Source organism: Eptesicus fuscus, chromosome 9 (genome assembly GCF_027574615.1).
Source record: "Eptesicus fuscus isolate TK198812 chromosome 9, DD_ASM_mEF_20220401, whole genome shotgun sequence".
Lineage (NCBI taxonomy): Eukaryota > Metazoa > Chordata > Mammalia > Chiroptera > Vespertilionidae > Eptesicus > Eptesicus fuscus.
In genome coordinates, this window is record NC_072481.1 from 84,557,490 (window position 1) to 84,629,578 (window position 72,089).

Genomic DNA, 72,089 nt, shown 5'->3' on the forward strand with positions numbered 1-72,089 from the left:
TGTCCACCTGCTATCTTAGGCACGCTCCCCCAGGGAGCGTGCCTAACCCATAGTCAGACATCCTTAGCGCTGCTGAAGAAGCAGGAGAGGCTCCCGCCACTGCCACTGTGCTTGCAGCCATCAGCCCGACTTGTGGCTGAGTGGAGCTCCCACTGTGGGAGTGCACTGACCACCAGGGGGCAGCTCCTGCATTGAGCATCTGCCCCCTGGTGGTCAGTGTGCGTCATAGCAACTGGTCGTTCTGCTGTTAGGGTCAATTTGCATGTTACCCTTTTTTTTTTTTTTGCATGTTACCCTTTTATTATACAGTCAGTCCTTGGGTTATGTTGGACTTGATGTATGTTGTTTTGTGGTTACATCGCCATCTCCCATCTATAATAAAAAAGCATAATATGCTAATTAGACCTGACATCCTTCCGGATGACCTTCTGGATGAAGCCGGGGCTGTGAGGGAAGTCCGGGTCCCAGGTGCCTACTGGCGGCCAGAGGGAAACCCGGGTCCCAGGTGCCAGAGGGAAGCCAGGGTGGCAGTCAGGAGAAGGAAGGCCTACTCTTGCACAAATTTCGTGCATCGGCCTCTAGTATCCTATATCATAATCCTATATAGTCAGAGAGGAATATGCTAATTGTCCGTTATGCCATAACGTCATGACTGGATCAGCAGGCTGCGCCCCTGCCCTCTGCTCAGGCAGCTGCAAGGCCCGAGGTAGGAGGGGATAAGAAAGGAGAGGGAGAGGAAGGCAGGCCTGCATGCAGACAGGCCTAGAGGAGAAACAGAAATACAGAAAGGGAACAAGCCGGCGAGGGGCAGGACACAGGTGGTGCGGAGCGGGGAGCCCCGCCCAGACGCCCGGTGCAGGCCGTTGGCAGGTCCCCAGACAGAGGGGTGGACGGTCTGAGGCCTTCCGGGTGGAGGTGCTTCTGCTTTGCGGCAGCAGCACCCAGGCCGCGCTGGCCTCGGCCACCCTCGCTGGGCCGGGTGTCTGGGGCAGGAAATGGGAGCAGGACGGCGGCAGAGAGGCCGGGGAAGTGGGGGGAAGCATACACCGGGCCGGGGCTGAGCCCTGGGCTGGGGGTTAACGTCTCCCCACAACAGAAGCTTTAAGGAGGGAAGGAGGGCTCCTCTCTCTCGCTCACACACACCCCCGCCGGGGCCTCCTCTCTCTCTGGATCCATTTTCTCCACCACCAGGGGCCGGGGCTTCCTGTGGGGGGCCCAGCCGGTACCCCAGGTCTCCCTTCAGAGCTGGGGTGAACTCTCAGGGGAGCCAGGAGATGGAGAGATAGGCAGGGGTTGGGGTGGAGGGAGCAGTGGCCCCGGTGAGTTTGGGGGGAAGTAACCAGGTGGGGGAGGGATGGAATAGGGAAAGGGGTTTCAGGGCCCCCCCTATGGACGAGTGGCTGCTGAGGCCGCCCCATCCAGGCGGGGGCTGGGGGGGCCTGGGGCTGGTGGGTGGGGAGCCTGGGGGCCCTGGCGAGCCTCCCGGTGGGGGTGGCGGGGGGGGGTGTCCCGGGAGACCGAGGGAAGCAAGACATCAGGGACATTCTGCAGCAGATACTGACCATCACGGACCAGAGCCTGGATGAGGCCCAGGCCAAGAAACACGCCCTAAACTGCCACCCAATGAAGCAGCGCTCTTTAGCGTCCTGTGTGAGATCAAGGAGACAACCGGCCTCAGCATCCGAAGCTCCCAGGAGGAGGAGCCGGTGGACCCCCAGCTTATGCGCTTGGACAACAAGCTTCTGGCAGAAGATGTGGCTGGGCCTGCGAGGGGGGTGGGGGGCGGTGCGCTCAGCGGCAGCAGCTGCAGCGCAGCAGCTTCCGGGGGTGGCATGTCCCCTGACAACTCCATCAAACACTCGGATTATCGCAGCAAACTTGCCCAAGCTCACCATATCTACCACTCAGAGCTGGAGAAGTATGAGCAGGCGTGTAACGAGTTCACGACCCACGTCATGAACCTGCTGAGGGAGCAGAGCCGCACGAGGCCCGTGGCACCCAAGGAAATGGTGAGCATCACACACCATAAGTCCAGCGCCATCCGGATGCAGCTCCAGCAGAGCACCTGCGAGGCCATCATGATCCTGCGCTCCCAGTTCCTGGATGCCAGATGGAAACGCCGGAACTTCAGCAAACAGGCCACCTAAATGAGTATTTCTATTCCCACCTGAGTAACCCGTATCCCAGTGAGGAGGCTAAGGAGGAGCTCGCCAAGAAGTGTGGCATCACCGTCTCTCAGGTCTCCAACTGGTTTGGCAACAAGCGGATTCGCTATAAGAAAAATATGGAAAGTTTCAGGAGGAGGCAAACATCTGTGCCATCAAGACCGCCGTGTCTGTCACCCAGGGGGGCCACAGCCGCACCAGCTCCCCAACACCCTCTTCCCGCTTCCTCTACAGGCTCTGGCGGCTCTTTCGATCTTTCAGGATCCGGAGACATGTTTCTGGGGATGCCCGGGCTCAACGGAGATTCCTACCCTGCTTCCCAGGTGGAATCACTCCGACACTTGATGGGCCCAGGGGGCTACAGAGATAACCTCGGGAGAGGCCAGATGTACAGCCCTCGGGAAATGAGGGCAAACGGCGGCTGGCAGGAGGCTGTGACCCCGTCCTCAGTGACGTCCCCAACAGAAGGACCAGGGCGCGTTCACTCTGACACTTCCACCTGATCTCACCCCTCAGGGCCACAGGGTGGGGGCTCACCAGGTGACTCTTGTCGAAAGGACAAAGGCATCCAGAGGACAAGCCCCAGACACAGGAGAAGCACAAGGTGGAGAAGGGCAAATGGGGTCGCCCTACCCCAGCCGACTCAGTGCTGGGGTTGCTGACTACATGGCAAGGAGCGGGGCTCCCCTAAGGGGAAGGTGGAGTCTGTCTCCCCTTTTTTCCCTTCTTTTCAATCTTTTTCTCTCCCTATTTCTTACAGAGAAACACACCCAGAATCCTATCTTTCAGATCCTCTCTCTCTCTCATAGACACATACAAAACTATTGTTTCTCTATAGACACATATACATTCTCTCTCATACACATACATGACTATTCTGTTTCTCTCTCTCTTTCCCTCTCTCTCTCTCTCTCTCTCTCTCTTTCTCTCTCTCCCCCTATCGTTTCACCCATTCTCTCTCCCCCACCCCTTATCTGCTCTGGGATCTGTGAAGACGCCAGCCTTGCCTTACCCACCAGAGATGCCAAAAATGAGGACACACAACTTCTGGACAGATTACCTGGCCATGCCCCTGGGCCTCCTACCCATCCCCCTCCAGATGGCTTTATTACCTCATATGCAGCTCATCTTAACCTTTTGCACTCCGATGTCAAGATTAAAATTACTCTTTGAATGTATCAATAATTTGAAATATAAAAAAATCCAAATAAATAAGTTTGTATGAAAAGAAACTCCAGTTTTTTATTCTACTGCTGTGCTTTGTAAAAATCTGGGGTATTTAAAAAATTAAATCCCGAGTAGAATAAAGGAATCGAGAAAAAAGCAAGCGAGTGCAAAGGGTTAAACCAATAGAATTGCTCGGTGAAGAAAAAAAAGGGAAGGAGGGAGGGAAGAACTTTATAAAGGAGTCAGTAGACAGCAGAGTTAAAGACGGAAAGAGGATGTGTGAGTGAACTGTAGGAGCTATAATGAAAATCAAATATAGTTGTGTACTGGGGACAGATTTTAAAAGTAGGAGTCAGAAAAGAAAAAAGATAAATGATAGTGAATAATTAGGCAGGTAGATAGATAGATGTTAAAACAGTTGAAGTAAGTAGAGAAGAATGCATGGGAAAAGTAGGATGAGAGAGAAAGAGGGAGGGAAGAAAAGTTTTAACCGGGAGCTGGTAGAGCTTAAAAGGAGAATGGGAAGAAATGGGGGAGGGAGCAAAGCAGGTCTGAGGGAGGAAGTGAAGAAAAAAATTAAGGTGGGAAGGAAGGAAAAGGGGAGGGAGGGCAGGAGTAAAGATAAAGGAAAGGAGGAATGTGGGGAGGGAGGTAGGGTAGGAGAAAGATGGGAAGAAGGATGATGGAACAGAAGTAGGAAATAAGGAGGAAAGAAAAGTTTATAAATGATGAGTCAGTAGGAAAAAGTGTTACATAAAGAAGAGAGAAAAAATTGTGTGAGAGGGAGAAGCCAATAAGGAAGTCAAATACAATTGTGTGTGAAAGGGATAAGATTAAAAAAGAAAGTTAATAGGGGTGACTAGGCTGGCATGGGAGGGCAGTTGGGATCAGGCAGGCAGGCAGAGTGGTTAGGGCAGGCAGGCGGTGAGCAGTTAGGAGCCAGAGGTCCCAGATTGTGAGAGGGATGTGATTGGGCCTAAACTGGCAGTTGGACATCCCCCAAGGACTCCTGGATTGGAGAGGGTGCAGGTTGGGCTGAGGGACCTCCCCACCCCTGCCCCATGCACAAATTTTGTGCACCGGGCCTCTAGTATATATAAAATAAGCATATCCTTGGGTAAGGATTAAAAAACAAGGTAAAAAGTTTTTCTTACTGAGTAGTTCTCACCTATAGATGTACTAATTATAAAACAATGTATTTTGAAAATTGTTTCATGGATTTGAATCACAACTTTAGAAAATCCCAAGAGCTCCACATAATCAGATCAAGCCTTAGCTGTTTGCCCAACTGCCTACATCAAATTGCCTATGTCTTGAGCTTCTTTATAGCCCTTAATCTGATGCCTTACCCCCTAAAAATTTTCCCTGCAAGAAAAGTTTTCTCACTCTCTGCCTTTCCCACTACATCAGCATTATTTCAGTTGCTAAAACCCTAAGTAGAGCAGATTATTGGATTTATATGTTGTATTGAAAATAATGAGGAAAGTAAATACATATATGTACATAGCTTCTTTTCCCACTTTTTCCCTGTCAGTTTGAAAGTAGTGAAAATTGATTAGAACTTTAAGTGTGGGCATAAAACTGAAATAAGTGGACAATATGAAACTTTGCATGGTTTAGGAAAGGACAGTGTTAAAAGAAGCTGAGATCCGGTGAAAAAGTAGAAGGCACATTGAACGTGTTGAGGGCAGTGAACAGACCAGCTGGCTGGTGTGCAGGTGCTGCATGGAGGACTGGTGCAACAAGGCTGGACGAACCAAAGGGAGTGAGGTTTCTGAGTTTCTGGTGAAAGGCCATGATGCCCTCCAGTGTAAAAATTTGTCCTTCTAGTGGACATTTGTATGGCTTGTCTCCCTATCAGTTCATGTTCACATAAAATAGAATAATTACACCTTTGTCCTGGTCAGTGTGCTCAGTGGTTAGAGCGTTGGTCTGTGCATTGAAGGGTTGCAGTTTGAGTGCCAGTCAAGGGCACATACCTGGGTTGCAGGTTCAATCCCCAGCCCCTGTTGGGGCATGTGCATGAGGCAACCAATCGATGTGTCTTTCTCACATCAATGTTGCTCTCGCTCCTGCTCTTGCTCTCTCTCTCCCCCCTTTCACTCTTTCTAAAAAATTAATGGAAAAAGTATCCTCGGCTAAAGATTAACAAACAAAAAAAGAAAAGAAAATAGAATAATTACATCTTCAATTTGTGAGCAACTTTAGGGGAACTTTCCACAATGTCCCTAATAATAGTAATTATAATACCATATTTGAATAATACTTTTTTTTGTTAATCCTCACCCAAAGATATTTTTTCCATTGTTTTTTAGAGAGAGTGGAAGGGATGGGGGAGAGACAAAGGGAGAGGAACATTTATGTGAAGGAGACACACCAGTTGGTTGCCTCCTGCATGTCCCCGACTGGACCAGGGATCAAGCCTGCAACCATGATGTGTGCCCTTGACCAGAATTGAAACTGCAATCCTTCAGTCCATTGGCCGATGCTCTAACCATTGAGCAATGAGCTAGGGCTGTATAATACTTCTAAATTTAGAGAACATTTTCACAGTATTATCTCAGTTGTATGTTATTTAGCTTGTTGCTTTTTTAAAATCTTTGTTTACTTGGTTATTATCTATCTCCCCCACTGCAATATAAGCTCTATAAGGGCAAGAATTTTGAATATCATATTTTCCATTGTAATTTCAGCACTAGGATGGACCAGCACATCATAGATACTTAAAGAGTACTTGTTGGGTAAATAGACAGATGTGTAAATTAGCTTTCTTATGTTTAAGGAAGCAGACTCAGAGATTATATTATTTACTAGTAGTCCTCCAACTAAATGAATGGTGGATTGGGGATTCAGACCCACTTTATACCTATGTCTCTTGTCTTCTACCCCATTGCTTGCTTCATTATACCAATTGTCTTTCCTGGTACCCTAGGCATTTGCAGCAAGACTGAAAAACAGACCATAAAAAGTGACAGATTTGACCATATCAAAATTTAAAATTTTGAGATGACGGAAGACACCATAGGCAGAGATTAAAAAAAAAAAAAAGGGCAGCAGACTAAAAGAAGGTATTTGCAATCAATATAGCATTATAGGTTGTTATATATACAAATTACTTTTATAAATCAATAAACAGAAGACAGGCAATCCATTAGAAACGTGGATAAGCGTTATTAAATGGCAGCTCACTGAAGAGGAAATCTGCACAGCCAATGAACATTTTACAGACATGGACCACTGCAGTAGTAATAAGGAAATGCAAATCAAAACCATTCCACACCCGTGAACTTGGCAAAATTTACAATTCTGACAGAGAATCCCATGAAATTTTTAGAGCAATATGGTAGTTTTTACTAAAATTAAAAGTATATTTCTCAAACAACATAGCAATTTCACAACTAGATTTATTCCCAGAGATATTCTCACTTATAAACACAAGGAGATTAGTATAAAAGCACCATTTTTAGTAATAGCAAAAAACTGGAGCAACCTAAAATACCCATCAGTAAGGAAATAGATATATAACAATATACTCCATAACATGATGGGATATGATACAGCAGTTACAGTGAATGAACTAGTAACAACATGATAGATCAAGCTGCAGAAAGATAAGTATGATGTAATTTATATATATGTGTTTACACATGTACAAAGCAGTACTATTTTTGTTGTGAATATAGATGTATAAGAATCTGGACAGGAAGGCTTGACATCAAATTTATTACAATAGTTATATCTGAGGAGGGAACACGGGACACAGGATTAGGGAGATAGACAAAGGAAATGACAAGTTTATTAGTTAGATTTTATTTCTCAGTTCCCAGCACCTCGTAGGTATATTCAAAGACATTTATTGAATTAATATTAAAATATTTGAAACAAATATGACACAGTTTTAACATGTGTGATATATTTATTTTGCCATTCTCTACATTTTTATGCCTTTACATTTTTCCCAAGTTAAAATAGGTTTGGATTTGGGATCTGCATTAGAGTCTCAGGTCAGAGATCTGGTAGGTGTAGCACATGAAGGACAGGTGAGCCATAGGGCAGGAGGGCCTTCTACTGTTTTCTTAACCCCTAATCCTTTCTTCTTGGTTGATTTACCAGTAACATTGGAAAGTTCTTACGAGATCAGCCTGAGCATCCGTGCAGTTTTAGAGAACAAAAGGACAATGTAGGGCATGTTTGCCATTCTCAGCATCAGTTAAAGGAATAAGGATATTTTCCCATGTGTGAAAGAAGCATAGCAAATACTAACAATAATAGCAATTAGCAACATTTAATAACACTTATTGAATTCTTACTATGTCCCAGGTACTGTTGTAAGAACCTTTCCTGTATTCACACATCCTCCCTGCAACCTTTGGAGTTGGTACTGTCATTTCCTTTTTGCAGATAGGGAAACTGAGGCAAGTTGGGGAAAGAAGTATAAAAGGAAAGCATTTTTACTCAAATTATACACCATAAATATTTGTGTTTCCTAATCGAACGTTATGAAAAGCCTCTGAACCCACTGCATGTCCTATCCTCTCACTTTTCTTTCTCTAGTCCCTCGTTTACCCAGTGTTGTCTTTGAAAATATTTATGTCAAATATCCCTTGGATCCATTTCCAGTGTTACACCTCAAACTGGAATTTTGCTACTCTCCTTTTTACACGACTGCTGATTAAAAAAAAAAAAATCACTGTTGAGACAAGCACTAACTAAAGAAAAGACATTTCCCCTGTATAGTGTCGCCTCCCTTGAAATTTTCCAAGTATGATGGCAGTGGGAGATAGAAGGATATGATGATATGCCACTGAATTGGAATTTAAAAATGCAGGACACTGAATGGATGTCTATTTCTACTTAGTATACAGGCCTGTCTTAGATGCTTTTCCAAACATGACATCACTTAATCTTCACAATATTGTGAAGTCAGGATTATTTTTCTCCTTTTATAGATAATGGCGATGTTTTGCCCAAGGTTATGCAGCTATTTAGTGTCAGAGCCAAGACTAGAACCTTTGTGAAACTTCCATTATTTGCAGCTACTTAGTGTCAGAGCAAAGACCAAGACCCTGTGAAACTTGCATTATTTGCAACAAACCACACGGAATGCCATGCTACTTGTCTAACAATAGCCTTAAGTGACCACCTCCCCCCCACAAGACACAGGATTGGCTAAAAATAATCACTATCTGAGTGGCAGGACGATGCAGCCTTCCTCTAGGACAAGGAGCTATTTTAATCTATTATGGAGTTAAAATGCTACTTCCAAATTCAATGCAAAACCAAACCCCCAAAGAGGAAAAGACGGCTTGTAACCAAAGCAACTTACATTGTTATGAAGAAACTCTAGTCATTTGGTTGATGGACGAGAAGTCCATGTGTCTGCAGATTTTACCACCAACAATTGGTTCCATTTGGAGGAGTGGTATCAGGGGAAAGCTTTTGACTAGGCACAGGCAAAGGAATTGGTTATATCAATAGAAATAGGGCTTTCAGAGTAAGAGAGAATAGTTCCTCCACATTCTGAAAAATGTTCCCTCCTGAGAACTCTTGTAAAAAAAAAGATGTTGACAAACTGGAATAAATCTAGAAAAGAATTCCCAAGAAGGTGAGGGTCTGGAGCTCATTTCATGTATATGAGCATGTGTCTAATATACCTAGAGCTTGTGGAGAGAGGAAGAAAGGGAAGCAGGGAAGGTCAGGCAAAGGGAGGAAGGGGAGGGGGGAGTGAAAGAATGGGAAAAGTTGAATTTGCTGAGGCTATTTGGCTTACCACAGGTGGAGGCTTGTGTCAAATGATGCCTGGCGTCAAATATCTGGAAGGCTCTCATGTAGAAGAAAAATACTATTAGTGTGTATGTCTTCAGAGGGAAGGACTAGGATTGGTGGGAAACAGTTTATAGATAAATATTTTTAGCTTAGAATATGGAAGGGTTTTCTAAAAACAAGAAATATTTTAAAATTAGAATGTGCCATTTTGCATAGTAGCAGAAGTCTTTCTCTGAAGTTTTCCCAGTAAGGTGGATGAATTTCTATCAGAATTATGGTAGAAAGCAATTATTACCAGGTGTGGGTGAAAAGTTGAATTAGATGTCTATGATTCTCTGATATTATGAGAACCAATAAGGTACTGCTGGTTCATCTGAGGTTTAAAAATCACTCTCTGTTTTTCCTTTCTGTTCCTATTCATGACAAAATCTCTGATCCATACAGAGCTAATTCTTATGCTTTTATAGCACTATGTGTTAGGAAAGAAATTCTTACAAATAAGTATGTTATTTTTACTGTAATACATTTTAAAAGTCATTTTTCATAAAACACAGAAGGGTAAGTTTAAGAAATGGAGATGCAATCAGAACCCTTCAGATATTTTCAAATATTGTTTTACCTAAATATATTAAATTTCTATGTACAAAAGGATACTCTTTAGAAAGTTAGTTACTTTAGATATAATAATATTAACATTTCATATAGCTATGTTAGAATTCATGTGAACCGTGGCCGATGTGGCTCAGTTGGTTGGGCATTGTCCTGTGCACCATTTCGATTCCCAGTCAGGGCACGTGCCTGGGGTTGCCTTTTTAATCACGGTGGGGGGAGTGCAGGAGGCAGTCAATTGATGTTTCACTCTCACATCAATGTTTCTCTCTCCCCCACTCTTCCTCTCTCTCTAAAAATCAATATTTTTTTAAAAAGTTCATGTGAAATTAGGCTGTCAACAAAAAAATATCCAGCCTAAGAAAAAATCTTAGAAGAATTTATTTGAGCCAAACTGACAATTGCCAGGAAGCAAAATCTCAACAGACTTGAGAAAATGCTCCAGAGAATGGCAAGCAGTTTTGCAACTTATTTTATACATTAGAATCAAAGGAGAAGATGTAAAGGGGGTTACATGGAACCCATTGGGGTGGGTTAGGAAGGCGGGAGAAGGCAAAGTGGGGAAATCTCTGAGAGTGTGTAAGAAGTAAAATTGAGACACATACTGAAACCGGAAAAGTCAGTGATCATGCTACCTGTCACTACCAGAACCGGTAAGTAGAGACAGTGATTGAGTCTTTATGGGCACTTTAATCAGATGGCAGAGATCAGAGAAGACTGCGCGTTATGTACCCTAAAGACAGTCTTACATCTCATCTCAAGCTGACCTTTTTCTAAGGAGAAGAAGAGTGTAGGTAAAGATTTTGGAATTCTGATGATAAGTTGGTAAGGGGTTCAGAATTCAGGGAAAAGCATTAATCAGATAAGAGCTACAGTCCAGGGATTTTCCTAGCATCCCTTCATCTGCTGACTGGTGATTCTTTATCCGCCTCCTGGGCATCAAACATTCTCTCCCTGGAGCACAATGGCTCAGATACCATCTTGATTTCCCACAATCCTCCTGGGGCCCAAAGGTTCCTGGAATATTAGCTTTCTACATGCATTAATAACCAAGCTCATTAACTATAACTAAAGCTAAAATTTTTAACGTCTTGAGTTCCCCATACTTCCACACTATACCATAAGTCTTTAACTATCTTATTTCTATGACATTAATTTCATATGGAAGCATTCATTTTGCTGTTGGGCATGTATCTTAGCATTAAAAAGTCTTGTAGGGGCTCTAGGAATACACTTAATTGCAGATTTACAGAAGGGGGCAGATTGTATGCAACAACAAGCTATGGGACTGAAAAATGATGAAAACAACAAATGCCTCACTAAGACCAATAATAGTAGGTGGCCAGGAGGTTAGTTTAGACAAATCAATACCAAAGAATCCCTCTCTTTGTTTTATCTTGGACACTACTTCATTAACTTATTTTACTTTATGCTCTGTGAGCTGTGAATTATCAGTCAAGTTGAAACAGTAGAATCCTTTAAATTCTTCACACCCATGACTATGTCTTAAAAAGGAGGTAGTCTATAGTTGTGCCATATTCTAATACTGCTTCTTTAACTTGTCCTAGTTCTTGACTGATGGCACTAATGGCTTGAGAGGTTGCATTCAAGGCTTTTATCATAGCACATGTTAATCTACTTATTTCTATGACCGGCATTACAAATATAGTCAAGGATATATAGGGTGTACCAAAAAGTGTATACACACTTTAACAACTGATAACTCACTTAATTTTTACTCCTTTTCAGGTTTAACTGATTTGAAATAATGGGTGAAGCCAGACTATGTTTTGAACAAAGAAAATTTATCACTAGACTTTTTTTTTAATGGGGCTACATAAAAGATAAAACTGGCAATAGTTGATGAATTGAAGGCTCACAAATACTGAACGAAATGATTCTTGATGTTTGCAATTCCATTACTTCGAGTTATCAGCAGTGCCTGGACCATAATGGTCAGCAGTTTGAAAACAAGCATTGACCCCCCCAAAATTATTCATGTCTACAGATTCTTTTAAATTTGAAAATGAACTGCATGTTAATAAACACCGACTTTATAATCATTCAAAGTGTGTATACATTTTTTTGGGACACCCTGTATCCAGTGGCGCTAAAAAGGTGCAAATCACTGTTACAATCAGGTGCCAGGGAGAGTTCCGTCACGCCCCGGTGGAGTGGGGCTTCTGAGGCATAGACACCATCAGTCTTCCTAGAGAACATGGTTCCCGGAACTGTGTGCTGGAGCATAGGAATAAACAGTCCTTCCACATATTAGAAACTATCCTGCAGGCAATTGGATGTGACCAAAGGCATAAGATACATTCATGGTGGTGCTGCAATTCATCTCCACACCTGCTGAAAGCATAAAACAGATTTTAGTGCAGTTGACAAAAGTTGTATACTCTCCAGCTGGGCCTACCTTAGTGACTCTTAAGGAAAACATTTCCCTGTCCTTTAGAGTTACCATAGGTCCCCAGTTATAAACATCGGAGTAGGTTGTGGTCTTATTGATATGCTGAAGCAAAGAATAATTTCCAAGGCTTTCCAGGGGAGTACAAGAAACCTCCAAGACGTGAAGTGAAACTTCATTCAACATAGGTTCCTCCTGCAAGACAAAAGTCAGAGATGTTTAGAACATTTTGTTTGCTAAATATACCCAAATATTTTCATCTCGTTTGAAAGGAGTAAGTTCTCCATAACATGGGGTTAAACAAAGAGTAATGAAAAAAATAAAAATAATTGTTTTCAGAATGGTGGTCCATTGTTTTTCCAGTACTTGTTTTACTCTGGTGTGTTGAATCCTGGTTTTATTCCTGCCAGCTTCACCGAGGTTGGGGTGGTGGGAGTACATCCCAAGATCCAGTCCACTTTTCTTCTAGTGACTTTCTGGGATCCTGTCTTCCAAGTCTTGAGTAGCACATGTTCTTCAGGCTCAAAGGAATGCAGCGAACCTGGGGAGGAGAGGTCTCTAACACAAGCAAGGTCATTCATTACAGCTAAGGTCTTGATTTAAATGTTGTTTACCTTAAATAGTTCTTTTTTTTATTGTTTAAAGTATTACATGTCTTCTTTCCCCCCCAAATAACCCCCCGCCACTCCCACCCCCGAGGGCAAGCCCCCATGCCCCAGTGTCTGTGTCCATTAGTCATGCTAATATGCATGGATACACGTCCTTTGGTTGATCTCTAACCCCCCCTCTCCCCTGCCTTCTCCCTGAGGTTGGACGGTCTGTTCAGTGCCACCTTGTTTCTGGATCCATTTTTGTTCATCAGTTTATGTTGATCATTATATCCCACATATGAGTGAGATCATGTGATATTTATCTTTCTCTGACTGGCTTATTTCACTTAGTATAATGCTCTCCAGGTCCATCCATGCTGTTGCAAATGGTAAGAACTCCTTCTTTTTTACCACAGTGTAGTATTCCATTGTGTACTGTAGATGTACCACAGTTTTCTAATCCACTCATCTGCTGATGGACATTTAGGCTGTTTCCAAATCTTAGCTATTGTAAATTGTGCTGCTATGAACATAGGGGTGCATAGATCCTTTCTGATTGGTTTTTCTGGTTCTTGGGATATAGTCCTAGAAGTGGTATTACTGGGTCAAATGGGAGTTCCATTTTTAACTTTTTGAGGAAACACTATACTGTTTTCCACAGTGGCTGCACGAGTCTGCATTCCCACCAGCAGTGCATGAGGGTTCCTTTTCCTCCGCATCCTCACCAGCACTTGTCATTTGTTGATTTGTTGATGATAGCCATTCTGACAAGTGTGAGATGGTACCTCGTTGTCATTTTGATTTGCATCTCTCGGATGATTTGTGACTTTGAGCATGTTTTCATATGTCTCTTGGCCTTCCTTCTATCTTCTTTCGAAAAGTATCTATTTAGGTCCGTTTCCCATTTTTTTGATTGGGTTGTTTATCTTCCTTTTGTTAAGTTGTATGAGTTCTCTGTAAATGTTGGAGATTAAACCCTTATCGGTGATAGGTAGTGATCAGTATTAATGGTTTCACCTGGTTTTAGAAGCTCATACTACACCACACCTTCCTGATCCCACCAAATGCAGAGCATTGTCTTCTTTCCGAAGCAATTTGGCCTTGAAGTCGATGTTGATGGTTGACCTGGATCAACCCATGACTTTGTGCATTTGGGATTCTCAAAATAAATCCACATTTCATCGCCATTCACAATTCGATGCAAAAAAGACTTTCTTTCGTGCCATTGAAGCAACATTGTACTGATGACGTTTTGGTTTTCCATTTGTCTTTCAGTTGATATGGCACCCATTTTCCTTCCTTTAAAATCTTTCCCATTGCTTGTAAACAATCAGAAATTGTTTGCTGAGCAACGTTTCATCTTTCTGCAAGTTGTTTTTGAGTTTGACACGCATCTTCATCCAATAATGCTTGTAATTGTTGGTCTTCAAACTTTTTCAGTTGACCGGAACATTCTTTGTCTTTCACTTTGAAATCATCACTTTTAAAGCATTTAAACCAGCGTTCACAAATATCTTGAGATGGAGCATGTTCACCATAAGCTTCCCGAAGTATACGATAACTTTCAGCAGCACTTTTCTTAAAAAAAAAAAAAAAAAAAAGTAATGAATTAAAACTTCCCACAAATGCTCTTTTTTTTGGCATGAAATTCTACATTTTTAAGCGTAGAAATATATATGATGTTAACACCTTCAGAAAATTTGACATGAAGTTTTGAAGCTTGTTGTCAATACAACAAAATAGCATACATATCAAATTGCATATATATCAACATATGTGTAACTCCATCTATTGAAAAAATCCACATTATTAACCAGTACACTGAGTGTATGTATACAAGTAAAACATAGTTATTATTATTTTATTGGGCAAAGCTTTACAAGTGATTTCAAGCATATTAAATAGGCCTAATTAGGTTTTTAAAAAAACTTCTCTTTTTTAAGAAGAAAGAACAAATCTTTGAGTTATTCCAAGGCCCCATTGGAATACTTCAAAGTCATTTCTCGGTTTAAAAGAGTCTCTTAAAATTAAACTTTGGGAAGGTTGCCAAACTTAACCAAAAGATCATAACATCAACTTCTCATAAACCTGGGTAAAACAAACATATTTTATGGCAATAACTTTAAAAGATATCAATAAAACTTAAACTGGTTTTAATATTAAATATTTTGTGCAGACCACAGGATCCTGCTTATTAATCTATGTAAGTATTTAATTTCTTTAGGCCAATAAAATATTACACCCTAGTTCTACCATCTGGAGGCAGAAAACACACCAATATAGTAAAAATCATTTTCTTTTTAGCCATCTATACTAATAAAAGGGTAATATGCTAATTAGACCAGGAGACCTTCCAGACATCCTTCCAGACAAAGCTATGGTGGCAGGGCTGAGGCAGAGGTGGTTAGGGGCGATCAGGTTGGCAGGGGAGGGCAGTTGGGGGTGAGTAGGCTGGCAGCGGGGGGGGGGCAGTTGGGGGCGAGCAGGCTGGCAGGCAGAGTGGTTAGGGGCAATCGGGCAGGTAGGCAGGTGAATGGTTAGGAGCCAGTGGTCCCGGATTATGAGAGGGATGTCCAACTGCCGGGTGGGATCGGGCCTAAACTGGCAGTCGGACATCCCCCGAGGGGTCCCAGATTGGAGAGGGTGCAGGCCAGGCTGAGGGACATCCCTTCCCCCCAACCACCACCCTCATGCATGAATTTCGTGCACCAGGCCACTAGTAATTTTTAAGCCAAAACTTGCCTGAAAGGGCTATTTCCTGGAATGGAGGCTCTTCCCCCCATTCTACCAGATGGAGCTCTGTAGATCACACAAACCAAACCAGAAGATACCTTAATTCCTGCTGACTGACCTAAGTCATAACCCAGGACTGTAATCCTGAACCAGAAAGCACATCAATTCAATTGAAAGTGAAGGCAGCCCGGCCGGTGTGGCTCAGATGATTGAGCAACATCCCTTGCACCAGGAGGTCACCCATTTGATTCCCCACCAGGGCACATGCCCTGCTTGCCAGCTTAATCCTCCTCTTGTGGGAGGCAGTCAATTGGTGTTTCTCCCTCATCAATGTTTCTATCTTTCTCTCCCTTTCCCTTCCTCTCTGAAATCAATAAAAACAACTTTTTTTAAAAGTGAAAGTGATGGGTTAGAGAGAGTCCCCAAATGAAATCACTTGGCAGATGCTAGGGAGTCTCCAAATCCACACTCCAGGGCCCCCCGGTCCAGGCAACCAATGGGACTCTGCCAAATATCCAGACTTCCTGGAGAGCCCTGAAGCTATCCCACCAGAGTTGCCAGAATATGAAACCAGAAAAGTTGTTATTCATGGTACCTGTCACTACCAGAACCAGTAAGTAGAAGGATTAAATCTTTATGGGCACTTTATTCAGATGGTAGAGATCTAAGAAGATGGTGGATTATGTGCTCTAAGGACAGTCTTACATCTTATCTCAAACCAACCTTTTTTATAAGGAGAAGAAAAGTGTAGGTAAAGGATTTGGAATTCAGGGAAATAGGATAATCAGATAAAAGCTGCAGTCCGCGATTTTCCTAGCATCCCTTCATCTGCATCCTGGGTAGCGGGCATTCTCTCCCTGGAGCACAATGGCTCAGATACCATTTTTAAAAATATATTTTTTATTGATTTTAGAGAAAGAGGAAGGGAGAGGGAGAGAGAGGTAGGGAGGGAGGGAGGGAGGGAGGAAGGGAGGGAGAAAAGCATCAGCTGCCTCCTTCATGCCCCCTACTGGGGATCACACCCACAACCAGGTGCATGTGCCCAATCAGGAATCAAACCAGTGACCTTTTGGTACATGGGACAGTGTTCAACCAACTGAGCCACACCGGCCAAGGACTCAGATACCATTTTGATCATTTCCAGTCTTCCTGGGACAGATACAAAGGTTCCTGGAATAATAACTTTCTACATGCATTAATTACCAAGCCTATTCTATATAAGAAAAGGCTAATACGCAAATCAACCAAACAGCGGAATGACCGGTCGCTGTGAAGCACCCTGACCACCAGGGGGCAGACGCTCAACACAGGAGCTGCCCCCTGGTGGTCAGTGTGCTCTAAGGAGCAGTGAGCCTGGCTCATGGCTGGCGAGCACAGCAGTGGTGGCAGAAGCCTCTCCCACCTCTTCTGCAAGTGGGCGGTAAGGAGCGAGGGGTCCTGAACTGCGAGAGCCTCGGACTGCAAGAATTATGTCTAACTGCCGGCAGGCAGACATCCCCCAAGGGGCCCAGGACTGCAAGAGGGCACAGGCTGGGCTAAGGGACCCCCCGCCCCCCAGTGCACGAATCTCATGCACTAGGCCTCTAGTTAACTATAAATAAAGCTAAAAAAAATTTAACTTCTTGAATTCCCCATCAATTATTCTTTTACATTGGTGGGTACAGGATTGTTAATAATTAACATTGATAGCATATAAGATGGTATATGAGCAACAACAATGTGGTCTCACGCTCTGGTGCCTGCAATGTGCCTTCAAGAGATCTGGAAAAGATTACTCTGACATTGCAAAGGTATGTTATCTCAGATGCACAAAGACAATAGACAATTCCAAAGTTAAAGATTGACCTTTGTCAAGGAAGCTATAGGCCTAGGACATGACTACCCACCGTGACCATCACTTAGTGAAGAATTTTTACATTTAGACCACCCTGTGTAGTTGCTTTGGACTCTGGGTTTGTAAGGCCTGCCATGCGGGCCCCCCCTGAGCTTGTCAGGTGTAGTATGTGGTCCCTTTTTTTGTCTACTAGACTACAGTGCGTAAACTGTCAGTAAATCCTGTTACTTCAATTTTTCATAAGCTGGATACATATAGAGGCTTTTGTATGAGTGAAGTGTATGGCCGAAGACAAAATTTCATATTAATCCAGTGATCATGCTGGAATCACATAAATAACAGCACAAAAGTATATTTATTTTACTGATTCTAAAACAAAATTGAGCATCCTAAGCATATTAATGTTCCATGAATACTTGTCTTATAAAATCTTTGTTTTTATAAGTAATTGACAAGTCAGCAGCAGTTAATTCAGTCATCGTAAGAAGAGAACTTGCCCCCCTGCCCCTCCATAAATGAGGTTCTAAGCCACAAAACTTGTTTCAGAGTAAAGACGCACCTGAGTTTCTTAATTTATATTCTGGTGCTTTCAGGCTTACTATGATGATTAGCGACTTGGTAGTGAAGCATAATCTTTACAGTGGCTAAATGTACTGGCATTCCCTTCAAGAGATTCCAGGGAATTGGGAAAGCCCATTTTGGTTAAATAGGGTTTTTAATAATATACAGAGTGAGGCAAAAGTAGGTTTACAGTTTGTGTGGAAAAAGAATACAATAATCTATAATAATAAAAACATAATATGCTAATTAGACTGAACATCCTTCTGGACAAAGCCGGGGCTGCGAAGGAGGGAAACCAGTGCCAGCAGCCGGGGGATGGAAGGCCTACTCTTGCATGAAATTTTGTGCATCAGGCCTCTAGTTAATAAATAATAATATAAGAATAAACTCTGTTTTGCATACTCATAGATGTAAAGCTACTTCTGCCCCCCATATAATATTGAGTTTATTTTCAGTCATCCTGCTAAGTGCATGCAAGCTACCCATATGGGTGTGACATGTATTATTCCAAAAGCTAAAATAACCATCGTTGTCATCAAGTTATATAGCTGTCTCTGTGAATATGTTTAAGTGACTCTTGAATTAGAGTATTTTTGAGGCTGAAGGAATAGCAAGCTGGAATGAACAAGAAGGTGACAATCAGACTGATCCTCACTCCAATCCTCCAAAGGGAAGACTTAGGGAAAGTAGTGAATGAAAAAAATATAATTTATCATTGTAAGTCACTTGGTGGTCGTAAGCGCTGTATACTAATGAGACAGTGGACGTAAAGAAACTCTAATAAAGACCTTCCATCTCCCCACAGTTCCTAGTTTGTCTGGGGAAACAAAGGAGGCTCTCTATTTAAGAATCAGATTCTTGGTGGCTGCCCCAGAGATCTGTAATATAACACTTCTTTCCCAAGGTCAGGATTAATGTATGAGTTGCCTTGTCCCTCCTGTTACAGCCAAGAAGGATCACAAAGGATTTCCTGCCACATGCTGCCCAGTTGGATCTTAGGAGCCCTGCTCAGCATTATCTGACCTTTTTGCCCAGCTTGCTACCGGCCTCAGGAGTCATTTACATTTTCATCCCTAGAGCTATTTTAAAGTTACACAAGTGAGACTTTCTCCTTTGAAAAACAAACAGAAAACTCATAGTCTAACATCTCCTTCTTTAACTTCTGTAATATATTTTAAATTCAACACACATGTATTTTCACATAATCAGACCAGTAAAATTTAAGTCTTTATTTCTCTGAGACTAATTTCGGCCATTATTTGAGAAACAATAAAGTCCACTAATCGAGTGAGATCACTAACAAAGTGGAAGCCATGCTCTCCTAACTATTGCAATTTCTCTTTCCACTGTATCTTCCTGAAAACATCTGCATTTTAAAGAAAACTCAGGAGTGTTTCTCACCCACTTCTTCCCCTGCCCAGAGTCACTGCCCATTAGTGTTACTGAATGTATCCTTTCTCTCTTAGAGGTTAGGAGAGAAAACACTATAAATGGTTTATAGATGCATTAGTTATAGTAGTTAACATTCTCTATAATAATACAATTCTAAAATCTACATTTAAAAGAAAAAAATAATCTTTGAGTGCTGAAAGGCTAAAACTAGGTGAAGACTTCCACCAAGAAAATATTTTACTATTATAAGATCATGAAAAGAACAATTAGTACACTTTATGTATGGTTCTTTATTTTCTAGAAGTCAACTAGTTTCTAACAGAAGGATAGACTGATGTACACACTTTTTGTTGTTAATCCTCACCCGAGGATATTTTTTCCCATTGACTTTTTTAGAGAGAGGGGAGATGGAGTGGAAAGAGAGAGAAACATCGATGTGAGTGACATTGGTTGGCTGCCTCCCGTATATGCTTTTAAAAGAAAATTTGCTAATATTCTCTTAAATTATTTATATGACAAAATGGTTGTGCTCTAAGTTCATTTTAATTTTTATTTATATTGTTTTAAATAGACATTTATTCACTTTAAAATGTTTCTTATACCCTGTTAAGAATTACACTGAAGATAAGCATTCAAAAGAATAACTTGCTTGCATGCAGTTGAACTAAAAAATTATTGAACAAATGAAATCACTGAAGTAACCTAACTTACCAAAAAGAAATTACTGTGTTAATTTAAAAGGCTGCAGATTTCAGTTTCACTGATCAGTTCTATCTGCCCAGTTCATTTCCAAATTATGCATCAGTTCTACATCAGATATTGGCACCATGTATTTAGCTAAAAATATGTTAATTTAGTTATCACTTACTTTATTATTGTTTTATATTTATTTCCAGTAGTAGCTTCAAAAGTTTTATATAGGCAAAGAATGAAACAGTTGTCTAGTTGGAAGGGATAAATGGGGAAGGGCTTGAAACCTCTATTATTTAGCACTTGAAAAAAAAATTGAGAAAATACAACAAAATGCTTTCTATTCTCCATTGAGTAGAAATGATTTATCAATAAGAAAGAAGTATAGTAATACTTCATAAAAGTGCTCATTTAGCAGAATTCAAAACAGTACCTCAAGAAGAACCCAGAGCGGATTGTGACATGCAATGATAACTTTTTAAAAAATGGGGGTCAGAGACTTACATTTACATAATTGTCTTTTGATGCACTATTTTGGCAAAGGCAATGGGCTTAGTCACAAGTGGTGTATAATGGTAATAAAATCGTTTTTATCTTCTTCCTCTTACTATCTGTAAAATAGATAATACTTGTTAGCTCTTCTTTTCTCTCCTCCCCTCCCATAAATTTGTCTTTTTCTATCAGTCCATATCGGGAGACCAGTTGGGCTGATGATTGAGTGTTGATGAGTTAATTAACATGACTTAAGGTGATATTCCAGAAGATACTTAAAATAACATGTTATTCAAATATCAAAACTCTAACCATCATAAAACTCAAGTGGCCATCAAAAAAGGCCACTTTATTCACAGCTCAGGCTGCATTTTGCCATTTGATGATTTCTTTTCCTCTTAGAGCCTGCTAAGGATGTTCAATTTGATTTGACATTATCTGGATTAAAATGCTAAGGGAAAGGTATGATTTTCTTTTACCTCTTAAAAAAAGACTTTAAGCAGTGAAGTATAGATCAACTGTCTCTTTATGATAATGCACTGTCAAACAAAAAAGTATGTGATAATTTCATTCACCAGGGAAATAATTGGACTGTTCAGTAAATCCCTATGTTCATTTGTTTATTAACTTGAAAGAAGGAAAATGTAAAATAGCCTATCCATATGACTCACAGATTGTTTCTTGCTTTGTATTAGCAGTAAAAGAATATTTTTTTACTTTACCATGAATATACTAAAATATTGTAGATATTTTAGAATAGATAACTAGAATATATAGAAATAGGCTAGATAGGTATGATTATTGCTTAAAAGGTTAGAAATAAAACCTGGCACACGTTTTTTCCAAGAAATCATTAAAAGCTTTCCTCTGCTTTTCCATTGAAAAGGATGCCACTTGTACATGCAGAAGAGCCGACCTGCTGCCCGTCTGGTCAGTACTTGATAACCAAAGCACATACAGACAGAATCTCCTTTCATCACTGTTGTTAATTGTGAAAGAGCTTTATTCTCCGCCATGTCCCCAAATTCAAAAACTGGTACAGTTCCAGTGTGTCCTGAATAGAGCTATCTGGCTTTGGATTAAATCTCCAAGGAGCTTTGTATTCACTCCCTACTTCCTGTGGAAGTAGAAGTTGTAATGATCATGACAAATATCTTGAATTGCACCCTTAGCAGCCTCGTTAGCCTTTTTGTTCCTCAAATATTTAGTATTGAGTCACTGAATGACTCTATTTTCCAATTTTGAAATTGACACATTTTGTTTTTCTGTACAGCGGATTTCATTTTTACTCACGTGGAATTAAGGCAAGTTATTTAATATCTTTTAATGAGACCAGAATGTTATAAAAGAAATATATTTGGATTTTATTTCCATACTCTTGGAGAGAAGGCCATAACTTGCAAAATGATTGGAAAGAAACTAATACTCATTATTAAGAATATGTATTTATTTAGTTAAATTTCAGTTTCCTTAAACTTAATACATTTCTATGTAACTAATGGATTAATTTACAAATAATTTAAGCTATGTGAATATATTTTAAAGTGTTTAAAATCTGTTTTTGAGACTTAACAAGTCAGATATACTTGTATCATATCTTTGTTAACCGGGAACAGATCTGAGCAGTAGCTCACTGTACTTTGTGTATGTACGTTTTGTGTTTCACTGTTTTTTCCCTACCTCCTCAAATTCCCTGCACTATCCTCTACCCATAACATATACTCATACCCAGACAGTCTTTTCAGGACTTCTTATGGGTTGTTCATGAATAACTGGTCGGTTATTTCATACATGTGTGCAGATAGTCCTCTTCTCTTGCTCAGATACCCTTACGCTGGGTGAGGCTGATGTTGCCATATTCCCCAAACATCCGCCACTACATGTGTGAAGTGCTGATAGCCTGCTGAGCACTGCTGCTTGGCAGAGGGTCACAGTTGCTCTTATCAGGTATCCCGCACTGTGCTGGGCACCACTGCGCATGCAGAGGAGCATGCAGGTACCAGATTCCGCTCAGGATTCTGTGCAAAATTTGAGGAGAATACCTGTCTCTTCTTTTCTGTTGAGATCACACACAGCCTGTCTTACAACCCCAATATCTTATGTCAGTTTAAGTACATCCCTTTCTTTTTCATCACTCCCCACAGGTATCACTAGCCATGAAGAATGCCAAGCAATAAGCTTTTTACCCTCTGAACGTTATTCCTCTTATGTCCAAAGCTTCGTTACTGAGACATCCTTCAGTATCTGACCACTCCACCAGTGCCCCTCCTTAGGTGGGCTCCCTCCCAAGATGTTGCTCAGGCTCTAGCATGAAGTAGACTGCCCCAGCACTTTGCAGAGAATTGTGAAGCCATCTCACGCTGTATAGTGATAGCAGGTGACAATGTGTGCACTCCCTCTGGCATATTAGAAAACTACTTAAAATACATGATTGAAAAAAAATAAAACACATGATTGAAATTAGTAATTTTAAACATTGGTATTTATCTCTTAAAAACCTTTAAAAAAAAGATATTTTAAGAGTTCTATTAGTTGGTTTCTGCTGAGTCATGGCTCTACAATTTTGGAATGTCTCAATATCCCTCTGCTTTAAAGTACAGTTATACTTTAACAAAGCTCTTTCAGTATCTCTGTCCTCTCTTCCTACTCCCCAATGCTCTTTATTTGCCATGTATATATTCATATATACTTAATCCTGGAAGCACTCTAAACCTGTCAAAGACGAGTATTGGCCCAGCCAGCGTGGCTCAGTAGTTGAGTGTTAACCTATGAACCAGGAGGTCACGGTTAGATTCCCACAACCCAGGCTTGGTCCCCAGTGTGGGGCGTTCAGGAGGCAACTGATCAATGATTCTCTCCCATTGATGTTTCTATCTCTCCCTCTCTCTTTCTTTCTGAAATTAATAAAAAGATTGTGTGTGTGTATGTGTATGTATATAAAAGGCTAATATGCTAAGTGTCCGACCATCCAGATAATGACATCATGTAGCAATACCCAGCTTCCTCTCCCTAGCAACTAGCCTCCTTGCAGTTTCTTCAGCCCAGGAACACGACTTGCTTTATAGCCAGGTGGAAACATTTCACACTGTAACCAAATGTCTGTGAAGTGTTTTCCTGTGCCTCATCTCATTTGATCCTCACAGAAGTCCTAGAGTAGGTAGATAGGAGACTCAGTGGAATCCTATTTTCTTTCCATTAGCCGGAAAACGGAGATTTAGAAAGCTTAGAAACTTGACCCGACTGAAAAGAAGTAAGAAATGGTGGACCTTGAAAATGACTTCAGGTTTTCTCACTGTGGAGAATATAGTCAAACACTGCTACAGTTAAATATTTTACCCTTTATTCTCCCTGCATGATCTACAATAATAATATGCTTCATGTTGATATTTATTGCTGTGTTGCTGACAATCACCTGAAAGAGAAGTTGGGGTGCTTCACTGGGCTGGAAAAAGTTTAGCTAAATCAGAAAGCAGGTCTAATTAAGGAAGTTTATTCTATATCTATAAAAGGCTAAGTTGACTCGCTCATGCATGATACATATAAAGCTCTCGCTGGTGCCAATCACACACATGTGTTTCCATCTGTCATTGTCAATCGTGAATTTGGTTGACACTTCGATTATAGAGAAAGGGCAAATAGTGATATTAAAATATTTCTTCTAGTTAATTTCTTTTCAATGTGCACGAATTCATGCACTGGGCCACTAGTATATATATAAAGACAAGTACTATCAAAGGAAAAAGAGGTAAAAAGTGGATGCCTAAAGTTTGCTAGCCCCATTCCTGGTATGATTTTGGCAAGTTTATTCAGTACTAAATGCATTCTCCAAATGCTTTATTGAGTTACAGTCTAGTGTGTACCAGATACAGAGGATCTTGACAAGTTTGGGAAAAGGAGAGTGGTCAGTGAAAACCAAAGACAATTAGGAGCCATCTAGGGAAAAGGAAGAACATCTGCAGGGCACTCAGAGAGAGTGATGCATGGGGAGCTTCTGGTACCTAGATATGCCTGGAGCCCAGAGGGCACATAAGGTGTCTTGGAGAGGAGATTTAGAAAAGTGGGTAGAGGTAATTGAGTTTTGGCACAGTCAGCCAAAGAACTTAATAACAATTATTTTATTTTTTAAAAATACTTCAGATTTTATGCCAAACAGAATGCAAATTCTTTCTGCAATATCTAGTTGGATGCCAATGAATTGAGGTTAAATGCATAGTGTATATGTCTGGACTATCTTAGTGCAGTCCACTGACAAGGTAGACTTTCCTTCCTCTGAGCTCTGCACTGTATTATTTGCATTATATTAAAATAACAATAACTAACAGCACTTGTAATGATAAAAATAATGAGGTTATCACTGAACTAGGCTTGCTTATGGGCTTTGATTTTTCTGTAATTTTAACCTACTAAGGGAAAAATACCGTTTTTGCTTTTAACAAAATGGTAATTTGACAATAATTTGAAGAGACTGCCGCAAACCCACTGAGGGAAGTCCTGCATGGGTTTATTTGTTTTGATTGAAGAAAAATTCTTCTCCGTGTGGGGATGGGTCATTCTTTTTTTTTTTTTTTTTTTTCCAATTTTTTTATTAAGGTATTATATGTGTACATATTTTACCATTGCCACCCCCCACCCCACTCCCATATATGCCCTCACCCCCCAAAGTTTTGCATCCATTGGTTATGCTTATATGCATGCATACAAATCCTTTGATTGATCTCTTATCTCCCCCCCTCTCCCTAACTTTCCCCCTATAATTTGACAGTCTGTTTGATGCTTTACTGTCTCTTTATCTATCTTTTTGTTCAAGTTTATAATGTTCTTTATTACCCATAAATGAGTGAGATCATGTGATATTTTTCTTTCATTGACTGACTTATTTCACTTAACATAATGTTCTCCAACTCCATCCAGGTTGCTGCAAATGATGAGAATTCCTTCTTTTTTATGGCAGCATAGTATTCCATTGTGTAGATGTACCACAGTTTTCTGATCCAGTCATCTGCTGACGGGCACCTAGGCTGTTTCCAAATCTTAGCTATGGTGAATTGTGCTGCTATGAACATAGGGGTGCATATATCCTTTCTGATTGGTGTTTCTAGTTTCTTCGGATATATTCCCAGGAGTGGGATTACTGGGTCAAATGGGAGTTCCATTTTCAGTTTTTTGAGGAAGCTCCATACTGTTCTCCACAGTGGCTGCACCAGTCTGCATTCCCACCAGCAGTGCACGAGGGTTCCTTTTTCTCCGCATCCTCGCCAACACTTGTCGTTTGTTGATTTGTTGATGATAGCCATTCTGACAGGTGTGAGATGGTACCGCATTGTTGTTTTGATTTGCATCTCTCGGATAATTAGTGACGTTGAGCATGTTTTCATGTGTCTCTTGGCCTTCCTTCTGTCTTCTTTTGAAAAGCTTCTATTTAGGTCTGTTGCCCATTTCTTTATTGGATCATTTATCTTCCTTTTATTAAGTTGTATAAGCTGCATGTAGATGTTGGAGATCAAACCTTTATCAGTGATGCCATTTGCAAATATGTTCTCCCATGCAGTAGGCCTTCTTGTGGTTTTGTTAATGGTTTCTTTTGCTGTGAAAAAGCTTTTTATTTTGATGTAGTCCCATTTGTTAATTTTCTCTTTAGCTTCCATTGCCCTAGGGGCAGTGTCAGTGAAGAATTTATTTTGGCATATGTCTGAGATTTTGCTACCTGTGGATTGCTCTAGTATTTTTATGGTTTCCCGTCTTATGTTTAAGTCCTGTATCCATTTTGAGTTTATTTTTGTGTATGGCGTAAGTTGGTGATCAAGCTTCATTTTTTTGCATGTATCTGTCCAATTTTCCCAACACCATTTATTGAAGAGACTGTCTTGACTCCATTGTATGTTCATGCCTCCTTTGTCAAATATTAATTGAGCATAGTGGTTTGGGTCAATATCTGGATTCTCTATTCTGTTCCACTGATCTATATGTCTGTTCTTGTGCCAGTACCAGGCTGTTTTGAGAACAGTGGCTTTGTAATACAGCTTGAAATCTGGTATTGAGATCCCTCCTACTTTATTCTTCTTTCGCAGGATTGCTGTGGCTATTCGGGGTCTTTTTTTATTCCAGATGAATTTTTGGAGAGTTCTTTCAAGGTCGGTGAAATATGCCATTGGTATTTTAATGGGGAGTGCATTGAATCTATAGATTGCTTTGGGTAGTATGGACATTTTAATGATGTTGATTCTACCAATCCATGAACATGGTATGTTCTTCCATCTGTTTACGTCTTCCTCTATCTCTTTTTTCAGTGTCCTGTAGTTTTCCGTGTATAGGTCTTTTACCTCCTTAGTTAAGTTTATTCCTAGGTATCTTAATTTTTTTGGTGCGATGGTAAATGGAATTGCCTTTTTAGTCTCTCTGTCTGTAAGTTCACTATTGGTGTATAGAAAGGCCATAGATTTCTTGGCGTTAATTTTGTATCCTGCTACATTGCCGAATTCATTTATTAAGTCTATTAGTTTTTTGACGGAGTCTTTTGGATTTTTTATGTACAATATCATGTCGTCTGCAAATAAAGACAGCTTTACTTGTTCTTTTCCAATTTGGATGCCTTTTATTTCTTCTTCTTGTCTAATTGCAATGGCTAATACTTCCAGTACTATGTCAAACAGGAGTGGTGAGAGTGGGCATCCCTGTCTTGTTCCTGTTCTTAGGTGAAATGTTTTTAGTTTTTGTCCATTGAGTATGATGTTTGCTGTGGGTTTATCATATATAGCTTTTATTATGTTGAGGTATGAGCCTTCTATTCCCACCTTGTTGAGAGTTTTTATCAAGAAAGGGTGTTGGATTTTGTCAAATGCTTTTTCTGCATCAATTGATATGACTATGTGATTTTTATCTCTCAATTTGTTTATGTGATGTATCACGTTTATTGATTTGCGGATATTGTACCATCCTTGCATTCCTGGGATAAATCCTACTTGGTCATGGTGTATGATCTTTCTGATGTACTGCTGGAGCCGATTTGCTAGAATTTTGTTGAGGATTTTGGCATCTATGTTCATGAGGGATGGGATGGGTCATTCTTTACCCAGATACCTTATTCCCATGGGTGTATTAGTAGGTAAAGCAGAGTGGATTGACCCTTCTTGTACCCTCTGATCATGTAGAGAGAAATATTAGAGTAGACAGTTACTGGTGTTCCTGATCTTTTAAAGATAGTTGGATTTTGGTCACTTAGATTATATAATATGAAATTCAAGACTTAACCACTTTCTGCTAATTGCTGTTGAAAGGTGGGCTGATGACTATTTTTTCCCAGCTTTATTGAGATATAATTGACATATGATAATGTGTGAGTTTAAGGTGTACAATGTAATGATTTGATATGCTCATATGGGTGTTCCAAAAAAATGTATACACACTTTCAGAGTTGATAGCTCAATTTCGAAAATAAAATGTATTTTTAATAAACACTGACTTTATAATTATTCAAAGTGTGTATGCATTTTTGGGATACCCTATATATTACAAAATGATTACCACCATCCATCCCCTCACATAATTACCTTTATTTTGTGGTGAGAAAATTTAAGATCTACTCTCTTAACAACTTTTAAGTATATAATTCAGTATTGTTAATTATATTCACAATACTGTGTATTATGACCCTAGAACTCGTTAATCTTATAACTGGAACTTTGTACCTTTGACCAATATCTCCCCATTTCCTCATTCCCCAGCCCATCACCACTTTACTCTTTCTCTGACTTCCACTTTTTTCCAGCCCACATATTTGTCTCTTTGTCTGACTTATTTCACTTAGCATAATTTCCTCAAGGTTCATCCGATTTGTTGGAAATTGAAGGATTTCCTTCTTTTTTGATTGCTGAATGATCTTCCATTGTACAGACATACTACAGTTTCTTCACCCATTCATTGGACACTTAGGTCCTAGCCATGTCTTCTTGGCTGTTGTAAACAATGCTGCAGTGAACATGGGGTGCAGATATCTCTTCAGGTTTCATTTTCTTTGAACATATACCCAGAAGTGAAATTGCTGGATCATTTCAAAAAATTTTAGAGTGCTGGGGGGCGGGAGTGGCCAAAGAGAGGTCAATGGGGGGAAAAAGGAGACATATGTAATACTTTCAACAATAAAAATTTAAATTTAAAAAAAAATGTTTGAGTAAGTAGATAAAGTTATTTAAGAGGTTCACTGAAATTTTTATAGGCATTGTATTAAATATATAGATTAACTTGAAGAGAATTGACATCTTTAAAATATTCAGAAAAAAATACAAAATGTCTTTGCATTTATTTATAATCATTGTCTATGTCCTTTATAGAGTTTTCTCTATAAGAATTTATGTGTTATTGGTTAACTTCTAGATTTTTTACAGTTTTGTTACTATTGGTTTTTAACTGGTTATTGCTAAAGTAGAAAGATGATATGGGTTTTTTAGTCCTGTGTCTAGTAATCTTGCTGAATTCTTATTAGGTCTAAGAGTTTATTTGTTGATTCTCTTGGTTGTTTTAAGTTGATGATTCTATTGTTAGCAAAAAGAAATATATTATCTCTCCCCTTCCAATACCTGTATCTTTTGTTTTTCATTTTTCGTAATATTGGCCAATATCTTCAGTACCAGGGTACACATTAGACATAGCAGTGGAAGTCTACTTCCTTGCCTTATTTTCAGGTTTTTTTTAAAGAATGTAGCTGGTTTGCTCAGTGGATAGAGTGTCGGCCTGCGGACTGAAAGGTCCCAGGTTTGATTCCTGGTCAAGGGCATGTACCTTGGTTGCAGGCACATCCCCAGTAGGGGGTGTGCAGGAGGCAGCTGATCGATGTTTCTCTCTCATTGATGTTTCTGACTCTATCCTTCTCCCTTCCTCTCTGTAAAAAATCAATAAAAAAAATGTTTGCTGTCAATTTTTGGTATCTTTACCAAGTCCTTCTATTCAGAATTTGCTCTGAGGGTTTTTTTTAATTGAGATATAACATTATATTGGTTTCAGATGTACACCCTAATGATTCAATATTTTTATATATTGGGGAACAATAACTCCAGTAAGTCTAGTTAACTAACTATGTGTGGTTATGGATGTTTTCTTGTTATGAGAACTTTTAAGATTTTAGCAACTTTCAAATATACAACATAGTATTAATTATAGTCACTATGCTGTCCTGCAGTGTCGGCATTACCCAGATTGCAAATGTAAGCAGCCCATTTTCTTCATCAGCTGAGGGTTCTGACATGGACTACAGCACAAGAAATATAAACATGCCCTTCCTCTGCTGCTCAGCCCTGAAACCTTTTAATATGCAGCGTACAAGCACTGAGTAATTGTTACTACGCTTTATTTTAGTTCACATCTCACACAGCAGTGTCACTGGAGCTTGCACTCTCGATTTTCACATCTCTAAACTAGGAACAATACCCAATTTGCAAAGCTATTGTAAAAGTCATAGCAAATATATATCAAACGCCTGGCACATATTACTTAGATCAACAGGAGCTGTTATTACCCACCATAGTGGTTAGTTCATTTTGTAGGGCAGAAAACTTTTCCTTTTTTCCTTGTAGGTTCTTTAGCTGTCCTAATAATGAAATTGACATAACAGAGGTGAACAGGAAGAAAAAAATTAATTTTGTATGGGAGCGCCATAAAAATTATGAGACTCAAAAAGGTGTCCAAAGCAGGCAGCTTTTATACCTTTTAGACAAGGAAACAATAAATTTGTGAAGAATTGACAAGACAGCGTTTGGGCTTGCGCTAGTAAATTGGTGAAGAAGTGACAAGGTTTGTTTATACTGCCTTCTTGCCCTAAATTCCCTGTCTCTGGTGATAAGGATGCCAGCTACCCTCCTAGTACAGAAGAGATTTGTTTCCTGCCTTCAGGGGAGAAGGAGGGTCAGTGTGTTCTTCCTGCACCAGTTGTTTCTTAAGTAACTTTAATTTAAAAAGTGGCATTTTGGGGGTAGCATATTGTTCTTCAGTTTATATCTGTCTGAAGATGTGGTAACCAAGTATAAACATTCCCACAGATTCTATAATACCTTACTTTTAATCTTATGAAAATTACTCCATAAGATTTAGAGTTTCCATAAATGAGTAATAATTCCCTATTGCCTGCCCTCTGTCTAACTTAGTCTCTTGCTCCCTCTAGAGTACAGTAGTGAGAGGTAGAGATGTTGAGTGGGTAGACCTCACAAAGGCAGTTTAGGGGTATCTGTTAAATATGAATGAATACATTGTGTAAAGTCAGCTGCAAGAAAGCAAAGAATTTTTTATGTCCACATTTAGTCATTCTGTCAACCTTCTAGTTGCATTCACAATTGTGAACACATTTCAAATTCCTGAGAGACTGGCTGGGAACAGTCTCTCAGGAGTCTACCAAAGAGCTTTCAACAGTGGACATCCATCCTGAGCCCTGGGAATAGCATGGAGACTCACTGTGGGATGGCACTCTAGTCTGTGTCCCTTGCCCCGAGGGGAGATTCCATGTTCTTGTCTCAGTCTTGACCCTGAAGTTCCTGGGAGACTTTCAGAGCTGTGTCTGGTGAGTCTGAAATATGATATATTCCAGAGCTGGTCAGATTCCATTTCCTGACCTGCTATCATTGAGCACTTCAGATTTCATTTTCTCTGAAATATATTTCTAAAAAAGAATGTTAAGGATTTTGATACTATGACTTCTTCCAAACTTAACTCAGTTTTTTCATCTTAATTGCTTTTGCTCGTTTTAAAAAGCAGTGAAAAAGGGAGTTGGTGGTGGGAAATAACTATTCTGATTGAAAAATATTTTTAAATGGTCTATAAAACTACGTCAACAAAATAGGACAAGATATCCAGTCACTGGATTTTTAAATGCCCATGGTAGATAAATACTAAAAACCACAAAATACTTAAAACATAAATAAAAGAAGGAATGCCAAGAAGGAGGAGTGAGTGAAGGAGAGAGGAAAGGAAGGAAGGGAAGTGAAAAGAGGAAGGGAAAAGTGGAATGAAGGAAGAAAAGGGAGGAAAGAAAGGAGTGCAAGAAGGTAAGAAAGGAAACAAGGAAAGTAACAGAAGAGAGGAAGGGAAGGAGGAAAGGGAAGAAAACTGAATCTGGAGTCCTGTCATTTAGAGATCAGAGAAAGCATGATGGGATTTATTTGATCACAGTGCTAAGGATTCTGACTGCTAGACTGCCTTTGCTAAAGAAAATCTTGGGTTATCAAGATATTCAGGATGAGGCCATTGACACAGTGATTACAGTGTTTGTTCCTTCAAGAACAGACCAGGAAATGGCCTCCCATTAGATGCCTCTGCTTTATGTTGCTTTCCATTTAGAGCTGGGTGGAAGGCCCAACCAAAACCTTCATGACTGTCCTGTTTCCCGAGTATTCTCTGAGGCAGGAGCACCTGTAGATCCAATCTAGCAGTGTTGGGAGGTGCATGTCACATGGCCAGGTAGAAGAAGGAGCAGGTATAGGACACCACCCGGATGTTATGAATCACCGCTCCTGAACAAGGATGAGCATGGAGGAAGAGATTATTGCAGTTACACCTGATTTGATAAGGTGGTGGAGGCCAGCTTGCTCTGAATTATGACTCTTCGATTAGATAGAGCCACTTCTGGTGCTCTTGATTCTTTTCTGTGGAATCATTTCTTTGGGCATGAAGAACATCTGTAGCATACTTTGTGGTGCAGTTCTGCTAGCTTATGCATATGTGAAAACATCCTTATCTCACCCTCACATTTGAAGGATATTCTGTTCCCCTCCCCTGGAGATCCCCAGCCACCATGATTTGCTTTCTGTCACATAGATAAGTTTGTATTTTCTAGAATTTCATGTAAATGGAAACGTAATATGTATTCTTTTTTTTTTCTGTCTAGCTTCTTTAATGCAGCATCAAATTTTGAGATCTCTTCATGTGCATCAATAGTTCATTCCTTTCTGTTGCTGAGTAGTATTTCATTGTATGGCTGTACCACAATTTGTTTATTTATTCACCTGTTGATGAGTAATTGGGAGGTTTCCATTTTTAGCTATTACAAAGAAAGCTGCCATGAATATTTGTGTACAGGTCTTTGCGTGGGTAGATGCTTTATTTTCTCTTGGGTAAACACCCAAAAGTTGAATGTTTATTTTCACTGAACTGCTAAACTATTTTCCAAGTAGTCGTACCATTTTACATTATCACCAGATGTGGCAGACAATCAGGGATACACAACTAAATAAGGCCAACTGGCTTCCAGTCTTTCTCTCCTTCAACTATTGCTGTACACAGTCACAAACTGAATCCACAGTCATGGGACATGGACCTCACTAAGTGGGCAAGGAGAAATCACTGAAGTTGTTTGGAAGTGGGCTCAGAGAATTGTTTGGCAGAGAATTCTGTGACCCGGGGTACTGGAACATAGTCTGGAGGTGGAAAGCTGTGGCCATAAGTAGGCATTTCCCTGGGCTCAAAGGATTTTTCCCTTTGTGGAGGGGTATGGCCAAAGGATGACCAGAGTGGGGCCCTCTAAAGTATAGAGCTCAGGAGACCACCCCTTGCCAAGGTCCAAGGACAGTACTATTCCTCTCCTTATCTATCCAAATTCTGACCATCTTCAAAACCCATCGTAAGTCATCCCTCCTACTGCATCTTCCATCGCTGTGGCAGTTCTGTTTGTCTCTTTCTTCTCGACTGTTTTCTACTTACATTTGTTTGTATTTATCACTTTCCTAATTTGTCTATAAGTTTTTGAGTCCACCACTGTGTTCTTTTTTTTCTTCATATGTCCAGCCAAGTACTATGTACACAACAGCTGGTAAAGATGCTGTTTGAATGAAGTGCTGCGGGTTGTTGGTTGGTTTTCCTTAGCTCCTAGGTGTTAGTCTTGAGAGATTGCCCTGCATGCTTTTGCATTTACAAATGTAGAACCCAGTGTATAGCTACTAATTCATTACCCAGGCTCTTCTCATCACCTTTGCTAAGCATTCATCCTTAGCTGACTAACACTACCCAAACTCCATACTTGCACTACGTTTTACCAACCCAGGGTAAATTTTTATCTGATCTCATCTCACCATTGTCTTTTTACATTACATTCTTACTAACTGTATTAAGTAACCCAGAAACAAAGAAGTAATTTTTTTAGGTTTCTGATTTTCCCAGCATTGGCTTTATTTCTGTCATACAGGTCACTAGAGACCTGGCCATAAATGTCTCCCAAGTCATGCCTCAGTGTATTCGCATGTGCTGACCCTTCTCCCTCAGCTGCTCTTTCCTCTCCATCTGGGTGATGCTGGGCTCTTTCAGAACTCGCCAGCAGCAGCAATTTTCCTGGAAGGCTTCTCCTTTTAAGAGATCTGAATTAAATGTCCTACCTCTATGTTCTCTTTTTTGTTTCATGTGTACAACATAATGATTTGATATTTTTATATACTGTGAAATGACCACCACAATAAGTCTAGTTATATACATAGTTACAAATATTGTTTCTTAGGATGAGAACTTTGAAGATCTACTCTTAGCATCTTGCAGATATACCACAGGGCATTACCTATAGTCACCCTACTGTACATCATCATGACTTATTTATTTTGTAACTGGACATGTGTACCTTCAGGCCACCTTCACCTATTATGACCCCCACCACAGCCCCACCTCTGGCAACCACCAGCCTCTGAGTTTGTTTTTTGTTTTATTTTATTTTATTTTTCATATGTAAGTAAGACCATACAGTATTTGTCTTTCTCTGACTTATTTATTCACTTAGCATAATGCCCTCAAGGTCCATTCATGTTGTCAAAATGGCAAGATTTCCTTCTTTTCTATGGCTGAATGGTATTTCCTTCCTCTGGGTTCTTACAGCACATCCCTTTAAACCTTTCTCAGCATACTTAAGACACTGGGTAATTGTAGATTTACTTCTCTATTATCCTGTGTGAAGATAAGGACCCGTCTCATCTGACTTTGTATTTCAGCATCTAGCATGGTGCTGGCAGCCCAGTAATGTTTAGATAACTGGTCAGTGAGTCAGTGAATTAATGACTGAAAGAATGGAATGCCCCTTCTCATTTGTTTTCTTCACTCTGCTCTCTCTTCGTGGCTTCCCTCATTTACTTTTGTTTCCGCTCTTCTTCCGCTGTGACTATGTTTTTGCAAGGTTGTAGAAAGAATAAAATCTTTGTGACCTTTAATTAGAGTGTTCTTAGATCTACAGTTGTTGGAAAATGGATTTTGAACCTTAGCAAACAAACTGAAAATGTTTAAATATTTGTGGGTAGGTGTGGCAGTGGAAGAGAGATTTTATTGGTATTTGTTATGAGGGTGGGTACGTCAGTAAGGTTTTGCTCAAGAATTAGGGATCTAGACAGAGCTGCCCTATTCTAAGGGCAACAAAAGTCAGTCTGTCACACTAGATGTTAGGTAACTGATCTTTTTCAAGTCTGTAGGTCTCCTGAGATGCCCTTCATAGAAGCCAAAGATAAAAACACTTTAAAAACTTCAAGTTTTGTCCTAGCCAGTTTGGCGCAGTGGATAGAGCATCGGTCTGTGAACCAAAGGGTCCCGGGTTTGATTCTGGTCAAGGGCACGTACCTTAGCTGCAGGCTCCTCCCCGGCCAGGGCCCTGGTCAGGGTTCGTGCAGGAGGCAACCAATTGATGTGTTTATCTCACGTTGATGTTTCTCTCTGTCTTTCCCTCTCTCTTCTACTCTCCCTAAAAATCAATGGAAAAGTGTTCTCGGATAAGGATTAACAACAATAACACACACACACACACACACACACACACACACACACACAAAACTTCAAGCTTTGTTTATCCCAGATACTCTTTGTATCGATATCAGGGAATAATAAAGTCCCTAATACACTGGCCAGCAGTAGGTGGTACTAATGAATGTTAGTCTCTAATCCTCATCCTCCTTCCTAAAGTTCCCAACGACAATGACCTAAGTTTCCTTGAAATTTCTCTTAGGATCTGATAAGGAATAGGCCCAAATGGTGTGTGCCAGCTACTAAACATGTAGACCTTCCCTTCAGATACCAGTAACTTAATTTTCCTCTCTGGCACTTACATTTTCTTTGAGAGTGACATTTTCTTGACTGCAGTCCAGCTATTGATAATAGAGAATGTTCTGTATGAACTGAGGGCCTTCACACTCAATTCACATATAGTCAGGGGCCACCCCATAGGCCCAGAGTCCTCATCAAAGATTTCTTTCCTAGGAACGTTGGGAAGTACTCTGTCTCTAGTTTGCTTTGCTTGAGAGGGGTAGGGAACACCTCAGCAGGTCTTTTGAGCAGTATTATAGCAGACCAGCATGAACAGGAGCTGAATCTAGTGCCAGAAACTGGTTTATCAGTCTTACGATTCTTAGCAGAAATTCTCCAGTTCCAATCTGAATCCAGTTAAAGTGGCAGTAATTAATCTCTGTACCCTAGTGACACTGTTTACTATAATATCAAATAGATGTTAATGTATGAAAAAGTTTTGAAAACAAAATATAAAGATAATGGAAAAAATAACTGTAATGCTTAATTTCCTTATTTGAAAAGGAAGTGCCCTTTAAAGCTTTAGAATCAGCTACATGAAATACAGTTCAACTGAATTTCACTATATCCTGTAGGTTAGACTTCCCTGTTGCTTGCCCACAACTTCTGTTAACTGTAACAATAGAAGTTACTTATGGAACCACTTATACCTCTAAGCATTGTGGAGGGAAGTAGAATTAAGGCCAAATGTGGCATGCCTGTTTTTCAGAATTCTTCAGTGTTTAAATGTAGCATGCCTGTTTTTCAGAATTCTTCAGTGTTTAAATGTAGCATGCCTGTTTTTCAGAATTCTTCTTGCCTAAGGAAATGAAAGAGGAATTGTTTTGCTTCCACATCTTTCGAAGCTTGTGAGAAATGAGGCTGCATTTACTGGTTCAGTTTCCTGAGATCTTTGCAGTCAAACGTCCTTGAACCCAGGACCCTTGGAGAGTCTCCTAACTGCACATTGTTAATAGTGGTTTGTTTTGAGTTTCCAAAAACCCCCCACTTTAATCATTGTTTTCTTTATCTTTTCAGGAGCTTCTAAAGGCCTTTGATGATGAAATCAATGCTTTTTTGGACAATATGTTTGGACCTCGAGGTGAGTGAGTTACCTGAGAACTTAATGTGGAAGGAACACAGTATTTTGTTATAGAAGAGGATTATGTCATTTCCAGTGTCTTGAAAATAGTATGGTACCTAAGGTTTAGAGACTTAACCTCTCTCACCTTTGACATCCTTCTCCCAAAACATCCAAAGGCCCCGTTTCTCCTGGGATTAAAGTTCTGGGAGCAGGCAGCAGAACTAGAGTGCAATGCAATGTTTTCCTTTGGCGTCTCTCTGGCTACCAAAGTAGGTAGTAGCTTTCCTTCTGAATGTATGCTGCTTCTCTCCTGGCTGTACTGTCCATTCACATTCTACCTTCCTCACATGCAGTCATATATAGTCTTCCTGCCCTTGCTCTCTGAGCGTTCTCTGCCCAGGCCCCTTAGGTTGAGCTTCTAAACGCTCAGTCATTCCTCCGTCACCAATCTCTATGACTACTGCAATATGCCAGTTGATGTATACTTAGTGACTCTTTCCTCTCAACTCAGCACTGAGTGGTTGTAAGTTATCCTAACTAGTCTCCCCCTTCCAATCACTTATTAACTATCAGCTGGAATAATACTTTAAAAGCTTAAGTCCTAGTATATGGTGCTCTAGCTTAACACCCAGGGCCCTTTCAGGTAAAAACCAACTTTCTTATATGGACTGCCCACCTTTGTACATCTAGCCCCAGCTCTCTCCAACACTCAGTGCTACTTCCCCACTCACTTTGACCTCTGATGTCTTTTACTTTCTCAAATATATAAAATTCTTTCATACGGTGTTCCTTGAACCTAGAATTCCTCCTCATTCTTCCTCTAATATAGTGAGCTCCTTCTCATACTTCGGGTATCAGCTTAAATGTTACCTTTTTCTCTAACAAAGATGTCAGGGAATTTGCCCCTCTAAAGTAGACCTCTTGATATACTCTATTTCAGTCTCTGTTTATTCCCTTCATAAACAACCTTATTGTTATTAATAGCTCTTTCTCCCATGAGGACAAGAACTGTGACTGTTCTCTCCAGTGCTTATTACAGCTCCAAGAACATAGTAGGCACTACATATTTTGCAAATAAATGAATAAATTCTGAACAACATGTTTTGTTTCACTTGAGCCTTGCTGTATCACAAAGCTGTGAAAAATCTGCAAATTATTTCCTCAGCACTGTTGGTGGGGGGAGAGGGGATAAAGAGATTTTCTGTTTCTCCAAATCTTTAAACAGAATCACTTAGAGATTATTTAGATCACTCTCCAGTTTCTGTTCTAAGTTTTAATTAAATGATACCCTGTGATTGAATAGAACATTAAAAAATACTTTCCCATAGTCCTTGGTTCTGTTTTGCTTTTTCCTTTTCAGCCTTGTGGTGACCCCGTGGGATAGGCAGGGTGGGACACCGTGTCTGCAACCTACTCAGTTAATATGTCTCTGCTCACAGCTGTAGTGGGTAGCATGAAGGGCATGATTCCTAACTTACACATGCAGGCTTCTTGGTGACAGTGGCTTTCTACTAGCAGACACTCCCACTGGAGAGTTAAATAACAGTCTCTCTGAGCCAACTTCACACTGAACTTTGCCATTGGTAAGGTCATGGTGACCAGGAATTATGTGGCTGTGGGATCAATTAAGGATAGTATTACAGTTTACTCAGCTGTGGTCATTTTTATGGAAGTTTCCTTTGTAGCAAAGAGACTGTAAGATTGGCATTTGACAACTGGATCAGTTCACCCCCACCATGACATCTAGATCATCATGAATTCTTGTCCCCTTCCTAAAGGTGGCACAAATTTATGTTGGCTGGAAGCCACCTGGTAAGCTTCTAGGTATCCCCAGGTCTCCTCTCATTTTACCTACACCATATTAGTACCATCAGAGGATGGTGTCCTGGGCAAATACCTGACACAGATGAAGAGCTGGCACCTCTCAAGTCCCAAAGATAGTAATATTCCAACAGGTATTTGCTCCCGTATTTTAGTTAGATCAGTTATGTTCCTCTGTCACAATTTTGGCAAATATTTCTAGGACTATGACGTAAGGAAACAAAAACTTCAGGTGCTGTATTAGGTTTGCAATATGTGCTTGACTCAGCGTGCCAATTAGTATACATTTAATTACATATTAGTATATTTTCTCTCAGCACTACATGGATGTAAGTTATAAATGAGAAAGAATTGAAATATAAGATCTAGTCTCTGTCTCATGGAGCATATACTATAGCTGAGAAGGTAAAAGTAGCACATCTGAAACCATTGGAGAGCCATCAAGTAAACCATGGGTATTCGTTTTCTACGGCTGCAGTAACAGTGCCGCAGACTGCAGGGCTTACCACACAGCAGTTTATTCTCTCACAGTTCTGGATGCTACAAGTTTCAAGTAAAGGTGTTGGCACGGCTGTGTTCCCTCCGGAGTTCTAGGGAAGAATCTGTTCCGCCTCTCTCCTAACTTCTGGGTGTTGCCAGCAATACTTGGCTTTCCATGGCTTGTAGCTGCATCGCTCCAATTTCTGCTCCATCTTCAGAGTGTCCCTGAATAAAAACCTCCTCTTTTAAAGACACCAGTCACCTGGTCAGGGGCCACCCTAATCCACTGTGGCCTCGTCTTAACTTGATTACATCTGCAAAGACCTAATTTCCAAATAAGCTCACAATCACAGGTACGAGGAGTTAGGACTTGAGCATATCTTTTTAGGGACTACAATTCAACCATAGTAGGAGGGAGGGTAGCAGTTTAGTGCAAGTTATTTAATTTTTTATCCTCTGTAGCTCAATTATTCTCAGGTGTAAACTGGGGGTAACAGTATCACCTTGTGTCTGTTATCCTGATTACGATGATGGCACAACCAGTGTGTGCGTGTGTCCAAACTCATCAAATTGTACATATTAAATATTTATAGGATTCTGTATCTCAGTTATATCTCAGTAAAGTTACTACAAATAATATCACCTATATAATAAGATGTATTGAGAGTTAAGTTAATGCATGTAAAAGGCTTTAGAACAGTGTGTGCCACAGAATTAGTGCTCAGTACATGTTAGTTATAATAGTATTATAGCCATAATAACATAAGTTATGAAGTGGTGATTATTTGATGCTGATGAGGAGCTGTGGTTATGAAAGAGCAGTAGGAAGTGGCTTCCTTCAGAAGGCAGGGCCTTAGATGTGGAGATACACATTAGGAAGTGGCACATAGCACAGCCTTGTATGACCGATAATTACGAGCTAGTCTGGGAAAGGTAATCCCTGTTAGTCACCTGAACGCTCCTTTCTTACCTTTTTATCCTTGTCACAAAAGGGGAAAGTTTGCAGGATAAGTGATGGACAGAGCTTGAAAAGACACTTTCCTTAGAAGTGGCACTCTGGAGGGTGGTGGTTTAAAGAGGGGCTGGTGGACAGGGTGGGGTTAAGCAGAAAGAGAGACTGAGGCTGAAGGAACCACAGAGATCAAGAAAAGAGCATTGTCTCTGGAGAAACCAGCTCCTTACAACTCTTTACAGCAGGCCATTTTTATAATCTTAGGCTAAATAATTTTCTTTATATAAACAACAAAACATTTTGGTGTATGGGAAGATGCTCCAAACAATTCAGCTACACTGGCCAGGGCTATTATGTATGTTTTGTTCAGGTTTTTAAATTTTCACTCTCCAGAGTAAGGGACACTTGATGTACCTAGGTTCTTGCCTCCTGGCTGTTTGTACTCCTAGTCCCTCGTCAAGCTTTGGGTGCTTGGCTTTGTTTTCTGCTCTCAGTTCTGAATCATCAGCTTCAAGGCTTTGCCTTCATTAACTCATCTCTCATGCTTGTCATTCTGAAATCTCATTGCTCTCTTTGGATCAGCTGAGCTTAAACCACTCTTGGTTGGCTGCACAGAGATCCTAGGCAAGTTCTGGCCAGCGTGGGTTTTAGGAAATAGTGTCAATAAGCTTTCTCTCCTGTCTCCTCCAGGCTTCTCCCTAGGAGACAGCAGCAAGGTATGGCGGGCTGGGCATCAGGTGTGAGTTCAAATTCTGACTCTGTTGCTGACTATTGTATGGCCTTTGGCAAGTTCCTAAAGCTTTCTGAGCTGGTTTTTTTTTTTTTACTCATAAAGTAGCATATTTACTGAGTTAGAGTAAATAAACGTAGTAATTATTTCAAAGTAGACATTCAAGAACTATTACTTCCCACCTTTGTTAATTTTCCTGTCATTCAGTTCCTTAATGCTGCATCACAGTGTCCCCTGTTGTATTTGGTATGTACCACCGAAATATATGTGCCAATCTATATATCATAATAATAAAAGGCAAAGAGGCATCATGACCGAAACGACCAAATGACCGGTCACCAGGAGGTGCATGGAGCACCTCAGCCCGGCGCCCCGCGGGGCACCTCCTCACAGCGGCAAGAGGTGGGGCACCTCCTTGCATGATTTTGCATGCTGGGCCCCTAGCCTACACTAATAAAATAGTAAGATGCAAATTGACCGTACCTTCACGACGTCCACCAGCCAATCAGGAGCGAGTATGCAAATTAACCCAACAAAGATGATGGGTTAATTTGCATACGCAGGCGCCAAGTGGCCAGGGGCAGGGCGGGATGCTTGCATCATCACCATGGTGATGATGCAGGCATTCCTCACCGCCCCAGCCACTCCGGGCCTCTGGGCAGCGTGGGAAGGTGGAAAGGCAGCTCTGGCCGGAGCAAAGGTGGGAGCCCATTCTTGTACGAATCTTCGTGCATCAGGCCGCTAGTATTGTATAAAAGGCTAAGTGTCCATCCATCCGACCAGTAGATATGACACACACTGACCACCAGGGGGCAGGCACTCAACACAGGAGCTGCCATGATGTGCACTCGCCATTTAAAAATAAACAGCACCCCAGACCTGGCACTAGCAAACCAACACTCAGCTTTCCCCAAGTGGGACACAGGTACTGCCACCACCCTGGAGCAACACCCCACCAAATTGTAGCCAACACTGCCAAGACCCCATGGTGCAAATTGTGACCCACAGCCCAGCCTGGAAACGGTCACTGTGGGCACTGGGTAATGACGTCACGTAGCAATGCCCAGCTTTCTCTCCCTAGCGAGTAGCCTCCTTGCAGTTTCTTCAGCCCAGGAACATGACTTGCTTTATAGCCAGGTACAAACATTTTACAGTTTAACCAAATGTTTGTGAAGTATTTTTCCATGCCTCATCTCATTTGATCCTCACAGAAGTCCTGGAGTAGATAGATAGGAAACTCAGTAGAATCCTATTTTCTTTTCATTAGCAAGATGCAAATAGCGATATTAAAATATTTCTTCTAATTAATTTCCGTTCAATGTGCACGAATCCATCCACCAGGACACTAGTACCTTATTACTGAGCAGTGTTACTCTGCAGGATTCTCACTGTCTGTGTTTCTTTTCAGATACTCGAGTCAGAGGATGGTTCATGTTGGACTCTTACCTCCCTACTTTTTCTCTTACTGTCATGTATCTGCTTTCAATATGGCTGGGTAACAAATGCATGAAGAACAGGCCTGCTCTCTCCCTGAGGAGCATCCTCACCTTGTACAACCTCGGCATCACACTTCTCTCCATGTACATGCTGGCGGAGGTAAGTGCCAGGGCAGCTAACCTGCCTCTGTCCCATCACTTATCCCGTCACTGGGAGGCATGTAAGGGCAAGCACACCCCGCATCCCAGAGCTGCCCAGGTGCTCGGGCTGCTCTTTCAGGTCCCAGGTACCTGTTCAGCACCTGATAGTGCTCCTACCAAAAGCCCCTAAGGCTTGTTTCTGACTTGAACTTTTCTTATCCAAATTTAGGCCTATTTCTCTAGTCCTTAGTCTTTCATTGTAATTTAAACTCACAATTTAGATCTGAATGGGTGTTTAAAGATCATATGTAATAATTTTCTCTTTTTATGGATTATGATATTGTGGCTTAGAAAAGTTACATGATTTGCCTGAGAATAGACAGCTATTGACTAACAGAGCATTTTTAAAATTAAATACCAAATGCAACTAGTTTGACTGAAATACAAGTACATTGTCCCCTAAAGAATACGTCCCACATCTTTGGGCTGCTGACCCTGGGATAGCTGTTTCTCAGAACTGACTTCTGGAGGCCTGAGTGGGCATCTCGGCTCACTCTAGCTGCCCTCATTACAGCATGTGCTCCCCATGCCTTTGTGAAGTGCCAAACCCAGGTATTTTACCAAAAAAACAAAACAAAAACATAATTGTCTTGCCTATACAACCTAAGACCTGACAAACAGAGGAAGGGGGAGGGGAAGAGACAGGAGGAGAGACAGAGGTAAACATAAAATATTTTTTAAGGAAAAGTTAGGATAAAATCATTCATATAAATTATAAATGGCTGCTTATGGCACAAGTATAGCTGCCTTCCTTGTATCCTTGAACTAAAAAATAATAATAATAATAAATCCTTGCTAAAGAAACAGGTTGTCTCACCTGTGGAGTTTAATATGTACATTAGTCTGAAATTCACCATTCTAATAATGGTAAACAAGTGTTACCTAAAATGACTGTAATAAAACTCTGCCACGCCAGCACAGCCAAGGGTTCGGCAAGCCTGAGGGGGGCCGGCGAAGGATGAAGAAAAGACAGACAAAGAGAATAAGCTGGGTCTAGGTGGATCTTCTGTGCCTGAGACCACAGAACAGATCCAGACCGCACGCTGAGCCTTTATTTTATAGTCAGAGGTAAACAAGGTAATTTCTTGTAAGTTTCACTTATTTTGGCAGCACTTGCTGCACCTCCCATAGCCATTAGCTACCCAGGAAAGATCTAGGGAGCAGTCACAAGATCAAGCTTAATATGCTAAGAGGGCTGTGCCCTCTAAGCTGGGGCTTGTTTGTGGCTTTGCCAACAGGTCAGTCCGAGGCTTAACCCTATAGCCACTCCCTACAAAACTCTAATAATGGAGTTAGGGACGGCAGTCGGAGAGCAGGAGATGGGTGGGGTTTGGGATGAGGAAAGCCATGCTGACAGGTCTAAAATTACACACATAGGTGCTTCCCGATTTACCTGACCCTGAAAGGGCAAGTTTTGTTTTAGGTTCTCTGCTGGGTGAATTTCAGTTCACGGATGAGCTTGTGAGGTAGTAATTTATCCCTGTACAACCACGGGAAGATGCTCTTCATTGGATTGTGGTCACAGGGAGCAGCTGTGTGAGAAAGGCAGCCCCAGCACCTGCTGGAGCTCCTGCGGTGGAGTCAGGAGACCCGAATTCCTGTCATCGGCCACTTCCTCTGTCGTTCAGAGGAGGCACTCAGGCCTTCTGGACTTTAGGCAATTTATCTCTGTATGGAGATGTGGTACTTGTCCAAGAGCGCTCAGGATTGAGATGTTAGGGTTATCAGTTCTGTTCAGTGAGCACGTGGTACAAAGTGTACTAGCCGGGGGATAGAGACGGAGCGGCGGGTTCTGCACGCATGCTCGCAGATGAGTACAGCAGGAGTCAGTGTGAAAAGGCTTTGTACATTTTAAAGTGAATATCAGTCACCATCAACAGAAAGAAGAACAACCAAGTAAATGATTTCTTAGGGAGAACTTCTGCACAGAGCTAGTTTCCTGCTACGAATTTTATCCATTTTCTCTTCTCACACTTTGGTATCTCTTGGTTCAAAATCACTACTATCAGTTGCTGCCTCCTTATCTCCTCTGATTGTAACCTCTTTCAGGGTGGGCATACGGTCTTTTCTTTGATAAGTTTGGGATACATTTAATAGATACCAATCGAATGATAAGTTGCATTAACCTTGCTGACTTGTTATGCCCAGACCAGATGTTTGCTTAGTCCAGGAAATAAAATTATTAATTCTTTCAACAAATATGTATTGAGTTCCTTCCCTGTGTCAGATTCTATTCTAGATTCTAGAATAGAGCCTTTGCCTATTGCAGCGATTTTCAACTGGTGTGCTGAAAGAATTTTTAAAACATGCAGTACCACCCTAGCTGGCTTGGCTCAGTGGATAGAGTGTTGGCCTGTGGATCAAAGGGTCCCGGGTTCGATTCTGGTCAAGGGCACATGCTGGGTTGCATGCTAGGTCTCCAGTGGAGGGGTGCAGGAGGCAGCCAATCAATGATTCTCATCATTGATGTTTCTATCTCTCTTTCCCTTCCTCTCTGAAATCAATAAAAATATATTTTTAAAAAATGCAGTACCTGACTATTTAGTCAGGGGCACTGGCCTCTTTTCCCTCAGATCAGGGGTCCTCAAACTACGGCCCATGGGCCACATGCAGCCCGCCGAGGACATTTATCCGGCCCACCGGGTGTTTTTGCCGCCGCTGCCTGTCCTGCTTAGCAGCCGACTTAGCAGTGTGCATAGGAATTTGTTCATAGTTGTTTTTTTTTAAACTATAGTCCGGCCAAAACCGGTTTGGCTCAGTGGATAGAGCGTCAGCCTGCGGACTGAAAGGTCCCAGGTTCGATTCCAGTCAAGGGCATGTACCTTGGTTGTGGGCACATCCCCAGTAGGGGGTGTGCAAGAGGCAGCTGATCGATGTTTTTAACTCTCTATCCCTCTCTCTTCCTCTCTGTAAAAAATCAATAAAATATATTTAAAAAAAAACAAAAAACTATAGTCCGGCCCTCCAACGGTCTGAGGGACAGTGAACTGGCCCCCTGTTTAAAAAGTTTGAGGACCCCTGCTTTAGATTATCAAATAAAAAAAATTCTAACAGCCAACACAATAGCCATCTGGTGTGAATGATTCAAAATTATACCTATTTTTTGTCAGATCAGCAAAAAATATCTATTTTTTGGTGTGTTGCAGAATTTTAGTAATTAGTTTATGTGTGCCATGAGATGAGAAAGGTTGACAATCACTGCCCTAGTGCATTGAAGGGTGATGGCTGGTGGTGGGCAGGAATGCCTCTGGGAGGAGGTGATATTTGAGCTGAGACTGACTAATGAAAGTAAGCCAGGCATCTAAAGATCTGGGAGAGTATGTTCGTGCAGGAGTTTCTGTTCAGAAAGTGTCAGGTTCTTGAGGCGGTGACAAGCTTGGTGTTCAAGGACCATACGAATAAACAATGTAGCAAGGACACAGGACACAGGAGAGATTGATTCAAGATGAGGTGGGAGGTGGCAGATCAAATAGGGCCATGTAAGGCATTTGACTTCTATTCTAAGTCTAATGGAAAGCCACTGGAGAATTTTACTGAGGGGAACAATATGATCTCCCTTTTAAAATAGATGATTCTGGTTGCCACGTGGAAAATGGACATGGGAGTGAGTTGTGGGGCAAGAATAGAAGCAGAGTCCAGTTCGGATGCAATTGCAGTACAACAGTCATCAGATGCTAGTGGCTTGGATTAAGGTGGTGGAGATGGGGAGAAGCCAGTGGATTCTAGCCGTACTTTGGAGTAGCCCTCGCCTCCTGAAGGCTAAGCCTGTTTGACAGCCTGGTTTTCTTCAACTCCTAGGTTGGATGACTCCTGCACACCAACCCAGCTAGGGGGTTAGGAAAGGTTCAGGGTGAGGCAGATAGAGCCTCCTGTAGCTTGCCTGCTTAATTCTGCTGTTAGCTCTTAAATTGTCAGGTAGTTCTACAGAGGTGGCACAGGGATGGGGGTTGCCTGGATAAATCTAATTGAAGCAGGAAATGTCGTGGGGTACAGAATATGGTCTGTCCTCTCCACTGCTATATTGTTAGGGTACAGTGAAGAGACTAGAGCCCTTTTCTACAGAACTGTAGTGTAGAGGATATTAATTAACCTTTCTGCACAGTGTTAAACAGTTTTCCTACTTGAAAAATGCACTAATACACAAAAATTCACCTATACTTTTAGGTATCCCAATATCCCCTGTAACCTGTCACTGGTTCCCACTTGAGCACCAAGTGCATAAAACTCTAGGGACTGTGGAGGGTGATTTGTAATAAATAGATCCCATCAGGAAAATTCAATCTTTTTCCTTTCACTAGATCTATTTATCCTGGTAATCTGTAATTATCATGATGTTAACTGAAAAGTGCTTTGGTTGGAGGGAAAGAGGTAAGTCAGGATAGCAGAGTAAAAACAAGGATTCTAAAATATGAACTAGAGGGCTGGTGCACAGATTCGTGCACTGATGGGATCCCTCAGGTTGGCCTGCAGGGATTGGGCCAAAACCAGCTCTCTGACATCCCCCATGGGTCCCGGATTGCGAGAGGGTGGTTCTCAAGTGACGCACCCCGGAATCGGGCTCCCTCCTCTCTGGTTCCAGGTGCGTCACCCAAGAACCATTGCTGCCAAGTCACCACAGCTCGGCAGCTCCTGCGTTGAGTGTCTGCCCCCTGGTGGTCATTGTGCATCATAGCTACCGGTCAGATGGTCAAATGATCGGACGGTCACTTAGGCTTTTATATATATAGATGTTTTCAGTGCTCATCTCTTTTTAATGTTCAGTTCATTAATATCCTGTCCCTCTTGCTCTGTGTATATAGTTTGACAGTTCTCTGCCTTTACACAGTTCTGATAAGCAGCAGAGAGAAGGCTTTTGTATATAATACCTTATGTAAATCAAAGCCAAATGCCTTATATTTTAGAATTTTAACTTTCTTCGGTAATAGTGGAAAAAAGGGAAAAAACCTCTTTTGTAGAATTTTCCACAAAGAATAAAAAACCTTTTTTTGTGGAAAGAACACTAGATAAGGAATTAAAAGGCCTGAATTCCTACCATTGTTCTATTTTCTAGTTATGTAATTTTTGAAGAAATCATTTACTTATGTATTTACTGAGTATTTTTTATGTGGTAGGCATTGAACAGGGGACTGTAGATACAAAAATAAATGAAAAAAGCATAGATTTCATGGAGCTTTTTTATTTTCAGCTAGGGGAATATAGACATTAATCAATTATAATCACACAAATGCTTGATTATCACGTATCATCAATTACTGAAGAAGTGGCAAAAGAACCTTTCTGAGCCTTGGTTTTCATATCTGTAAAATGAAACTAAATGCATACTTCATAAAATTATTGAGATGATCAATTAAGATAAATATTTATGTAAAAGCCAATATAGAGTATTATTAAAATTATGGTGTAGTTTCCTCACATTTATTTACATTTAATTCTACATTTCATTTGTGGAAATATATGACCAGGTAATTACACAAAATATTTTGTTACTCAAATGATAGCTAAATTCTGTTTCTTTTTAGATTTAATTTAAAAAGAAAAAATGTTAGAAGTAAATTACATTAACTTCTGTAAGGACTGTAACCTTTGGTATCAGTTCACAGCAAGAATTAAACCCTTTGACAATACGTGTTTAAGGATAGGATCTAAAGCAAAGTTAAGTTCTGGGAAGTTTTACTCAAACCTTAAGTAGATGCCAACTAGGAACATGAATGAGAAATTGTTTTTATCCAGATTCCTATGTTGATTCCTCGCATTTCTTGTTTCTTTGGCAGCTTATTCTCTCCAGTTGGGAAGGAGGCTACAACCTGCAGTGTCAGGATCTCGCCAGTGCAGGGGAAGCCGATGTCCGGGTGAGTTATGAGGAGCAACTCGGCCACCTGTAACCTTTTCTTGCTGAAAAGAACAGAAGGCTCCCTCCTCATAGCTATGAGGATGGGGGCTGGGGTAGATGAGAAAGGAACTCCTGTTCTAATAGAAATGTTTGGTAGCAAAAATGCTTTTCAAGCGGCCAGTCGTGGGAGACAGACTGAACACATTGTGCTAGGCCCACGTAATGGACCTCTTTCAGTGTGGAGTGAGGGGGTGTCTGCGCTGTTACAGAACCTCCTCCAGGGCGTGGCTACGTGAAGAGAAGCAGCCTAGGTAGCCTTGTTTACAGTGTAGTGATTTTTGTGCGAGAAATGATATGAATACATGTGTGTATAGCTCATGTCTTTTAAAGAAAACAATGGCAGAATAAACCAAAAGCGAACAAAGTGGTTTCCTTTGGGGCAGGGAACAATGAAGAGGGGCCAGGATAGAACATGGACTTCTCTTAATGTGCACTGTATTACATTTGACTTTGGAACCATTAAGTGTTTTACATAATTATGAAACAAAATTAAATCTAAAAAAAAAAAAAAAAAGCAGGGCAGCTTCCCAAAGAAACTTGGAAATAAAATAAATGAATATACCATATATTAAGTTGGTGACATAATCAGCCAAAGAAGAATTATTTCAAGTGACATTAAAATCCAGTGTTTTGACGGGGCCTCACTAGTGAGATATATCTTATCAGTATTCAGTAATTTTTTTATTGCTATTAATAAAAATATTGGTATTGCTTTTTTGAGACTGTTATAGGTACAGAGTAGGATAAAGTAATTATACAGTAATGTTAATATCATTACAACTAATATCTTATCTAATAAAAGAGTGATATGCAAATTGACCATCACTCCAACACACAAGATGGCTGCCCCCATGTGGTCAAAGATGGCTGCCCCCATGTGGACACAAGATGGCCACCACAAGATGGCCATCAGGGGAGGGCAGTTGGGAGGGAACAGGTCTGCAAGGGAGGGCAGTTGGGGGTGATCAAGCTTGCAGGGGAGGGCAGTTAGGGGTGACTAGGCCAGCAGAGGAGGGGAGTTGGGGACGACTGGGCCTGCAGGGAAGGGCAGTTGTGGGGGGACCCAGGCCTGCAGGGGAGAGCAGTTGGGGAGAACCAGGCCTGCAGGGGAGGGCAGTTAGGGGTGACCAGGCCTGCAGGGGAGGGCAGTTACGGGCAAACAGGCTGGCAGGGGAGTGGTTAGGCATCAATCAGGCTGTCAGGGAAGTGGTTAGGGGGTGATCAGGCTGGCAGGCAGAAGCAGTTAGGGGCAATCAGGAAGGCAGGCAGGTGAGCAGTTGGGAGCCAGCAGTCCTGGATTATGAGAGGGTTGTCCCAGATTGGAGATGGTGCAGGCTGGGCTGAGGGACACCCTCCCCCACCCTGTGCACGAATTTCGTGCACTGGGCCTCGAGTTTAAACATAAAAGAAAGGAGAGATCAGTAAAAAATTTAAATGAAACACCATAATCAAATTGGAACTATCAGAACTAACTTGATTCTTTATAAAACAAACATGTTTTTAGCTTTCTGTAGAAAAGGCCTAGTTAGTCTGTGTAGTACAATGAGCAGAGAATCCCCAGATTGTGTTCTCTAAGTACTATCCTTTTCCACCAGAAGGGATAGGTTCTTAGCGAATTGGACAGCTTTTGGGTTGGGTGGGGAATGTGTATGGGGAGAATCCAGGAGCTCTCATGGTGGAGAGCCAGAGATTAGCCAAGGCTGCTAGTCGACAAAAGATCCAGGCGCCTCCTGGACAGGACTCCCACTGCTGAATGTGGCCAGTGTGAGTATCCAAAGGAACACCGACTGCAGTGGATTGAAATATATTAAATTTATTTTAGAAACCACGAGCTTAAAATGATACTAAAAAACCCTCATTGTTTTTTGAAGGTTGCAAAACACCAACTCATTGTAGAAAAAAAAATTAAAGGAAAAGAATCAAATGTTTTCTTGCCTTTCATGTGTGCATCTCCAAAGAGGAAGAGTTCTTCCTATAAGAAGAGCAAAGGCATGAGGAACATGAGAATTGAAATCATCAGTTTTGAACACTTCCTAAAGTCATGGATCTAGACAGCAGGGATGAGGAAACGATAAAACTGTTGGGTGAAAGTTGAATGGAAACTTCATAAGGATTGGATTATGCTGTTAACACCTGAACTCACTGTACAGAAGTACCTCTTTTTTGTGGACTTCAGAGGTGGCCAGCTGCTTCAGGATGAAGCTGAACATCTCTTTCCCAGCATCTGGCTGTCAGAGACTCATTGAAGTGGACAAGGAACGCAAACTCAGAAAGAAGCGTATGGCCACAGAAGTTGCTGCTGACACTCTGGATGAAGAATGGAAAGGCTATGTGATTTGAATTAGTGGTGGGAATGAAAAAACTAGGTTTCCCCATTAAGCAGGTGTCTGTTGGCCATGTCTGCTGGCTACTGAGTAAGGGGCATTCCTGTTGTAGACCAAGAACTGGAGAGAGAGCACGCAGATCTGTTTGGGGTTTCCTTATGGATGCCAATCTGAGTTCTCAACTTGGTCATCGTAAAACATGACCAAGAGAGGTATTCCTGGAGAAAGGTTTATTCTGGTGGTTCTGATACTGCTGTGCCTCGTCTCCTGAGGCCCAATCTGCAGACGTTTCAGTCTCTCTGAGGGAGATGATGTCTGCCAATATGTTGTGAGAAAGAAGGTTAGAAATCTCAGACCAAAGCACCCGAGATTCAGTGTCCTGTTACTCCATGTGCCCTTCAGCATAAACGTCGGCTCTGAAGAAACAATGTACTAAGAAAAATAAGTAAGAGGCTGCAGAGTATGCTAAACTTCTGGCCAAGAGAGTGAAGGAGGCCAAAGAAAAACTCCAGGAACAGATTGCCAAGAGACATGGGCTGCCTTCTCTGAGAGCTTCTACCTCTAAGGCAGAGTCCAGTCAAAAATGGGATTTTCTAAGAGTAATAAATAAGAACAAACTTTAAAAAAGAGAGAGAAAAAGGAAATCGTGTCCCTCTTGATGTGATAGGAAGTTCACAGAACAACCTATGAAGGAATCTTGCCCCCAACTTAAACCTGAGTCCAATCAAACCTCTAAGTGCTAGTTACAGAAAATGCGGGGGATGGAAAAACAAATAACACCAGCAAAAAACAGTCATCCAAATCCATAATAATATTAGAATTCTCTGCAACAGCTGATCTAACTTTTTTAAGAATAAAAGACATGAAAGAAAAGGGGGGAACAGCCCTGACCGGTGTTGCTCAGTGGATAGAGCGTCGGCCTGCGGACAGAAGGGTCCCGGGTTCGATTCCAGTCAAGGGCATGTACCTTGGTTGCGGGCACATCCCCAGTGGGGGGTGCGCAGAAGGCAGCTGATGGATGTTTCTCACTCATCGATGTTTCTAACTCTATCCCTCTCCCTTCCTCTCTGTAAAAAATCAATTAAAAAATATTTTAAAAAAAGAAAGAAAAGGGGGGAGCGAGGAAAGGGAGAGTTATTGATTAGAAGAGACTTAAGAACCCATGACAGACAAATGCAGGCTGGACCTTGTTTGGACCCTGATTTAAACAAATCCTCTATAATAAAAGGGTAATATGCAAATTGACCCTAACGGCAGAATGACCAGAAAGACTGCTCAACCAGTCACTGTGAGGCGCACTGACCACCTCTCGGTCCCCTCCCCCAGCCATCAGGCTCCGATCACCCAATGGTGAATGGGGAACCGGGATGAGTGGCGGCGGAGGGCAGGGCCAGCTGCGGGCAGCTGGGGAAGATGGCCCTGATTGCAGGCCAGGCCTAGGGACTGTACCTGCACACGAATTTCATGTGCCGGGCCTCTAGTTATTTATAAAGAGACATTTTTGAGATAGATTTGAACATGGACAAGGCTACTAGAGATACTAAGGAAATACTAATTTTATTAGATAATATCACTGTGGTTATGTTTAAAAAAAAACACACCTGACTATTAGTAGTTTTTATAGATAATTTTCTTATATGCTACACTCACCCCCCCCCCCCACCAAAAAAAGTGGTGGGAAATAGAATTGATTCAACAAATTTGAAATCATATTGAAAATTTTTGAAATTCAGTGATAGATGCCACAAATTTTATTATAGTTGTTCTCCTTGCACTTTAAAATTTTTCATAATAAAAAACATGGATTATTAATAAGAGAGGTGGTGGAAGTCCTTTCAATTAAAATATGTACATTTTTAAAGCATCTTCAAAGCAAAAAAGGAAGATATATCGATATCTCTACACCCATTTTATTTCTGATATCTCATCCTAGACCAGTACACTTTGGGATACCAAAGGTCATTGTTGCATGTATGTATTGTATGTATTTATGGTTTAATTTTTTGGATTAATATTTTGAAGATTTATTGTTACCTCAAACATTAAGAAGCCACCAATTCTTATCTTCTTGAAAATAGACAGCATGTATCCTAACTTCAAAGTTCCTGTTATATAATGTCTCCTCTCATGTTGACATGTGAGCGCTGAGGGGCTCGGAGGGAAGGGAAGTGGTGCTCACGACCTACTGCCAGTGAGGAAGAAAAGCATCTTGATTTTGAATCTTTTATTTGAAGGAAGAGGCATGGAAGGAGAAGTCAGACTGCTCCTGGGTAATATAATTTTAGGAGACACACGTGTACGTTAGAGGAATAGGTAACAAGTGAAATCCAGCGTAACCAACAGTAGTGATCTGTTGAGTGTGAGGCCCAGAGCAAAGCCAGACTGTCTCTGTCTTCACGTGATTTGCATTCTTTTGGGAAAGATAGATTCATAACACTGACTACACTTTATGTGGTTATTCAAAGAGGCATAAAATAATTGGGGAATATAAATGAAGAAGCAGTTGGTTCAGCCTGAGAAAGGAGAGAGGTAGAGCTCCAGAGAAGGGTGGCTTTAAGAGGAGTATGCACTGGTTCTGTAGGTGCAGAGGAGTAGCTTGACCAGACACGTATTTTGGAAAGATGATACTAGAGTAGGTTGGAATGCTGGGAATAAGGAAAAACGGAGGCAGAGACGCCAGGCTGACGCTCTTTCGGTAATCTGACAGAAATGCATGCAGTGGGGTGCAGGACACAGAATGCTGAGCGGGAGGGCAGCTCAGGGCGCGTTTTCATTGCTCACCTTTTATTTTTCCCATTTTGCATTTTTTACAGGTAGCCAAGGTGTTGTGGTGGTACTACTTCTCCAAATTAATAGAGTTCCTGGACACGATTTTCTTTGTTTTGCGGAAAAAAACCAGTCAAATTACTTTTCTTCATGTATATCATCATGCCTCTATGTTTAACATCTGGTGGTGTGTTTTGAACTGGATACCTTGTGGGCAAAGTAAGTGATTTGTTAACTTTTTTCAGTTCTATGTAATGGATCTTGTAAGGCCTCTAGTGTGTCTCTTGTGTTGAGCATTGCGTGCAGGGGAGAGGGATGAGGGGCCGTGGCATAGCCCACTTTGTCACACAGGGATGCACATGTTTGCCAGTGGCCCTTCGTTTCTGGTCTCTGATACTGGCAAAGTCTGAGTGTTACCTTAAATTTTAAAAATATTTTCTTTTTTGTGCACCAAATGTCCAATGGCCAGAAGCACATATCCTGGCTGGAGCAGTTTTACTCCAATACCTGGGCTGAAGAAATACTAGTAAATGTGGCACCTTTCACAGTCACCACTTGGCCGTGGTATAGATTGAGTCATTTCAACTTTTAGGACTTGTTTTTCCATTCTGAAAAAATGAAAACCACGTTGCTGACCCACCAGAGTATTGGCTTGTTTTGTTTACTAAGAACTACAATAATATGTTTCACATCACACCCACTCATTCATATCTATACTAGAGGCCCAGTGCACGAATTCGTGCACGGGTGAGGTCCCTAGGCCTGGCCGGCGATCAGGAATGATTGGGGCTGTCTCGCCCAGTCTTGATCAGGGCCAGGCTGATCAGGGCCTGCCGGCCGGGGGTAGAAACCACAGGAGATTGGCTGGCCATGGGGAGGGACCGTGGGAGGTTGGCTGGCCTGGGGGGAGGGACCAGGGGAGGTTGGCCGGCCGCAGGAGGTTGGCTTTAGGAATGCACTCACCACCAGGGGGCAGCTCCTGCATTGAGCGTCTGCCCCCTGGTAGTCAGTGCACATCATAGCGACTGGTCAACTGGTCGTTCCAGTCATTCCAGTTGTTCAGTCTTAAAGGTCACTTATGCTTTTATATATATAGATATATATAGATATTTTGAATGAAACAAAAATTTCATGAGACAATATTTTGCCTGGCTCTGTCCTTTTATTTCAAATTCTATTTCACTTTTTCAAAAAGTTGATGACAGTCTTACTGCATTGACTTACTAATGGGTTGGTTATGACCTGCAGTTGGAGAAACCATGAGCTAGAGAGAGGCAGTATTTTCTGTTTGATATTGTCTTATACCCAAGAATTAAAGGATAGTCTATGAAAAATCAGAATTGCTAAAACTTAAGTCAAAATTATCTTATGCAAGGATTTAGGATCTTGTGGAGATGAAATTTTTAAAACACCAAGGATATTTGGGCTACATCAGTGACTGTGAAGATGAAAACACTCCACAGTCTGAAGAAGGGAGTTGCTGGGGTGCCTTGGGCAGAGAGAGATGCTGTCACACCTCTCCTGGCCTGACAGAATCTGGTTTCTTGAGTTTAGTGATTAAGACCATAATTGACTTATACTCTAATCAATATATAGACTATAATCAACACCAAAGGACAGTGATCAAAGTTAAGTATTTTTTATGATTGTCAGCAGTTTCATTACAAATCGCTAAGCATGTAAAGTGAGTCTCAAATAATCATTGTATAAAGACATAGAATTCCTATGAATAAAATACTACATGTGCGACAATTTCTATTCAATCTAGAATATTATAAAAATTATAAGCAGCAACAAATTTTGAATTGATGAAAATGAAAACTCAGGTGGGTAAAAGTGTCACTAATATTGTGCTACCTGGTACTCTGAAACTATATCTGTTTTCATATAAATTCAAGTGCCCTACCAAGTTATTGTTTCCAGCCAGTGTTTCTTAAGGACGTATTAGATGCATGGTGTTACTCCTCTTGTTCCTTACTCAATGCTTTGCATTTATCTATCCAGATCTCTAACCCAGGACTGGGAATCCAGGCTAGGGAATTTAAATTAATTAACCAGTGCCTTTTAGTTTATATAGTATTATAATATCTCAATCCTACCACAACCCTTAAGAGATAATTACTATTATACCCATTTTCCAGGTGAGAAAAATAAAAATTTACAAAGTCCAAGTAGCATATCCAAGGGAACTTAGCTAAGAGGGGGTCGTGTAGCGCCACAGTATCTTTAAATAGGATTGATGGCTTGCAGACCAGCCCTCTGGACCCCAAACTCACACACAGAACAGTACCCAGCCCAAAGTGAACACTAGTAAGCACTGTACACATATTGATTAAGCCTCATAATAAATAGTGAGTTCCCTGTTTTCAACAGATAATCCCTCTGACATCTTCCCTCTCACAGCTACATCTTTTTGACCTTTAGTTGACCAACATAGAACTCGGTCCTTTCCCCTTGGTGTCCTGACACACGGTTCACCACGCTGGGGGTGGAGGAGGATGTCGTGAAGATTGTGACAGGGGCTGGGGAGTGCTTCAGCACAGCCAGCACGGCAGGCAGATATCCCTAAAATCGGGTTTTACACAGTCTTTGTCCTTTAGTCCATGAGTTGGCCCATCTCCTTAGTCCCAGCCTCTCCTCATCCTGCTGGCTCTTCTTTCCCCCCATATTCGCTCCCCTTCCCCAGCATCTCCTGGTTCCTAGGCTCCTTTCAGGTAGATTTTATTTACTTAATTATGAAGAGCAACATATTTCCCTTGATTCCTGAGCAGCCTCTTCAGCCATGTCCTGCGGGCTCTCTTTCTTTTCTTTTTTATCCTTTCCGGGGGATATTTTTTCCATTGATTTTTTTTTAAGAGAGTGGAGGGAAGGGAGAAGTAGAGAGAGAGAGAGAGAGAGAGAGAGACATTCATCGATGTGAGAGAGACACATCGATTGGTTGCCTCCCTTGCCTCCCACAAGTGCCCCGGACCAGGGCCAGGGACGGAGCCTGCAACCGAGGTATGTGCCCTTGACCGGGAATCGAACCTGCTGACATTTCAGTCCTAGGGCCAAACTGGCCAGGGCTGAAGGCTCTTTCTTTCTACAATCAGAATGGCTCATCTAAGATTTAGCTAAAGCAGATACTTCTGTCATTGGCTTTAAGCTAACATTTTTTTTTCCTCCCTGATTAGCTGACAGCAATGAGTTAAAGGGACAGTAAAACCTTTGCACAAGGATTACCGGTTTGGTTGACACTCTAAGCACTATGCAGTTTAGTCCTATTAGGTGACTTGCTGAATCCTGGAGTGATGGCACAGTAATCAGGGAGTTTATGAGTGTGAACTGTTAGTGTCATATTGTTATTCATCTTCACGATGAGCAGGAAGGATCTCACTTGACAAAGAATGAACAGTCTTACTTTCTAGAAGAGCAGTAATTCCTGTGTGGTACTTTCATAGGTTTCTTTGGACCCACTCTGAACAGTTTTATCCACATTCTTATGTATTCCTACTACGGACTGTCTGTGTTTCCGTCGATGCACAAGTATCTGTGGTGGAAGAAATACCTCACCCAGGCTCAACTGGTATGTCCTCCCTCCCTTCAACCCTTCTCCAGGTGAAGTTCCTAAATATTCGCATGGGTTGGGGAAAGGTCACAGCAGCCCCAGCCTTCCTAGAGGCCAGAGGCTTTGCCGCAGGTGACAAAGATGCCCATCTTCTCTAAAGACGCCCATGACAAGGAAACCTTGCATGCTAACCTTTGTGTGTGTAACTAGCTCATTCCTTGCTTTGAAATGTAGACACTACTTTTAAAATTAATGTCGTTGTTAAATCATTTCAACTGCTACTTTTCCATGAGAAAAGTAGTGAGCAATTAAGTGAGGGATTATAGTTGCTTACTAATAAAATTTCTGGATAGGATAGTAGGCTGCTTTAGTACTTTTTTGTTTTATTCTTACACAATTTAAGGAGTCAAAGTAGTTGATCTCTAGATGTGCAAAACTTGGCAGTGGTCCGCGTGGCTCGGCTGGTTCCCTCACCATGTGCCCTCCCCGCCCTGCCAGGTGCAGTTCGTGCTCACCATCACCCACACCATGAGTGCTGTCGTGAAACCCTGTGGCTTCCCCTTCGGGTGTCTGATCTTCCAGTCTTCGTACATGCTTACGTTAGTCATCCTGTTCTTAAACTTTTATTTCCAGGTAAGTTAAATGTAAACGTTCAGTGGTAAAACGTAAGAGACTGCGCTTCTGCATTGTATATTTGTTTAATTTTACTGATTAAATATTACAGTAGCACATGTTTGTTGATAAATTCAAATAACAGAGATGCACAAAGTAAAAATGAAACCTGCATCCCTAACTCCTCTCCCAGCGAAGGAAGTCCCCCTCAGAGGATAACTTATCCAGTGTCAGTTGAGTGGCCATTCTGCTAGACATTTTTCAATGTATACATATAAAGTTTTATCAAATATTATGCATTTGTATCATACATTTGCACTTGGCTACCAAAGCCTGAAGTCAGAAAGTTAAACACTGTGTACAGTAAGATGGATTCAGAAAATTTATGTGAATGAAGAAAAACATGGGCTAAATGAATTTAATACTAAAAAATTGTTTCCATATCAGCTACTGTGATGTTATAGGCTCACTGTTTCCTTGGAAAACATTATTTTAAGGCAAATGAGTGTGCAAAGGTCACATTGACTTTTTCTTGAGTGTCATTTTAGAGGGAGGGAGGGAGGGAGAGAGAGAGAGAGAGAGAGAGAGAGAGAGAGAGAGAGAGAGAGAGAGAGAAGCATTGATATGAAAGGGAAACATCGATTGGTTGCTTCCGTGCACTTCCCAACTGGGACAGACCCGCAACCTAGGTATGTGCCCTGACCAGGAATAGAACCGTCACCTTACACAGAACTGTCACCTGGTGCACAGCTGACGCTCCATCCAACTGAGCTACCCAGCCAGGACAGGTGTTATTTTCTTTTTAGTTAACAATTTAAAGGGAGGAGAGCTTCAAAATGCAATTTCAAAGCAACTCTGTGATACAAGAACTGATAAAGTGGTAACCGCACAGGCCTCAGGTGGTTGTAGGTTTATTTTTTTAAAATATATTTTTATTTATTTCAAGAGGAAGGGAAAGGAAGAGATAGAAACATCAATGATGAGAGAGGATCATTGATTGGCTGCCTCCTGCACACTCCCTGCTGGGGATTGAGCTCACTATCCGGGCAAGTGCCCTGACCAGGAATCCAGCTGTGACCTCCTGATTTATAGGTCCACACTCAACCACTTAGACACCCCGGCGGGGCTGGCTTAGGTTTAAATTGCTCTCCTCTGTGGGCTGGAGAAATAGAAAACTTCATGAAAAAAATGAGAACATTTATATTCAAAACAGTATTTCTGAAATTGTATTCAGCTGTATTTTCTTCTTCTTCAGACATACAAGTGCTTTCTGATTTTTTAGTTTGCATTAGCTGAAAGTCAACCCGTAGTGTTTTATACAAAGTACAACTGTGGGAACTGACCTTTGGACAGTTTTTCAGCTCTTTGTTTCTGAAAGTAGACTGGCTAGGCTTTGTCTGTTGTAAGAGATAAAAGTTTCCTTTGAGAATTTCTAAAGAAATAGCCATTGATAGAACCAAACAAAGCCATGGGGGTGGGGTGGGGTGGGGTGGGGTGGGGTCAGGTCGGGTCAGGTGGGGTCAGGGGGCTGAATGTTGAAGGACAGCTAAGGGAGTCATTTTGGTGTTGAAACTTGAAGAGAAGCACATAGCCCAGCAGGGATTGCCGATGGCACTCAGAGCTTTAACTCTACTTGATTCAATTGAATCTTAGTCTTTTAAAGTTGAGTATATTTTTTTAGTCTTAACCCTTAATACCATTGTTTTAAAAAATAAAAAATAAAAATGAGATGAGATTAGATATTTTGTCAGAAGAGCAAAGATATGCCAAAACCCAATTCAAGCAAAGTCCCAGGTACTAGTACTTTAAAATAACAGTACTTTTTCACTTGAATTGTATTTTTGTTTAATTATGTCCTTAAGTCCTGGGGATGTAATGTTGTGCGTGGTGACTATAGTTACTAATACTGTGTTTCATATTTGTAAGTTGCTAAGATAGTAGATCTTAAAAGCTCTCATCACAGGCCCTGGCCAGTGTTGCACAATGGTTAGAATGTCGGCCTGCGCACCAAAAGGTCTTGGGTTCAATTTCTGGTCACAGGCACGTACCTCAGTTGCAGTTTCGATCAGGGTGCTTGCAAGAGACAACCAATTGATGTGTCTCTCTCACATCGATATCTCTCTCCTCTTCACCCTCCATCCCTCCCTCTACTTTCTCTAAAAAGCAATGGAAAAAATATCCTCAGGTGAGGATAAAAAAAAATATGTTCTCATCACAAGAAAAAGGTTGTGTGGTGATAGATGTGAAGTAGACTTATTGTGGTGATAATTTCACAATATATACAAATATTGAATTATGTACACCTATAAACTAAGATAATGCATGTCAATTATTCCTCAAGTAAATATATATATGCTTTCCATGTAAGCAACTAATGCAGAATAAATTAAATGCTAATCCCATAATACATAAGTACTATGCTCATAAGGTGAAAGAAACAACCTTTCATTAGAATTCATACATATGTCCTGTTTTCACCCTATTTTTATTTTTAACCAAAAGCTTTTTAAAAAAATAATTGATAGGCTTATTTTTAGTAGTTTTAGTTTTACAGAACTGAGCAGGAAGTACAGAATTCCCAAGTACCCTCTCTACCCCCATCAGTTCCTCCTATTAACATTTAGTATTGTGTTGCATTTGTTACAATTGATGAGCCAGTATTGATACATTATTAACTGTAGTCCAGGGTTTACATTTCCCTCTTTGTGTTGTACATTCTATGGGTTTTGACAAATGCATAAAGTCACTTCAGGCAGAATATAAGCCCTCTGTTTTCACAGCTTCACCGTAGTCCCCACATTTGTTCCTGGGCCCTTTCTTACGGCTGCAGCGCCATCACCTGCTGCTCCTAGTCCCGAGGCAGGCTGGCTGGGACGCTCAGCGCTCCTGAGCTGTCACTACCTTATGCTCCTGCTACTGTAGATCCAGAAGCTTTAAAATCGTCACATTAAAACAAGAATTCTTATTACTAGTACAATGTCCAGTGCCCAAGAAAATCATACACTGTTTTAGACTATATGCCACTTTAGAGACGTCTTATTAAAGAATCCTTTTTCTCTTCAAAATGTACACATCCTACAGACATACCGAAAAAAGCCAATGAAGAAAGAGACGGAAGAGTTACCAGCAGGGAAAGAAGTTAAGAATGGTTTCTCCAAAGCCTACTTCACTGCAACTAACGGGGTGATGAACAAGAAGGCACAGTAATAGCGAGCAGCCGACAAAGCATATATAATGGCCTAACAGATTCGCTTGCTCTTAGGCAAGGACTGAATTGAAAGTTATATGTGCTTTAGCATACACTAACTTCTTTTGAGTTTATAAATCATTTGTACCCAGAATGTATTAATATCTTGCTATGAGGTTAATCGGTTAATTGAGTGCTTCTGTCAGCATTGAGGTGAACTCTGCAGCCCTCCCACTGGTGTCCCTTCTCTCCCCACCCCACCTCTCCCCCCGCCCCCTGCCCCTCACAGGAGCTCTTCCCGCTGCCTCACACACAGCCAGGGAGCAGGGCACTGTCTGTCACAGCAGGTCTTCAAATAAAAAGTTAACAATTTGTTCTTATGAAAATGTTTAAAAGAAAATGTTAGTTACCTCCCAGGTACAGGGTGTGTTCTAATCTACATGAAGCAATAATTGTCAGTGCATAAAGGAATAGTCCCTCTGTTCCTTTAGGGGTCAACCCCAGAAGATATTAAAAGAGGATTATAAATGGAAAAGCTAACAAAACTTTTAAGCTGTGTCTTGTCAGATTCCCACAACCACTCCTAACTTTCAACATAGTGATGTGGTGATGAAACTTGAGAAAAAATCCTCTGCCAAATCCTCATAGCTCAGGGGCTTTGAATAGTTGTTCCTCAGTTTTAATTTGGTTTCCTGGATTATTCATGTCTACCTCTCATGTTAAGTTGCCTCGGTTAGGATATAGACAGACACAGTGCTCAGTACAAAAGCAGGATCTAAACCTGGCTGCCTGTTGCTCTCTGAACAAGGACTCGCGTCCAGTCTGCCCTTTTCCTTAGAAGGATACGCCACTGGGACATTTATAAATCAGAGCTCACAGAGCTTTGGGGGGAAGAGACATTGAACCCGTTTGTGAATAGTACTCCTTATTACCTGCTATCAGTCTGATGCAGGTTAAATTTTTGAAAATGGTAACTAAAAATCGGAGAATGATAGAAAGATTTCAACACTGAGCCATGGACTGGTAAAGAGTCAGGCCAAAAAGTGCCGATTTGGCAAACTCAGCCCTCCTTTCCCGGCTCTGTCATGCAATCTGGACCAAGAATCCGGCACAAAAGCACGGAAGTCGTTACTGGATAGTTCTGTCCTGCTCCACGTGGGGGAACGGTACTCACTGTCACATTGTACCAGGAGCGGAAACGGGATATTTTCTGAACACTTGATGAAGATTTATACCCTGTAAAGTGTTGTTATCCCCTGAACCTTCTTTTTGAAATGTTTTAGGTCATAACGTTGACATCAAATGCTGAAGTGCCAGGAAGGCATTGTCACCATTGCCCCAACGCGCTCCAGTCTGTCTGGGATTGCCTGGCTGCCCTTTTTGGCCTTTTTTTTTTTTTTTTTTTTTCCTGAGCTCTAGTTTTTAAATTATTTTTCCTGTTTAAAAAGTAAAAACACTAATTTTTGTACTGACATTGTACACTGACATCGTGCTGACTTTTCTATCTTCTCTTTCATGTAAACTACCCACTTGGGATTCCGGCCCTGGTGGGCAGGGACTGAGCTTAGACTAGTGTCCCTGGGAAAGGGTTGGGCCGTAACATTCCCTTCTCTACTTGTTGACCCATTTCTGTCGAACAGACATCTCTAGCTGATGCCCACCTGCCTTGGGTTTATTTTTCTAAATCGTTTTCTAATACTGACTTGCTCCAGGGTGCTTAATCCCACTTCCATCACATTATAACTGTGTTGTTGAAGATGGTTCTTTCCCAGAAACTCATTTTAAAACAAGGGCTAACTTCAAGTATGACTGTTACTGTTCCTCTCTGACTAGCACAAGTTGGACCAAGGAGAAGGCCCTTGAGCAACTGGACTCAAATTGTTTTAGGTCTCGGACGTGGGCTAAAATCTGTTCTCAAAGTGCATTCCGGGTAAAGATGAGATTCCGAGAGAAGGCAGACATACTGGTCATTCACTGATTCAGCTTATTATTCTGCCACAGCTGCCGTTCTGGGCGCTCATATCTGCAGAGCAAGGAGGCAGCCACTGTTCAACAGTGACACAGCCAAGGCGCTCCCTGGGCAGAGCGCGGGGACCTCTCAGAGCAAAGGGAGAGCTTGGGTAGTTGACACTTTCAAGCTCAGGTTAGCTGGAGGTTTCAGGATGCTTATTCCCCATTGGTCTTTAGTCCTAGAAAAACTTGATAAAAACTTGTAGCCTTAAACCACTCAAGGGCCAGTTAAATTATACAGAGCTATGAACTCTTAGCCACGAAAATTGAGTCATTGTGTTGCAACTTTAAAAAACACAATGTTTATACTTTTAATGTGATTTTCCTAAAAACAAAACTATTTTTAAAAATCTGTGTAATCTGTTTAAAAAAAATGGAAAACTGTTTTTCCTAAATAAATTTCCTCTTCTAGGAATGAAAACACTTATAAGCATATCTGCTAATTCACCCAATTTTTAAACTAACAGAATAAAACATTTACTTAATGGAATTAAATATAGAAATTTTCTATCCTTCAAAATTATATATTGTGTTACTTGTCATATTGGGGGTAAAGGCCTCCCCCTCCCGTGGGAGAGGCGTTGCTTATTTTTATTTTAAGGCAGAATGGCAAACACTGCGATGGGCAGAGCAGTACTGTGAGAGACCATCTGGTTCTCTCTAACATTTCCATGTCACTTCATGATGTTTCGGGGGCTTCCTTATTTGACAAATAAGACTATTATCTCTTTGTTGTTTTCTTTTAAAGGTACTTACATCGTAAGAACATAGTATCATGATTGGGGTGTCCAGGGAGGCAGGAGAAGCCATTTTTCTTTGTAGATAGATAAAAAGCATTCTGTATGATTGTTGTATAATAAATTGATTTTTACACTAAAGTAAAGCATATTGTGATTTTTCTTACCTGGTTAAAATGTGTGTCTGCATGGGATTCCAAATGATCTATTATTCAGGATTTTTTAAACAATAAAGTAATATTTTAGCAATTCATTTTAGGCATTTAATTTCTCTTTCATTTCAGTAAGCAATGAGCTTTTCTTTATGTGACATTACTCCCTTTATGTAGTATTCATATATCAAGTTAAACTATTTCAGAAATTAGTCATTCACAAGAAAAATCTAAGACCAGTTAGATAAGCAGAGGATATCAAGGTATAACAAACAATCCACTATACAGAATAACCTGGAAGGAGCACTAGGGTGGTTAAGGAGACTATATTAGGCACAGACAACACTGTATGATGCTGGATCCCAGGGCTGGAGCCTAGACAGGCAGCTCAGGAGTGGGCATGAGCTGAGACTTGACCATGGTGGAGCTTGGGAGAGACTGAAGTCAAGGTTGTGGACAGGATCACAGATTGGAGGTGTCAACGCAGAGAGTAGAGTTTTGAATGTGATGTTAAGGAGAATAAGACACAAGTCCAGAAATAGCTATAAAAGATGTGTTCAAAGTCTGCTTATGAAGTTGGTTAAATTCCTGGATAGTAGCTGGGGTGGGCAGGATATATTAAGGAAAGGCAGGAAGGAAGAGAGAGTGGATGGTGGCACTGAAGAGGGAAACTTCATGCTGACGATCTGAATGGCAGCTAGGGTATGGGAGTCAAGAGTCGACATTTTCAAGAGCCTTCTCTTAACCTAAAGGGCTTTCATTATTTTTTTTAATATATTGATTTTAGAGAGGGGGAGGGAGAAAGAGAGAAAAACATCATTCCATGTTATGCATGCATTGGTTGCTTCTTGTATGTGTCCCGACCAGAGATCGAACCTGCAACCTTGGTGTATGAGGATGACACTCCAACCAGTTGAGCCACCCGGAAAGGGCAGGCTTTCGTTATTTTAAACAGGGTGGAACCAAGTCATTAAAACTTTATGCTTAAGAATAAAAGATAAATTCTATGTCTCAATGGCAAGGCCTAATAACCATCATTGCAAATTAAAAGCTGTTTATACATGATAAATTTCACCTAAAGAAGCTTCATAGTTTCTTTATATAAAGAAAAATTTAGTATGTGTTTTTCAGCAGGCATTCTTCAAAGTCAAGTTAAATGACATTGGTGTATTTAAGGAAGATTTCCACTCCAGGGCACACAAAGAAAAAATCACTCTTCCAAGACTAACTACAGTCCCCTAAGGCCTAAGATATCCCTTGACCTTCAGTGAACATGACTCGGTCATGGAGGGGAAGAAGCTGTGGATGTGTATGTCAATTTTCTGTCTTAGGAAACTGCGCTGAGGGAGCATTGGAGTGACACCAGGAGGACAAGTAAATCTGAAACCCACGCGCTCACTGAGCAGTTTGTACTAGGTGTACCGGTTAATAACAGCGGATTTTGTAATCAAAGAAAACACGATAATTTCAAGAGAAACATCAAAAGTCCTTTACCAGTATTAGTAAATAAGAAAAATTCATTGAATCTACCTTGTCTAGTGCTGTATATTACACTAGGGAACAGAAGTGACCCAGATGAAATATCTGCCCTTAGAGTCCATAGTCTGGTAAAGTAGATGGAGAAAAATCCTATATAATAAAGGCTTATATGCAAATCGACCAAACAGCAGAACCACCAGTCATTATGATGCACACTGACCACCAGGGGGCAGACGGTCAATGCAGGAGCTGCCCCCTGGTGGTCAGTGCGCTCCCACAGGGGGAGCACCACTCAGCCAGCAGCCGGGCTCACGGCTAGTGAGTGCAACAGCGGAGCCTCTCCCGCCTCTGCAGCAACAGTAAGGACGTCCAACTGACAGCTTAGGCCCGTGATCGGCAAACTGCGGCTCGCAAGCCACATGCGGCTCTTTGGCCCCTTGAGTGTGGCTCTTCCACAAAATACCACGGCCTGGGCAAGTCTATTTTGAAGAAGTGGCGTTAGAAGAAGTTTAAGTTTAAAAAATTTGGCTCTCAAAAGAAATTTCAATCGTTGTACTGTTGATATTTGGCTCTGTTGACTAATGAGTTTGCCGAACACTGGCTTAGGCCCACTCCCTGCGGGTAGTGGGCCTAACCTGTCAGTCAGACATCCCCTGAGGGCTCCCGGACTGTGAGGGGGCACAGGCTGGGCTGAGGGATCCCCCCCAAGTGCAGGAATTTTATGCACCAGGCCTCTAGTTTAGTTATAAAATAATAGAAATATTGAAAGCAGCTTCCCAAGAAAACTTTCCTAAAGGAGGCAATGCCTGAGCTTAATTTTGATGAGTGAGCAATTCTCCAAATAGCCAAGGCAGGAACTTTGTTCAAGGAAATTCCAGAGGTAAACACAATTCTAATGGGAGTCGCCAATCTTTCAACAAGTATTCTTGAGTGCCTCCCATGTGCCACGCATTGCCCCAGGGTTTGGAGCTTGGTTATAGTGGACACCTCCTAGTGGGAAAACACAGCCATCACAGTCGGTAAGAAAGCGCTATGTACGATAACTGTTATACAGGTTATACAGGCCAGGATTCACACGCTCACATCGTCTACTTGGGGATTGAATGTGAATGCTGAGACCACTCGTTATTCCTCAGTCAGCTCATAACATCAATCTACTGTTTCTGGCTTGAGAAAAAATAACAACAACAATTGAAATGACATCGTTAAGTGTGAATAATTATACTTTTGAAGTATATTTTAAGTTTTTTCTCCTTGTGGTTTCAAAAGACTATATTGCCCTATGTCTTAGGGTCCAGACTCGGAGAAGCAGAGGGTCTACGGGAGATCTACATGGATGTGCAGGGATTTGACAGTGTGGTTGTGGGAGTGGTCGAGCAGCCTCTGCAAGGCTGTCGTCATCGTGTCTGATGTTGAAACTGAAGTCCACAGGGGAGGCAGTTGGGAAGGGAGGATGGATGGAGAGTGGGGGAGAGCAAGAGCAAACCAGAACCACAGCATGAGCTGGAGCCTACGTAGACAGACTGAAACCCGGCAGTCTCATTGCCTCCGACCTTGGTGATGAGAGTGTTCTGCAGAAGCCAGGGTCTGTGTCACAGAGCTACCCACACCCCTGGCCTGTGTTCCAGAGCTCCACACACACACACACACATGGCCAGGAGGGGGAGCTCAGGGAGGATAAGAGAAGGGCGGAGCCTCCCCAGGCTCAGGTGCTGCCTCCCAGCATGGGCAACAACTCAAATTCACTACCAAGTGGCAGTCTCTTTACTCTGCCCTCCAAGTCCCCCACCGGACTCTCTGGGGCCCACCCTAAAAAAAAACAGAGGAGCAGGGATTCTGAGAAATGGAGCTCAGCCTAGCCAAGTTAACACACTACAAAGCCACCATCTTCTGTTATAACAGTAAAAAATGCCTGAGCCACAAAAGAAAGAAATGCAGTGGCCCGGTGGAAAAACAGAAAGGCTTTGTTAGTGCTGGGTGCTGATGAAAGTCATTGGCTCTCATTAGTCTTCCTCTGACCACCACGGCAGAGAGGGAGAAAGCGTCTCTTTCCTGCCAATGGGGGTGGAACTCGAGGCTCTCCACAGGGTCTCCGCTGACACTGTGTGGACGGGAGGCCTCATTACCAACGAACATGAAAGTCCTCGCTCTACTCAACTCTCTCTCACACCACGCAGTTTGGGGAGGTTGATGTTGGGACCTCCATTAAATATTGGTGGAGGTGGAAGTCTAGGCTTCTCACTCCACCTTTGCTTGCATGACTGGGGAGGAGGCTATAGATAGAATCTGTGGCATTTAACTGGAGCAAAGTGGCTACTGTATACAAGTCTTCTGTCTGGCCAGGCTACAGTTTTCTGTCTATGCTTTTGTTGGGGCTTTTGCTCCTGCTGTTCATGCCTGATGGTATTTCCAGGTTGGCTGGCTTCTTCCACTAAGTTTGGCATATGTGAGGCAAAAAGAAAGCTGAGGAAATTCACCACTTGGTCATTTATTTTAGGGTTCTGAGTGGTCTGTCTTCTCTCCAATTAGAAGTCTGGACATGTTTTGTTTTGTTTTGTTTTTGTTTTTACTGTGAAGTGGAAATGAGAATAACTACAGTGTGGATCAGAATGTATTTATGGAAATTCGGGTCAGGGAATTTCTCTCTTGAATGCTTGGTTTTCAGGGAGCAGCAGAGAAGCCACTCACAGCTTGGCTCTTAGAGATACAGTTCAAATGGAGAAGACCTGTGTGGTAGGAGGGCCATCAAAGACACTGACCAGAGCGTGCTCATCGTAAGAAACATCGAAGAGATGTGGAGTGAAGTACTGCTCACCCTTCTGCCAGTGGCTTTGACATTATCTTCATCAGCAGGTAGGTGACTCTCGAAGTAGAGGAAAGACAGGAACTAGAGCAGGAAGCAGTAGTGAGAATAAAAGTCAGAGAGTCCTTGCTACAATTCCAGTCAGCTCCTCTGAATGCCTGGTCTTTATATTCACCCCAAAACACAGAATGGGCCGATAGCACCACTGCTCTCATTCCCTGAAGAAGACAAACCTGGGGCTACGCAGGAGGAAAATAGTGCCAAGAGCCCAAGAACCCAGCTGCACAATCACCAAAGAGACACGATTAGTGCCTAATTGTATGTGGACCCTCAGAAGCACAGTGATGGCCCGTCTCACAGGGGGTGATAATCTCCCACGTTCTCAGGTAGCTGACATGATGCACCTCAGTTGAGATGGTGCAGCTAAGACAATATGGAACTGGGAATGATATGAGAACAATTTATGTAAAAATGTTTTTATGGTCTTAATCTGGATGACTTATTGGCAGAAATATAAAACACCCTTTATCATCTCAGCTCGAATGGAGGGTTTATGAAGAGACGGACTTAGAAATAAGTGTAACCCAGATGTCTCCTTGGGGGTCAGCCATCCTGGAATATTGAGGCAAAAATGACTCCCATTTCTTTCTCAAGTACTGTGGGAAATCCACCACTTTGCTTGTCTACTGCCAGTTCCACTTCTCAGCCAGTTTCTCTGAGTCCCGTGGATGGTAAGGAAGGAGGTGTCTATGTTGGGTTCCCTAACAGGCAATGCAAACAAACAAAACTCTGAGTCAATATGCTTCTTATCAAAGAAATTAACTGTTCAATTCATACTCAAAGAATAGGGAAACGGGTGGACCTGGAATGATATTTCAAGATGTTTGCGTTCAATGCACCTAGCTATGGCCACAACTTATGCCATCGTCTCACCAAAGCAATTCTTGTTATACATCTGAGATTATTCTGAAGTATAACCTTCTGTGCAACAACCCCCGGCATGGTTTTCCTGGCATAAATTTAACTTGGTTTCAAGACCTATGACTAGATACCAGAATTCCTTTATTTTTAGAACCAAAGTGGATGTAGGGACCACATATTTCCTCCACTGTCTTCCATTTCTGGCCTTTCATACTCTGGGCCTTCAGCGTGGCCGTTCTCCCTTATTGCTCACCTTTGAAGGTCGCTGGTCCCGCTGTGGACAAGAGTTTCCCTTATGCTCCGTTAAGCTCTGTTGAGAGCTGAACCTCAGCTGAGGTGGCCCTTGGAATACGGAGAGGCTCCTCCTGCCGTGCAGGCAGCCTATTGCCGGGACCCCAATGTTTGTGTCGCCCTGACATTCGTGTGTGGAAACCCTAATGCCCAATGTTGTGATATTAGAAGGTGGGCTTTTGAGAGCTGGTTAGGTCATGAGGATGGTACCCTGATGAACAGGATTAATGCCCTCATAAAGCAGCCCCAGCAAGCTCTAGCCCTTCCACCGTGTGAGGGCACAGAGAGAAGGCGATGAACAGGGAGACGGCCCTCACCCAGCCCTGCAGCACCCTGACCTGGGACTTCTAGCCTCCAGAGCTGTGAGGATTTAGCCCCATTGTTTGTGTGTTTTGGTCTAGCAGACTGAACAGGTAAGGCAGGGTGTTTCTGAAATACGTGTTTGTTGGCTGTTTGTGTCACCTGCAAAGGGGTTCTTGCCCCCACAGCCCCAAAACAGAAATCAAGAGAAGAAGTAAACCAGATACAAAAGAGGAGGTTTACTGAAAACAGGGGCAGGGAAAGGAGGCAGGGAGGGAGCTTGATGCATCAAGGGAGCGCGCACTAATGAGGCTGTGCTCGGGCCTTGGGAACTCCAAGGGGCGGTGCCCTGTGCTGCAGCCGGCCCTCCGCCCCCCCTCGCCCCCCCAGGGGCAGCCTCCTGTTATTGCTTCCACAAGGTGCAGGCAAACAAAGGTGGCAGCAGCGGGAGCCCGAATGGGCGCACAGAGGTTCCTGTCCGGTGGGGTGGCCGGAAAACAGGCCTATCCGAGGAGATGCTTGGGCGGAGGGAGACCCGAGTGGCCAAGAGCTTGACTCCAGGGCGGAATTCAAGCAGGGAAGCGGGGCGTGCCCTGAGAGTTTGGGGGCATCTGTGTAGGGGTGCAGCAAGCACCTGGGTAGTCCCAGGCACCAGGCACCATGCTCACCTGGGCCGCCTTCCCCAGGACTGGCAGCGTCTGCACCGCTGCCTCCCCCTCCTCTCCAGCTCGAGGCGTCCTGCTTCCTCTGGAGACTGAAGGGCCGCCTGGGAACCTGGCCCAACTCCTCTTTTCTCCTCTGGGGACACCCGCGCCTCTCCTGCTCCCGCCGGCTCTGCGGTGGGGAGGGACGGCCAGCCTTCCCCAGAAGGCGGCTCGGCACCAGGTCCGGGCCAGGGTGGCGGGGAGGCACTTGCCTGCACTTAACTACCCTCAGGCGTCGGACGGGCACCGCGAAGACCTGTCGTGGCCAATGCACAGAGGCACTGAACGCGGTGAGGGCGACGGCTGGCAGAGCCGCAGCAACATGGCCAGGGGCTGGGGCTCCTGAGACAGGACGGTGACAAGGTGACCATGGGATGCCCCTCCTTGCTTTATTTTTCCTTTCTTTCCCACCCACCACGGTTCCCTCTGAGTGGCATCCCCGGGAACACTGTACGTGCTTAAAACCAGGCAAACGCGCAGTTCGAATATTGTCCTAACCTGAGTTTCTGGGGGCCTTACACCCTTTGTCCCCGGTAACTGAGGTTAGGACAATATTCCAACGGCTTAGACCCTACGTTTACCTGCCACCCCTGTGGCGGAGGCTCATGCCCCGCTGCTCTGAGTTGCGGTTTGTGCGGGGAGCCTTTAGGCAGGTGGTGCAAACAGTGAAGGTCTAGACCCAGGCAGAGTGGGGAGCCGGGCGTGTGCTCTGAGGGGTGTAGGGGGTGGGGAGGCAGCCGCAGGGAAGGACCTGGTTCAGCTGATGGAGCACGATCAGCTTGATTCACACGGCGGGCACTTCCCAATGGTCTCTTTATTCCTAACTAGGAGCCTGGTGCATGAAATTCGTGCACTGGGGCGGGGGTGTCCCCTCAGCCCAGCCTGCCACCTCTCACATACTGGGAGCCCTCAGGGTATGTCCTACTGACGGCTTAGGCTTGCACGGGGAGTGGGCCTAAGCCACAGTCTGGCCTCCCTTTGTGGGAGGCGACCCAGCTGATCAGAGAAAGGCACCAGCCCCATCACCGCGCTGCTGCAGCCACTGCCAGTCACCGCAGCCACCAAGGTGTTTTCATCAACACGGTCTCCGGTCCCTTCACCATGAAAAAATGACAACTTTCTTTAGGCATTTTCAAGATGTGTCTTTCATAGGATATGACATTTCTTTCTTCCTTCCTTCCTCCCTCCCTCCCTCCCTCCCTCTCTCTCTCTCTCTTTCTTTCTCTTTCTCCCTTCCTTCCTTCCTTCCTTCCTTCCTTCCTTCCTTCCTTCCTTCCTTCCTTCCTTCCTTCTTTTCCTCTCCTGAGGATATGTTTCCATTGATTTTTAGAGAGTGTGGAAGAGAAAGGGAAAGACAGAGAGAAACATCAAAGTGAGAGGAACACTTTAATTGGTTGCCTCCTGCATGAGCCCTGACCTGGGCCCCAGCCAGGGAGGAGCCTGCAACCTAGGTACATGCCCTTGATCAGAATCTAACCCGGACCCTGCGGTCGGCAGGCCGAGGCTCTATCCACTGAGCCAAACCAACAAGGGCAGGATATGACATTTCTTAGCCCTCCAGCAGCAGACCTTAGTTTTTTTTTTCTCCAGAAGTGTGGTGGAAAAGCCCTAGATCACCTTTTTGGATTCTTATACCCAAGTTACTAAGAATATTACCAGTGGCATACAGGGAGCTTAGCCAATGGCGGTCAGAAAAGGTGTTTCCTCTGTAGTTCACACCTATCTCCTCCAATCTCTAGCTCCACCCCTGCCAAGGCCCAAAGCCTCCGGCCCTGGGCAGGGGACCCCCAGCTCACTCCGATCACCCGGCTCTACCCCTGGCCAAGGCCGCAAGCCTCTGGCTGAGGCTCAGGCCCTGGGCAGGGGACCCCCCATCTCACTCCAATCACCCAGCTCTACCCCTGGCCAAGGCTGGCAAGGGCAGGTGGAAAGCTTGGCTCCCTCCATTGCCAGGGAAACCCAAGCCTCCCTCCTGCTCTCCGTGGCCGAAGCCATCTTGGTTGGGTTTATTTGCATACTTGCTCCTGATTGGCTGGTGGGTGTGGCTGGTGGTTGTAGCGGAGGTATGGTCAATTTGCATATTACTCTTTTATTAGATAGGATGGTTTCTTTATTTACACTTGCTCCCTCACAGTCCATTCTCTCCACAGCAGCCAGGGCAATCGATTTACAACACAAACTGGACAGTGCCCTTCCCCCTCTTAAGGCTTCTCTTTGCTGAGAACAAATTCCAAACTCCTTGCAGAGACCCAC

General features: G+C 42.2%; 1 protein-coding gene and 2 pseudogenes across 1 annotated transcript; all 3 read left to right on the top strand.

The window, feature by feature from the left end:
* The first annotated feature begins 1,388 nt into the window (after positions 1 to 1,388).
* LOC103290232 (pre-B-cell leukemia transcription factor 2-like) lies at positions 1,389 to 2,668 on the top strand (annotated as a pseudogene).
* Positions 2,669 to 17,137: 14,469 nt separating this feature from the next.
* Positions 17,138 to 60,662, top strand: ELOVL2 (ELOVL fatty acid elongase 2). The gene is made up of 8 exons (XM_054721331.1): positions 17,138 to 17,230; positions 36,448 to 36,511; positions 41,885 to 42,072; positions 47,885 to 47,962; positions 53,141 to 53,312; positions 56,534 to 56,658; positions 57,139 to 57,273; positions 60,334 to 60,662. The coding sequence occupies exons 1-8, from the start codon at positions 17,138 to 17,140 to the stop codon at positions 60,457 to 60,459; spliced, it is 981 nt and encodes a 326-aa protein (XP_054577306.1). The 3' UTR covers positions 60,460 to 60,662.
* On the top strand, positions 50,200 to 50,950 carry LOC114233192 (40S ribosomal protein S6-like; annotated as a pseudogene).
* Positions 60,663 to 72,089: the final 11,427 nt, after the last annotated feature.

Bases quoted from the DNA above. Each gene is read 5' to 3' on its own strand.
- ELOVL2 (XM_054721331.1), top strand. From the start codon at position 17,138: ATGGTATATGAGCAACAACAATGTGGTCTCACGCTCTGGTGCCTGCAA. The intron at 17,231-36,447 runs GTATGTTATCTC...TTATCTTTTCAG, and splicing joins ATTACTCTGACATTGCAAAG to GAGCTTCTAAAGGCCTTTGA. The intron at 56,659-57,138 runs GTATGTCCTCCC...CCGCCCTGCCAG, and splicing joins ACCTCACCCAGGCTCAACTG to GTGCAGTTCGTGCTCACCAT.